Raw genomic sequence first — 63016 nt, forward strand, 5'->3', positions numbered from 1 at the left:
GGTTTATGCCTTTCTCATCAACTGCTGATATGGACCTGCTATGCGGGTTGGATTAAAACATTTTGAAGGAAAATTGTTTTAACCCATCCTTCCCATGCCCTTCAGTCTTGGGAAATCAAATCTTTTCCCTCTCAATCTCCATTACATCATTGGATGGATTGCTATGCGGTCTGCCGGACTCATAGGTGAACTGCGGGGTATGAATCAAAGCATGGAGCGTCACTGCGTTAAGCAGGACTGTAATTTCTTTATGGCTCTGGTGGATGGATGATGTTAATAGACGCGCACATGCGTTGAACGTCAATTGACAGCATACCATATTACCGTAAGACGACGAATGATCACATTTACATTTTCACATAAATGTCCCATCTTTTTAACACTTTTAGGCCAGTTTTAGATAAAGGAATGATCACATTTACATTTTCACATAAATGTCCCATCTTTTTAACACTTTTAGGCCAGTTTTAGATAAAGGAAAAACATGAATGTTCTCTTCGCACTTAAGTTGTAGAAATGAAATGAAAGCTATAGAATTGCCACTGGAATGGAAACTAAATTTTGGTATTGTTTGGTAAATTGGGAAAAAGAAAAGAAAACCAATGAATAGAATAAACTATGTTTGTTATGAAAGAAAAGGAAAATGGAAATGAAATGTGTTTATTGAAGTTTTTCATTTTTCTCTTTCCTAATTTCTAATTCATTTCATGTTTCTTTTTGCAAGTGTGGACTAGCAAAGTCAGTCAAATCTTTGGGGGATGATACACCAGTATCAAAGAGTTATTGATCTCATTTAAAACACGTTTGTTAATCAAAAAAATATATAAAAATGTTTGATATTCAAAAACTAAATAAATAAAAGGAAAACAACCCTTTTCTTTTTCTTTTCCTCTCATATACCTCGGAATAAAAAAAAAAAAAAAAAAAAAATCCTATTTCATGGAATAGTTTTATAACAAATACACTAATTTATGGAATTTTATAACAAATACACCAAACTTATGGAAAAGATGGACTAAATCGTATAGTTTTTTTTGCTACGCTACCTAAGACACCCGTACTAGATTTGCAAGTACTAAATAATAATAGGTGAAACCTAGGGGCAAAGTTTGGGGGGCAAAAAATATTTGAATGTAATACTGGAATTGGGGAAATAATAATAATAAATAAGAGATCCGATATTATTGGCAGAAAACAAAAACAAAAACAAAAGCAACGAAATAGCCAGCGCCAGCGCCTACGTTCTTCTGTTTCTGCTGCACCCAACGTGTGAGTTCGCAGTATACTCTCTCTCTCTCTCTCTCTTGTTGGTTGGAAAGGGTGCCCGCCCTTTCTATCATTATCATCTTTCTTTTATATTCAAGACAAACGAAGCGTCGTTATCTCCTCCGAACAGCACAACATTGTCAACATCAACAACAATAAAGGCTGCTGCTGCTGATTGAGATATATATCTCAGTCGTCTCTCAAGTCTCAAGTAAAAGTGAGTAAACTTTTTGAACTCTTTTTTCTATTTGCATGATCAGCCCCATAGGCATATTATATTATTGCTGCTTATCTCGTCCGTGCAATTTCTGATCTTGCTGTAGTTTCACGCTCTCTCTCATTTAGGGTGTGTATGTATGCATCAATGTATGAATGTAGGGATTTTCTCAAACTGATTTTAAAAGCAGTATGTTCAATTTAAAAGCAGGGAAGTTATGTCTGTTTTTTTCAAAGGATCTTCCCCACCCGTTTGTCCCACAAACCGTCATTGCTCTCAGTGGGCCCAAACCTACATCAAGTATTGTCTCTGCACTAGGAGGGATGGCATCTCATTAGCTCTGGGGTTGCTCAGTGTTCTTAGTTGGGGTGTTGCTGAGGTCCCACAGATCCTCACAAACTACAGGCAGAAGTCAGCAGAGGGCCTCTCTATTGCCTTCTTGATCACTTGGATTCTTGGGTATGTATTACTTATTATTGTTTACTCACTTTATATTCTCCTTAGCAACATATCCTCTATGTCATTCTCTTCAAGATGATTTAGTTTTGACGATCATGTGAGCAATCTGATAATTTATTCCTCTACCTTTTCTCTTATGTGAGGAAGTTCATTTTATTTTTAATCCAAGTACTAGGTTCCCCTACCTCTGGCCACTTTTTTTTGGTACTATAGTGGTATGTACAAGTAATACAACAACAAAGTGAGACAAACGACGAAGTAGGGAGTAAAGTTTGGTGACGGTGCAAATACATTTCGTGCTTTTAACCACCTCAAGCGGAAGAAACTTGTTCAATGCTCGCAAGTCGCAACCGATCGTTTTAGGTCCCAAATCTTGGAGGTTGCTTTCTCCAATAAACGTAGTGCAATTGAACTCCAAACCTTCAACATATTAAATTCTTCAAACAATCATTGAAACCTAGAGAATTTGAACTCTAAGACCATTTACTATGCATTCAGACCTTCAACAAATTCTCCAGAGTTTAAATCTAAAGGTCCTAGGTGAGGATTGTGCGGCCATCTTCTAGGATATAATAAAAGAAAGGCAAAGGTTACCTAACCCAAGAGTGGAGAAAGACGGTTTTAGTTGTTACTTGTTAGGGTCGGGTGATCCAAAATGGTGTAGGTTCCAAATTCTGAATTATGGAGGAAAACCTCCCTCAAATGGGTGGAGGAAAAACCATGGGCCATGTTCGGAAAACTTCCAGTATTAGAGTCAACGTTGTACAAGTTTCTTCGAATCATTCTGGAAAGAAAACTGAAGTACAAGCTTACACCATGTGTATATGGGTTTTCCTTATGTTGTGAATGTGCTACTAAAATGAGAATCATTTGAAGTTCTTGACTTTTGTTGACTACTTCCATTGCAGGGATCTTTTCAACCTTTTTGGCTGTATGCTGGAGCCAGCTACTGTAAGTAATTTCGTTCTCTTAGATAAGTTTATCCTTTTCATTTTTTTCTAGCATTCAAGTTTTAAAGTGTTCTAGTGTGTTTCGTGTAAATATTTTATTTTTTGTTTGTTGTGAATTGGTATACAAGTTTGCTGTCACCAAATGATTCAAAATAAATCACTGTTTATATCAACTGAACTCAAACAGAGATTGAAATAAATATTCTCGACATTCTGCATTATTCATGTTTCAAAGGAAAAAAAAACCCGTCTTTCTGTTATTTCTGAAAATAGTTTCAAAAGGTAGGATGATTCCAATCAGGCTTATTAATGACAAAATGCTTGAATCTGGAAAAATTGTCACTCAGGTTAATAAATACAAATATTGATTCTAGTGTTGGATCGCAAACTGAGTGGTGGAATTTCTTGGAATCAATGATTAGAGTTCAGGGTAATGAATCAAAAGAGCTTCACCTGATAGATGGAATTGTAGAGCATGGATCAGGATGAGTTACTGAATTTCTTATTCAATGTCTGAAAGCCATTGACCAGGACGATTAATGAATAAGTACTTAAATCTGACTGATGAAGTACCAACTAGGCTGAATGATGAAAACAAAACTTTTTCAATCTAATAGCCAAAAAAAATCTATTTAGTGATTCACTGTCTTGATGATTAAAATTAAGGGCTTGGAAATATTGGCTGGATGTTACCTTTCATCAAATACGATATCTTGTTCTGCCTCATCATGTAAATGGATGCCATGCACGTTGTATTTCCTCCTACATACGTTTGATGTTTGATTGTGTGAATATGACCTCTGTCAATTGAATCTGCAATATTTCTAAAATTGAATTTTACTCAACAAGTTGCCTATCAACTTAAAACTTTATGGATTGTTATCAAATCAATTTATAGCTTTAATTTTGTTCCTCAACAACAAAGGTCCCATTCTAAGACAAAAGGCTTATGAGATAATTGGGTTATAAATAACCTTTACTAAACTCTTTCTTCTTTATTTTGCAGCTTCCAACCCAGCGCTATATGGCGATGGTAAGAGTTTCAGCTAGAATCTTTATCATACTTTTAGAGTAATAGGTATTGTTCAAGTAGTGCAATTATTGCTAGACATACGAAGGTAGTATAAATCTGGCAGACTTATAGTCCATTGATAAGAAGCGTATGGGGTTTTGAACTGTTCACAAATAGGAGAGATCTCTTTGACCCATGTAAAGGTACTTAGCTTCGGTTGATTGTTAGAATTGTCTGATTAAGGTACATTTTGGATTGTCGGAAGTGTGAACTGTACTTAACTCAAGTTATCTCTTTGCGCATTTAAATGCCCAAATTAGGAAAACTGTTCAATGGGTAGGATCATCTGAGTTGTTCGATTAATAATTATGGACTTCACACATAGTTTTTGAACTAGAGAAGTGTATCCTATGTATTACTTAGTTGCAGCAGTCCTTGTGCTACATTATTTTTACCATTTTTTTTCATGTCTTTATGAGAGATTATGAAGATAACTTGTTATTGTACTCCGTTGTGTTTGCAGTTGTACACTATAACTACTTTGATCCTTGCGTTACAGTCCATATACTATGGTCATATCTATCACCATCCAAAAGCCAACAAACGAGGTCTTCTCAATATGGTCAGCTTTTATCCAGCGTTACATTTTGTCTACTTTTCATTTATTTATTCTGCACCTACAAGCCTATTTGCAGCCATATATTGTTGTAGGAAGAGCACAATTTATCCTACATTTTTATAAATGTAAATCAAAAAATGATGAGATATATAGTCCCGCATGGGACATTTAAAGCCTTGCTTCATAGTTCATAAATTCTCCACTCTTTTCCAATTGGTTTTTAGTCTGGAAGCTCCAAAGTTTTTACTCAAGTAGTACCCAGATAGTTGAGACAAATTGTCATTTCAGTTACCAACACATAATCTGGGGACTTCAGCTTGGGCCCATGAATGTCTGGCATCCTATTTCACAACTTCGAGTTTTTTGGAATATCAGTCGTGTTGCTGAGCTTATCTTTCTAAAATCATAACTAGTCATTTCTTTTGTAGTCTTTATATGTTCACTGGGTTTACTTGTAGAACAAACGAATTTTGAGTTAAAATGAAGAATCCTTTAGTAAAATTCTATTGGAATATATTCTAGGAAACATGCGTTAGGTACAGCAGGGTTTAGACTTCCTTGATGAGTTGGAAATTTCATCTATTTTTCAGTTACTGTCCATGGCTTTGGAGGTGATGAATCAAAATTGGTTTTCTAGATTTGAATTATTATATCGTGGAAGTTGTTTTTCTTTTTTCTTTTTCTACTTCTTGTAGGGTCTGTTAAACCATCCCAGCAATGCAAAATGTTAGAAATAACATGAATTCTTGTAATAAATAGAGTAATTCTTGCATTTATGCACACAACTTGCGTCTCTAAAGAAAGCTTAGACTTTGAGAAAATTAAGTCTGAAAACCTTGACAGATATGAAATATGTTAAGTGACTATCTGATTAATGTCTCACTTTTCATAGTTTGCGAGGGAGTCGTGTTCCTTGAGTTAATGAAGTTAGTATGAGTCAGATTACTAATCTCCTGTAGCTGGAAGAATGTCTTAAATTTATCACCAAAACCATAGAGGAGAATATTTAGTGGCCTGCTGGTCAGGCCTTGTGGAGTTGGCGCCTGAGGTATTGGGATCACGAAAAGCTATGTAACACGAACACAACATATTTAAAAAATAATCCATTTCGGATACGTGGACACATATTGTATGTAATACACCACAATTTTTGATATTTCACCGTGTCAGACACTTCGTCTCCGTGTATCTGTGTCAATGGAACTTAGACGAAAAGGCATAGAAATAGTAGTAAAATGCCAATATACATAAAAAAATGACATTTTCAATTTGGAACATTCATCTTCAAGTCACATCAATGTAGTTGCTTAAACTCTTCCTTATTCATTGGCTGGAGGGTTTTCTTCCTCTCTTAATGGTCTATGCGATGACATAACCTTTTGACTGTAATACAGGTCCTGAACCTTTTCATGACAGAGCATAAAGATAATTGTATCGATAATAATGTTGATGCGGAGCAGGTTAAGTTTGGGGACAGCTGGACGAGAGGGTCTGATGTCTCTCAGGGGGCACCTCGAAGCTCACCAATACCTGTCATTGCCCCTGTTCTTCCACGATATGGTTCTCTTGGAAGAGAACTGTACTACATGTAATTGTTTCAATTCTATGTTGGTAAAATTAATCTGCTGAGAATCTGAGATCAGGAATAAGGATCACAAACCTCAATCTCAAGCATTAACAGGTGTTAAATAATTCGTTGGACTACCTAAAATGAATCTATATAGTTAAGGAACTTGAACACTTGAATAGAAAAAAAAACGTCTTGCACTTAACGTCGTTATCATCCGACTATTTGTGCTCTTCTTCTGTTTACTGGAGTGATGGAAATATAGTACCTGGTCAGACTGTCTGACATGTTAAAGCTACAATCCATTTAATTAGTGGAAATGGTGGACAGAAGTGAGGCTGAGGGTTAGCATCTTCTCACCCTCACTAGCTTGAAACAACTATTAACATATCTGCCTATGTAGGATTATATACTGATGCACAGCACGTAATTAGGATCATATACTGATGTAATGTACCCCTATGTAGTAGAAGTTGCTGGGTAGTAAGGACTCTAAGGTTAGACAATAACTTTGGCTATCACAAGATGCTATATAGTATATAGTAAGTGGCCACAGTCAAGTCAATTAGCATCAAGGGTTACACAATGGCTAACTACATTTAGTTTCCAAAGTGGTCACCCTTAAAACAAATTTCTGCTCTGCCGCTGATTAATGGAATTGATTGTTGTGTGGCAAATAGCCAAATACAGATCAACTAAGGTTGCCGGATACAGTAAAAGGGAAAATGAAAAAAAGTAGTAAAGTAATTAAACCCTTCTGTTGAGAGTTTCCACTACACTCGACAAAGTTCTTTAAAATGGAATCTTTCATTCATGCATTTACGTGCTTTTTTATTACTCTTCTTTTTTAGAATTCATATATTAATATACTGGAGACACTGAATTGGTCAGGTCAGCAAGGTCTTTATCAAAAAGTCATACACCTGCAGCAGGGTCTGTTCTGGCACAAACAAGTGACTGTGGGATAATTCTTCCAGTTGCTATTCATGATTCACATTCCATAGAAGAGCCCTTGCTTGGTGCCCTTGTCTCTACACAATCTGCACCACCATCAAACACTAAAAGCATGCTATGTGTGGTGAGTATAGAGGATACAATGAATTATTGATAAAATTGAATTGTTTTTGTGTCTCAACTTTATTTTGGTTGCAGATTTCTGCAGTCACATTATTTCTTAGTGGCTTTAATCTCCATATCTCCACTACTAACAGACATACCAGAATAAGAGAGGAATTTCCACAAGGAGTTGTGATTAGAGTAGGAAGAAAGCTCTTGCAGGTAAGTGATTAAATAGCTTTAGTTCTTTATTACAAGGGAGGGGTTGGCGGCCAGGGGGGGTTGTTTTTAAATCTGGATGAGTCTTTAGTCTTTACTTCTCAACGATTCAAATTATGCAATTTCGCATCATGCCTAAATATATATCTATAAGACACCAGCGCAAAGAGTGGCCCATATCTGCATTCACAAGCTGCAATGGAAACTAATTTACTATAAATATTCCATAAAGTATTATGCAATGGAATGGTCCTGTTTTTGCGAAGTGCCTCTTCATATTTTGTCTGTTTTTCTTGTGTTTTTTTTTTCTCAGGACAGTGCCACGTCAGTATTGAGGCATGGGGACGATGTGAGCAGTGGGATCGGGACCTTCTTTGGTTGGGCAATGGCAATTATTTATATGGGTGGCCGGCTTCCACAAATTTGCTTAAATGTGTGTGCTTCTTATGTTTTGACCTCCTCTTACAATAAAGTTGAAGTCATTTTTCGTTCTTAACAGATTTCCTGTGTTCTGTTCTGATATCTTCCATTAGTCATTCCACAACGATCTTTATACTAGTTACACTTTTATTTCGATACTCGAAATACTTTTTTAATCCTTTTTCCTAATGTCTTCTGCTCTGTTTCAAAAAGATAATTTTTTCCAACTTTTCACTTATCGACTAGACCTCTACTTGATAACTGTGGTTAATCAAAGGAGGAAGAGTGAGGGTCCTAGTTGGTGTTTTTGTACATTCTTTTTGTTTTTGTTTTTGAGTTTCTAGTTCTCTAGTTTTTAAATCTTCACTAGTGAATTGTATTGGTTCTAATTTGTTTCGGTTTTTAATATGTTTTGCAGATTAAGAGAGGCAATGTTGAGGTAAGACTTTCTTTCTTGTGGCATGATTTCTGTTATTGTACCAAGGGACTCCATTCCCTGCTGACTGGCTGTGGTCATTTATAAATTTCGATATTATCCTGGTTTAGATCATATACATTTTAATGGGTAACCTTATAGATCTTTTTTCATGATTATTCAGGGTGTCTGGTAAATAGAACTTTTGTATGGGAAAGAAATCTTGCGTTTGAGTTGCTTTTGGTTGCACGATTATGTTTTTAAAACATTTCTTTGTGGGTATAGAAATTCCTAATTGAGGCAATGAAATATTAATTTGCACTCTGGTTGTAAAGAAAATTTTACGTGAAAATTTTCAGCACAGGAATATCAGGACTCCCACCACATAAAGACCTATTGAACACATAATTAATTTTCTTTTCCCATTCTTTACTTTTTCACAAGTCAAGATGTTATTTAAAAATAATAACAAGGACATTGACAGGGTACCTGAATTGCCTAGAGTAGTTGGGAGAACGGTTATGTCCTTTTGATAGCTATATGTAGACCGTGTAACGAATTAACATTCTCTCTTTCATTATGCAGGGGCTTAGTCCCTTAATGTTCATCTTTGCGTTAGTTGGAAACATGACCTATGTTGCAAGGTGAGTGCTAGCATTACATGTTTTTCTCTACATTTCATTTCTGCTCTATGTTGGTGGGTTCTGGTTTATGGATTATCAGTGTACCAACTAAACTTGATTGCTTCTTGTAGCATACTCGTGAGCAGCATAGAATGGTCTAAAATCAGAGCCAATCTTCCTTGGGTGGTGGATGCAGGAGGATGTGTTCTTCTAGACACTTGTGTATCCTTGTTTATCATATATAATCATATTAGGAGATTGAACTTTTAGAGAAAATATACTTGATTTAATTAGGAAACATTTGATATCATAGATATTGTTTCTAAATATGTAAATATAAAATTAAAAAATATTTGAGTTTGTCTACCCCGAGGATATCTTCATAGGGACGAGATCCGAGACCGTTGGATGTGTGATCCAACGGTCTGAAAATAAAAAAACAAATTCACATTCTCTCTCTTCCTTTTTGTTTTTGATTTTCGGACTGTTGGATCACACATCCAACGGTCTCGGAACCTTCATATTCTCGTGGTAGCCCAGGCCAAAATATTTGTGGAAGCTCTGAATATTGAACCTTGACAGCTTTTCCAGATACTTATTCAATTTGTGAATTTCCGTTATTGGAAATCCCAGGTTGTAATGAATAAACATTCAGATTTAATGACTCCTAGCTGATTGGAATTTCTTACGGCATTCTCTCTCTTGCATGTACGTGTGTGTGTAGTGCACGCATGCGAACGCATTCTTTCTTCACAACTTTGCACCTATTAAATGGAATAACTTTTGATTTGGCACATTATCCTTCACAATTTGCACTTTATCCAAGTTTGCCTTTTCAAATTATATATTCAGTAAAATAATTGACCTATTCTTTTACTTATTGCTACAGTATTACCCGTATAAATCGCTCATATAAATTTGTCTCGTATAATTGTTCTAAACTTTTGATCGTGCCATGTATTTGGTCAGCACGACTAATAGGCTAATAGCTCATATTTTAGTTAACTAAGATGTTCGTAACAAAAGATTCAAAGACTGAAGGACGACTATACCCATGTGTTTGTGGAAAATTGCATTCCCTTTATTATACACTTTAACTCGATTAGATACTAACAAAGATATACTCGTACCTTCATAAAATAAGCAGGTCATTCATAGAGATGGACGATCAAGTGCAGAGATGGATAAGGGTGGAATTTGAGCCGAGGGCTCGGAGCTCGGCTTGGGCTTGGCTCGTTTAAGCTCGGCTCGAGCTCGCTTGTTTACTATATGAGCCGAGCTCGAGCTCAAATAAAAGCTCGTGTAACAAATGAGCTTGATGAAGTTCGCTCGTTTAGTTCAAATAGCATATTTATAGTGTAAAATAACCGAGGGCTCGGAGCTCGGCTCGAGCTCACTCGTTTAACTATATGAGCCAAACTCGAGCTCAATTTAAAGCTCGTGTAATTAGCGAGCCGAGCTTGAGCATGGTAAAGCTTGACTTGTTTAGCTCGAATTCCACCTTTAGAGATGGATGATCAAGTGCTAAACTTTTGAAGGTTTGATAATTAATACTGCAGGTCCTTTCTCTTTGCCTTTAGAGATGGCATCATTGATTCTTTTGCTGGCGATACTATACTATTGAGGAAGATTTGCAGCATATTGTTGTGTCTTGGCAATCCAAGTTTCATACATGCTGCAGCGATTGTAGTTGAGAAGGGAAGATATGCACGGCTGCTAGCCTACTATGGCCATTCAAGTTGCTGGCGTGCTTGGATTTGATTTTGAGTTTGAGTATTTTTTCTTATGAGCATATGAAACAGCATTAGATTAAACTAGAATGACAATTCAAAACAACTTGTGCTATCTTTTTCTCTACCCGTTGTTATATGAACTTCAAAAAAATTTCACCATGAAAAACAATGAAGTAGAAACTGATTTTTGGTGGATATGTTCTTCCCACAATATAGATCGTCTTAGAAAAATCAGCGCATTTGAAGATGTCTAGACGTATTACAATTTGTTTATAATGATATAAAATTATCAACGGTTTAGATTTTTCAAATTTCAAAATAACTTTTGATAATGTTAAATATTTTTGTTTGGGCTGATTTTTCCTTGGGAGATTCTCAATTATGAGAAAACTTTTTCCTATTAAACTTGTATAGATTATTATATAGTTCTTGTATAGAAAACTAAATAAAGCAAAAAAATTAACCAATATAGAAAAGCCGAAGAAGTCAAAAGAATGATAAAGATAAGATTAAAATTCAATGTTTCACATTTGATAATTTGTCATAGGGTGATGAAGAAGTTTAATTAGTTATGGAAGTGTTTTCTTTATTTGTTGGAGAAGACGAAAACGTGAGGGAAATGAAGTGGTTTAACGTGATGTTCTAATAAAAACGTTTATTTAACGGATTAAAATAAATGAAAAACAATAGTGGGGTTTTTTTCCGCAATAAAATAATAATAGACTGTATGTGGGCTAGAATATATTGGGGCCTTGCAATTTCAAGCTTTAGTCTTTTTTTCTAGTAGGTTTTCATAGTTGTAATCTTTTACTCCAGACATATACACATGAAATCAATTGCTCTTCTAGCAACTGAATTTTCGGTGCTTCGATTTTGGATTGTTGTTCGCGGGTCTTCAAATTTATATATTGGTGGTTCGTATTCCAAATGTTCCACCTCTATTATCAGAAGATTTAGAGAAACAGTTGTTGTGTACTTGCTATCTTCGAGTATATTGGTAGGCCTTCAATTTTAAATTTGTTGGGGAAGTATTGTAGCATCTCTTTGAGAAGCTTTCGCCATGGTTAACTTTATCACTTAGAATGGCATTTGCTTTCTAGCACATATGACTTGCTACACAAATTGAATGTCTTGCACTGGAGAAGAGCATCATATATTATCGCAATTCATTGAACTACAACTGTCATGGAAGGCACTCATGGCATGCTTTTTCTTGAATTAGCAACAATTTTATAAAAGTGAAATAAAAGAATTACAATAGAGTAAATAGTGAAGTACATGCTCTTCGGTCAAATCTTAGATGGTTTCCTCTTGGGAACTTCCATTTCGATATCCATTTACAATCTGATGTGTTACCTAGCTAATTGCATGTCTAGCTTTTTGGTGGTTTCCGAAAAGTCTGCTTCCCTCCTTTAGGCAATAGTGCAGCTCCTTGCATTCCTCCTATCTTTGTTTGAAGTGTTATTGTAATTGAGCAGTCCAATGAGCACATCTTTTACTTTGTGCTTCTTCACTGCTTTCCAAGACTTGTAACATTCAGTCATCTAACTGGTGTTCACAAATTTGTACTAAGAAGTGAGCAAATTAAAACACGGATCTGAAAAGAGGGTAACAGTTTAAACCCTTACATAAGAGCTTACAGATTGAAAGCCATATCTACTTCAAACAAACACAGACGCACACAACAAAAATTTCAAAAATAATAATAGTAATTGTTAACATAGATTAAGTTTTATAATTACACCAACTCTAAAACTTGCATGTACTACTGATGAGACTCAATGTTAAGTACTTGCAAAATGAATAAGAAGTGGACCGAATATTACCTTCACGTTTGTTTGATTGTAAAACAGTTAATAAGCACATCGCTAGCGCCTAGCGGTGACAATGGAAGAGGAGTTATCACTACATTGCAAGCATGTGTCTTTAAAACTACAGATTAAAAAACCAAATAGAGTTAAAACAACTAACGGAAAAGGCATCATTATAACATTGTATCCATATCATCCTTGCAAAAACATAGTATAGTAAGGACAGAAAAGTGCAAAAGCCAGTTTTAGAATTGGTTTTAAAAATGATTGCCAAACGACCCTTATAATAGTAAAGTTTTACTTTTCTTGTTAAGAGCATTCCCAATGTAGATGTGATTTTAAACTTCGGACAGGATATTTTATTTAGTCTGAATGTAAAAAACGAAAAAAAAACGCTTCAGGTGGAGGGGAAATGAAATATCCCGTCTGAAAAAATAAAAAAATAAAAAAATAAAGAAAAATAAAAATAATAATAAAAATAAAATTGAAAAAACACGGCGTCCGGACAAAAAAAAACTCGAGACAGAATAAAATGTTACGTCCAAAGATAACAAATTGACAACTATCTCAATAGAAAGTAGGCCATTGTTTTTGGCTCAATAAGAATGACAAGTTGTATTTCCCCTCAAAGTGATTTGCATTGGAAATGCTCTAATAATGTTCATATACTGTGAGAAGTTTATTGACCATTTGTTGTTATATGTTGCTATGACAAAGAAGATGTGATTTTGAGCTTTTGTACATGTAGTTTTGAGTTTCAACAGCTCTTAAGGGATTTTCACCGTCAACTTCGTTGTTATTTCATCCCCTATTTTAGGTGAGACCTACAAACGTTAAATTCGTCAAACAGGGCAACGCCAGTTAAAAAGAAAATTCCAAAAGAGTTATCCTAAAAGGCTAAAACACTATTAAAACCCTAATACTAATTGCGTATTTGCGTGGCCTTGAATGGGTATCGACATAGATAACCCATTTCATAACAATGTGAACTTATTCTTCTTGTGTTACAATGGAATACAAGAAGTCAAACAACAACAAAAATTAAGAAAACCACCAAGAAGTTGATATCACCAAAAACAAAAAGCACCTCCGATCAATTCCTTCTACGGTAATAGCTTTTGGCAACCCATGCTTCACATCCTTTGAATAGCTAGCGCTACTGAAACATGGTCCAGACTACAATGTGATTCTTGTATCTTGTAAAAATTGATTAAAACACGGGACATGTATTCTATAAAATCTTTGAAGTTATAAATCCACAAAAAGTAACAGGAAGAGTTGATTACAACGCATTCGGCAGTCATCGTAAGATAATGCAGAACAAAACCATCTTAGCGCCTTCTCAGTCTTTAGAAGTTAAATCCATTCTCTGGACTGGCGGTGCTATGACTTCTGCAAGTTTGAAATTAAGCTGACGTGAATCAATTGACCTTTCACGGATCTCTCTATATTCTTGACATATTGCACACATGTGGCAGAAAAGGTGAGTTGTCAAGTCACCACAAGGTACTTCCTGAGTAGGATATAAATCCCAGAAAAAAGGAGGAAAAGAGTCAATGGAAGAAATTTGAATCGAACTGCTCATACATTGTCATGTTTAAATGGTTCACATGTTTCAGTGTATTAGTGTCCTGCCTGGTTTATCATCCACCCTCATACTGTTCAGTTTGCACTGTGCATAATTAATGAGACCAATCGATAAGATCAAGGTTCCAGATTTTATGCAGGATGGAAGGCATATATGGAGATCTCTAATTAGGGAAGTAAATGAGTGTAAGCCATAGCATAGTAAGGAAAAAAATAATTTTTTAGAGTGAAAAGGGGGAGAGAAACTATCACTCAAACTTATAAATGCAATTTTTCTTTAATATCCACCAACGAGATAAAATAGGAGAGGATACTTCAAACTGGATCAGTCGGCTGTGACATATACAAAATACTAAAGAAGCTTATGATCGTTCCAAACTTCCAACCAAATTTACCGATGAATATGAGAATGACAGGGCGGACATGTGTAGAGCTCACTGGTAGTAGTTGCGACCCACACTTACGGCCTTACATTTCATTGGGGTGGTCCTGCTGCCTAAAACATGTACTCACACAAAAGACTAATATTTGAGTACCTGACATAATTTCCCTTGTACCTGAAAATCTTAGATTGGTGGACGTAAATCAATGGTAGATGAAACACAGAACTGAATATGGTTACACGGTATATAAATTAGTAATGTGTATTGTCTCAAGGAAAACAAGCAATAGACACAATAATGTCGAGAGTACATTTCCTTCGAGGAAGACATTGGCTAAAATTGGAACAGTACGTAGAATAGATTGGCATGGCTACGCACAAGGATGAGAAGCACCGGGAGACTTTCCAAAATTTTCTTTCTCAAAGAAGTTGAGAATGGTTTAGGACTTTAGGTACACAAGAAGTACTCTCATTTACTAAAGTCCTTCAGTAGCTGATAGATCATTATTGCGCTTACCATACAAAACTCTAAGCTAGAATGATTATCCATGCTCAATCCATCATTAGCTGATAGTTGATCATTACTGCACTTACCATAACAAAACCTATATGTCATTAAACTAATATAATTAATCATTGTTACAGTAACAAACAAAACAGACTATTTTTGGAAAAATTAGCCAGTTTCTCATTTTCCTTTTTAATTGTTAAATAATCGCAAGAACCACAAGAGTGTCATTACTGATCATTTTTTTTAAGAAAACATCATTAAACAGCGATTTTCCACTGTTTATTCTTTTATTTCAAAAGTGTTGCATTGAATTGTACTTTTCTCAGGCAAAGCCACTCCAACGTTTGACAATGAGATCACATAGGTGCCTTCCCCCAACTCTGAAAACTCTTTCTACCCAACTCTTATGACAGACCTCTCTTATTAGTTTCATCATATAGGCTTGGTAAATAGAGTACTTAGTTTCTTTCCTCTTTTTTTGGTAATATATTTGTAACAGTGTGTGCACTGTGCAGAATCCTGCTTGCCTCTTTGATTTATATCAGCAGAGGTATTTTGATGCAGAGCATTAGTTCCTCTGTCAAGTGTTATAGGACTTTCTACACATTTCATAGGCGGGAGCCTATAGGTTCGGTGGTCAAGTCCATGGGTCGTGAGCCCACTAGTTAGTTGTTGCTTTCTTATTACTAGTATAAATAAGAGGCTTGTAGTTAGGGTTCTTCAGGGTTGATGTTTATGATTTGTGAGATTCAATAAAAGAGTTGTTTTTTAGGTTTCTTTGTTTTGTTTAATTCAAGAGTAGATTTAATAAACTGAAGCTTCCGCCAGTTTAATCTACATCATATTTTATTACACCAACAACTTTATTTTCTTCTATACTATGTCTTCTCTCATCTACTGCCGACAATTCCATTATTTATCGAATTTTCCCAAATTAATCTCCTGCCAAGTTGTTAAGGGATATACATGTTGTAAATTCGCTGAAGCACGTGACTTAATATTACTAGATTCTCAAATAGAAAAGGCACCAACATTGTTCTAGTGAGCTACAGTATATTCACCATCTTGATCTGTTATGGCCCGTTGGACACGAGGAACCTAAAATCTTAGTATAGCACCCTTTTTAGCCTCAATTAGACGAACCTAATTCTACCTAGGTAGAGCAAGTCAAAGAAACAGTATCTTTTTCAAGCTTCCTTCAGGTTATTCAACATGGCTGTTATTTAATTACCTTCAAATCCCAATGCTTTACCTTCTACACTGGTAGTTCAACAATTTGAAGGGAGATGATTTCCTCCAGAAGGGATAACTTCCCGTTAAGTATCAACAGAGTAACCGACACTAAACTAATCGTCATGGCTTGCAGATATATATCCACAGATTTATTGTGGTGCCTTTTTCTTCTTATTACTTGCGAAACGAGTAAGTATCACGATTCAACAAGTTGATCCTTGTCTATGTTTAACAAGTCCCATATGGTGGTCAATATTCTAACGTCCTTTAGCTAGATTAATAATATTTGAGCAAAGAGGCAAGTGGTTGACTAAGGAAACAGTTTGGTGTTAGATTGGCGTGCAACACATAGAAAGTATCATCAAGGAAAATATAATTTAATGAATGAAGGGGTGAACAGTTGAAAAAAAAGAGGGAATAAGCATGATGTCGTACCGGAAGATCATATTTCGACCGTAATGTCCTGCGATAGCCACATGCATAACATGCAACAAAGCATCCAGGCAAGCAACAAAGAGTTCCATCAGTTAGCATACAACAAATTGCATTAACAATCCCCCAAAGGATAAAATGGGTGATGCATGATCCAGCCAATGTTCCAGAACCCAAAAATTCAGCATTCTTTCCGAACAAGAAGCAAGGGCAAGTAAGGCCTAAGCAACCTGTTAAACAAGAAGAAATACTTGATCAACAACAGAGGAGATGCTAATTAATTAGTTAAAAATCAGATACATTATTGTACAAAAGGCTCAAGCCAGATATCAAACAAAACAAGAGTGATGAGAAGATAAGCCAGTATAAATACCCAATAATGGTGATGAGATATTAAAGAGGCCACACCTACCATGTATAAATTTGTAGAATATAGACAACTAAATATAAACAGAAGGAAGAATGCAAAATATAATTTTGTATTATATTAAAAATAAATAAATAAATAAATAATGGGAAAAAAAAAAAAAAAAGTAGCTAGGGAGGGAGCATACAGCTATGCATATCATCACAACAAGCGCAGATCCCTGAAGTCCACTCATCATCATGTGACAGCGGTGGTGGTGGTGAGCTAGACGAGGTATCATTGGCATTGCGAATAATCTCCGACTGTTCCAATGGAATATAATAAGGCGGAGGTACATAACTGCTGTTGTTCTTGTCTAGTTCCATTTTTCTTTTGAGAGAGAGAGAATATTACGGAAAGCTCTCTGAATGGGTCTAACAAGTTTGTTTATAAAGACCAAAACCCAACTCTGAATGGGACCCGTTGAACTCGGAATTCTCTTTGTTTTGTTTCAATGGGGAACAAGGAACAACAATTGTGATTTGTGAGTGAGGTGAGAGGGAATCATCATCATAAATCAATCAAACATCAACCATCGGTAAGTAATAATAATATACCATGGATTATTACAAGGTGTTAGGGGTAAAGAAGAACGCAAGCTTTCCGGAAATTGGCTCTCAAATGCCACCCGGATAAGCAGGTAAGCTTGCCAGAGACAACGCCCTTGTCAGATTCAAGCAGCTCTCCGAGGCTTACCAGGTTCTCGTCGATGACCAAAAGCGTGCCCACTACAACCGTCAGGCATCCAGTTCCAGTGGTCGTTATGGTTATTATAACCACAACAACAATAGTACCTGGAGTAGGAATGAGAGTGAGAGTAGGAGGCCGCCGCCTGGATACGGTGGAGGTGGATCTTCCAGATTTTTTGACGTAGCTCTTCGTTTTGTAACCACTCGTTATTTCCTTCTCAACGTCGCCTTTGCCAGGTAAACCTAGAAATATCTATGTATGTATTACCTGCGCTTGTATTGAATTGTATCTGTAGGAGAAGAAACTATAATTTTCCTTGTACTCGTGAAAAATGCTTTGCAGTAGTGTGTTATTGACTTATTGGGCGGGGCAACCCTCATTGAAACAAGTGGACAAACACTCTGGAAGATGAATAATTCTGGGGTACGTTATGTTGGGGATTACACCAATACCAATCGGTTCCCCACTACACAGATAATTTGTATGAACACACTTCAACTCCGGACAAAATCTAAATATCAACTACAACCTATACTAACATGCCCAAACTCACTAAACAACTATCAACAACATATAATAATGTAAAGCGCTTAAAACAACAAACCACAACACAAAGATTTACCGTGGTTCGCCAATGATGCCTACTTCCACAAGAGCCGCCTTAATAAAATGGGAAGGAAGATTACAATCTCCTTTCTCACCTTACTAGATCACTTTTATCTCTTTACGTGGTGTATGTATATCTCTCAGAAGGTTCTCTTTGTTTTAGTCCGATTCCAATCCTTCCTCGACTTGTTTTGTTCTCATTAGGTTAGGTTTTCCAAAACCTTGATTTTGGTTTTTTCTCCAAAACCAAATTCGCATCGAAGAGCAAAGCCCACGAAAATAGATTCGACCAGCTGCTTACTCTCGAGCGAGTCGCTACCAAGCACTGACACGGATCTGGCGCCACTTTGAGCTGGTCGCCTCTATGTTATCGAGCTCGAGGGATGCTGGCGCTAACGGATGTCGAAGTTTGCCCCGCTTCGGCCGGTTTTCCCTCCTCATGTGAGGGATAACTCAATAATCTCCCCCTAACAAATTGTGGGGGCTACCTCCATGCAATTGCCAAATCAACAGAGGAGGTGGCCATTCCGCAATAGCAAGAAACAAACATCAAACTTACCTTTCGGTAAGACTTTGGTCATCATATCCCACCCGCTCTTGTTCGGATGGATCTTCGATATACACAAATGCTTGTCTTCGAAAGTACTTCTAATCCAATGATAACGCATCGCGTGTATGTGTTTGGATCTAGAATGAAAACTCGGATTCTTGCTCAAGTGGATGGCGCCTCGACCGCCACATAGAACTACAAACCGCTTCGCTTTTTAAGCCCTAGTTCGTCGGGGTTAACCTCTTCATCCATAGCAACTCTTTGCAACACTCAGCTGGTCGCAATATACTCCGCTTCAGAAGTGGAGGGGCAACACACTTTTGCAACTTAGATTGCCAAGAAACCGCCCCCCGCAAAAGTAACCGTGATAACCGGAGGTGGACTTCATCGAAGTCAACATCACCGCCATGTTCCGTGATCGCTGTAGCCTTCAAGTAAGGGGCTTACTTCCACCAAAGCACAAACATGATTTGGAAGTGCCTTTGAGATATCTCAATATCCACTTAACACCTTCCCAATGCTCTTTTTACCCGGATTTGATGTAAATCGCTTACCACCCCAACGGCGAAAGCAATGTCCGGCCTAGTACACACCATGGCATACATCAAACCGCCTTTATCATGGATGCATAAGGAATCTTTTCCATCCGACCGCTTCATGCTCACCCTTAGGACACATCTCTTTGGTCATGCGAACCGCCACCAAGCGATTAACCGATCGCTTGATCCATGTCAATCTCTTCAACACCTTTCTCAATGTAGCTTTCGAGAAAGCCACAACTTTCCACTCTTTCACACGAAAGTGATCCGCATCCCAAGTATCCGCTTTGCTTGACCCAAATCCTTCATCTCAAAGGACTTACTCAAGTCTTTCTTCAAATTTTGATATCTTGTTGATGTTTGGGCCAACTATCAACATATCATCCACATACGCCAATAATAGACAATGAAATCTCCATCCGAAATCTCAACAAACGCGACAATGATCGGAAGCGACTTCTTGTATCCTTGCTTCACCATAAAGGAATCAAACTTTATGTACCAATCGCCTCGCGGTTGCTTGTCAACCCCCAAGCTCTTTTATCGCCTTGCATACTAGGTGCTCCTTTGCCTTTGACCTCAAACCCTCTCCTCGGTCGGTCCATGTAGACATCTTCTTCAAGGTCTCCATGAAGAAAAGCCGCCTTAACATCTAGTCCGCCAACCTCTAGGTTCATACTTCATGCGGCCATACCCAATACCACCCGGATAGAAGTCATCTTCACTACAGAGAGAAAAAATCTCATCAAAGTCAATTCCTTTCCTTTTCCGGATCCCTTCACAACAAGGCGAAGCTTTGTGCCTTGGGTGAGGATTGTTCTCCTCATGCTTGACTTTGTATATCCACTTATTCTTGAGAACTTTTCTCCCCGCTGGGTTTCTCAACTAACTCATAAGTGTGATTCTTATGCAAAGAATCCATCTCGCCATGCATGGCCTTCAACCATTTTTCTTTGTCCTGCACCTTCAAGTGCCTCTTGATAGTACATAGGTTTCTCCACCATCCGATAGTAGCACGTGCACGCATGTGGTGGATACCGTTGAAGCTAGTCTCTCTCTCGCCGACCTCCTTGCCCCATCTCGGCCGGTGCCTCGTGAGGATGCACTTCGCTGCTCGTGGTGGTTTCATGCATCTCATCCGCATCTTCTATACCAATAGGTTCTATCCCATCATGAAGCAATAGATTCTCATCACGAGCTTCAAACTCATGGTTCTCGTGATTCTCAATGCCTTCGCGACGCTCCACGTAGGAACTTCGGTTCAATCAACAAGATCATCGGTGAAAGCCCGTGAAGCTTCTCACCCTCCTCAAAGTCCGCTATGGTTTGGTCTTCTAAGAACACAACATCTCGACTTCGGATTACCTTCTTGTTAATCGGATCATGAGTTTGTAACCAAACTTTTCATCTCCATAACCCGTAAAAATGCACCGCTTGGCTTTGTCATCAAGCTTGATCTCTCATCCTTCGAATATGCACAAAATGCCCCGCACCCAAATACCCTCAAGTATCCATAATCAACATCTCTCGCCGACCATACTCTCTCTCTCGATAATCACTATTCGAGGCTTTGTCGGGTGACAAAGTTGATCACATGCACGGGTCAGACGCATTGCTTCTACCCAAGAGTTTCTAGGTAGCTTAGAGTGAGATAACATGCATCTTATCCTCTCTACAATGGTACGGTTCATTCTCTCTCGCTATTCCATTCTCATTGCGTGTCTTGGGAACGGTCCCGCTTCATGACGAATCCCATGACTCGCAATACTCTTCAAATGGCCCAATGTACTCACCCCCATTATCCGAAATAATACACTTCAACAACTTCCCAGCCTCTTTCCACCATGTCGTGGAATTTCAAACACGCCAAGTACTTCATCCTTGGTCTTCGTGACTATAGGCCCATATCTTTCTTTGACGATCATCAATGAATGTCAAGAAGTACGGCTCCCCCCGGATGGGACTTCACTCTCATAGACCACATAAGTCCAGTGTGCACTAGCTCAAGGACGATGTCCTTTCTCGCGGAGAGACGAATCTTTGGAAAGACACCCCGTGTTGCTTTTTCTACCAAACAATGAGTACATGTATTTAAATGTGTACCTTTAATGTCCGGCATGGCCTTTTGCTTAGCAAGAACTTCCATCCCTTTTATGCCCATGCGATTACGCCTCTTTGTGCCACGCCAGATGAAGTTTCTTCTTCTCACCAGATTCGCTGCTTTACACAAACTAGCCCTCGTTTTTGTAAAGAGAGCAAGTTTTCTTTCCTTCGGCGCTACAATGGAACCTCTCGCCGGTTCCATACCCCGCTACCAAACGAAGTTCACAAAGCCATCGCCATCTAATTTCCCAAATTAAAATTAGCTTAACCGTATGTCGGGGACATGTCTTACATCCTTGAGTGTCAAGGTGTAGCCGACATTGGTTTCTATATGAACATCTCCAATGCCTATAATCTTCGAGACTCCATCGCTACCCATCCTTACTTCACCATATTCACCACAACCGTAGGTAGTGAAGAATCCCCGCGGCGGTGTGACGGATAGGATGCTCCCAGATCTATCACCCACTCAGATCCCGACATGAGGTACTAAGACAAAGACACACCACAACGACACAATTCCCACTAGGTCGCCGACTAGTGCAGTAGTATCTCTCCGCCTGTTTCCGCCTCCTCCGCACCACCATGTCTTCATGTACACGCTTATTCTTCTCATCCCTCTTCGTTCTCGCGACTCATATCCGTGGCCTTTGGTGGCACAATAGTAACATTGTCTCTCCGCCTTTAGAGTTCTAGCTTCACCCCTAGATTTACTTCGCCATCACCTCTAGAACGAGATGGTTTTTCGCTTCGACCTCTCCCCGCTTTCTCGCGGAAAAGGACCTCGAAGTTAGAAGAGTCGCTTCTTGCACTCCTTCTAGTCTCCTCATTCAACAAAGACGTGGTAGCCATCTCCATGGTAACAATTCCATCCTTGGTCGCTCCATGTAGAAAACCGCTAATGTCTCCCAACTTTCGGGTAGAGCCTAATAGAAACAAAGCCTCAACTTCGCCTCCCAAATTGATCTTCATCAAATGCATCCGATTGATGATATTCTCAGACTTCATTAAGATGCTCGCATATCAAGAACCTTCTCGGTACTTCGTGGTTCGCAAACTTCTTAACGACTAGCACTTTGTTTCCACCCGACTTCCTCTCATAAAGGTCTTCGAAGTTTCTTCCATGATCGGGCGTCGTAGTCTCTCGGGCCACATGGTGAAAGACACCGCCGCCTATCCATTGCCGAATGTACCCAATAGCTTTTCTCGGCTGCTTTTTCCACTCAAATTTCATCGCCTTTTCTTTTTTTACTCCCTCATTCTCAATGGAAGTGCCAAGTCCTTGCAAGATAGCAAGTCTTCCATCTTGGCTTTCCGTGATGGTGTAGTTCTTCCTATTCGGACTCATCATACGAAAGTGTTCACTTTAATGGTCCATCTCTACAAGTTATTTAACCTCAAATCTTCTCTCGTGAATTTCACAAACACCTTCCCGACCAAGATTCGATAACACCCTAGCTATTCTAACCAAGGCTCGATACCACTTGTTGGGGATTACACCAATACCAATCGGTTCCCCACTACACGATATAACTTGTATGAACACACTTCAACTCCGGACAAAATCTAAATATCAACTACAACCTATACTAACATGCCCAACTCACTAAACAACTATCAACAACATATAATAATGTAAAAGCGCTTAAACAACAAACCACAACACAAAGATTTACCGTGGTTCGCCAATGATGCCTACTTCCACAAGAGCCAGCTTCTTAATAAAATGGGAAGGAAGATTACAATCTCTCCTTTCAAATCTCTCACCTTACTAGATCACTTTATCTCTTTACTGGGTTGTATCTCGTAAAGGTTCTCTTTTGTTTTAGTCCGGATTCCAATCCTTCCGACTTGTTTGGTTCTCAATAGGTTAGGTTTTCCAAAACCTTGATTTTGGTTTTTTATCTCCAAAACCAAATTCGCGGCATCAGAAGCAAAGCCCACGAAAATTAGACTGAAAAGCATACACTCGAAGCTCCAGTCGCTACTGAGACCTGACATCGAACTGGCCACTTGAATTGGTAAGCCGCCTCTGTTATCGAGCTCGAAGCGAAGCGGCTTCTTTCCGGCTGCGCTGATTCTTCGGATGTCGAAGTTTGCCCGTTTCGTCTCAATTTCTCTCCTCATGTGAGGGATAACTCCAACACGTTACACACTTGCATATAGCCTCAACCACTCTTTTTGCTCTTTCCCTTATCAGACTATTCTTCCAATTAGTGATATTGTGATTGTCTATTTTACAGTAATTTTGATTATACAACCAACTTATTGGACGAACCAAATCATACAGACAGATAGATAGATTGATAGATTGAATTTTCCAAACAATCAATAGTAGATCATTTGTACATATTCCACCTGTAGATGACCTCAAATGGGCTAATGTTACAAACCAAATAGCTTGTTAAGGCCGAGATTGGATGAATTCTTGCTTGCGTCACAACAATTTGTAGTCTTTAATAAATTCCTTGTTATAACAAGGGCGTATTACAACCATGAAACCGTAGGATTCTCTCCCACTTTTTGTATGTTTTCTCTGTCACAGGAAGCGTAGATACAGCTCCTGTAAGATGATCATTGTTAGCGTACTCTTCTATCAGTATACATCTCAGATGTATTCGATTCTTATCTAGCTTCACTACGGTGATACACAAACGTGGTATGCCATGCACGAAGATCTTGTACTGGGAAACTCTCGATTGCCGAGAAATCTCACTTTTATATCACGTTGTAAGGTCTTAATTCTACCAATTGCAAAGGAGAAGAAGTGGGGAAGAAGATGGAGAAAGATTGATAAAATTTGGACGTCTCATTATTTGTACTTATAACACTAATTTACAACCATATGTAAACATGTTTAAGCTAACATGGACTCTCTCAATTTATCTCCCAACACATTCACCAGATGTATTATTTCCTAGTGGAGAAAGATCAGCCAATCTGGTCTGTACTTAGAGAAAAGTGATATAGATTTCCCCTAAATATTGATCCAATATTTTAGAAAGATTATAGAACGAAAACTATACAACGTGAAAGCTAACGGAACACTTTCATAATTTCTGATTTTCTTGAGCTTTGTTTGCAGAAGTCATTTGAAGAAACTATCGAGTCTGTTGAGAAGATAAAAGGAAAGAAAGGTACAAGGTGAAGAGGCTCAATCGTCATTTTCTCTTGCACCTGTACTTGGTAAAGGCTGGTGTAATGGTATAATAACTAATGCTCCAGGATTATATATTCATCTGTAGTAGAGAAGACTGATTTGCTTGTGAAGCATTTTATAAATCCCATAGCGGTACAGAAGGCTGGCTATTTAGAGCATTCTTTTTCATGTCCAAAGAGAATGATTTAGTACCTCGAAGAATATAAGGTTAAGAACAGGTTTGAAGATCTCGCAGGTTGATTTGTTTGGGGAAGCAGTGGGATCCATTTGATGGTATATGTAAAGCCAAAATAGTTATCCTTTTCCACTCTAAAGGTGACGTCTCCTACCCAATCTACACGAGGAGAAATATGTGTAGATATCTGCCACACAACAACAATTATCAGTTTGTAGAAATCTGCTATGGCATCAAATCTGTCAAAGGAATGCACACTTTCAATGAGTCGTCAATGTTCAATGTTCTGAAACACTCCCTATTCTGAACCTATATTCTACATTCCAGAGCACTCTCTTCGGCTCTTATATTGGTTAATAAGAAAACTATGGAAATTGTTTTGGTATTACTAGAAGACTAATTTCACAACAAATACATTTAATCAATCAAAAGTTTGAGGACAGTGAAAGAAAAGGCCATGAGAACGTTCTAGCAGGTAACCTGCAAGTTCGGCATAAGATTGAAAGGTAAAGATAGAACTTAAGCTAAGGTGATTCAAGGGTTTATTTTTCAATTTCCTAGATACCTAATCCTCCACCAATATCACCTTAGGAGAAAGCTGCAAAGACCCTCAAAGTTTTGTAGTTTTCAAATGGCAGCAAGGTTTTTATTTCTTTATTGTATTTGCATTTTCTTTGATCACCTACAAATCGTGCGAACACCTACAAGACAAGCAAAACCCTCAGATCACCCTATTTCTAGTTCTATTTTGACCAACAAACTTTTCAAATAGTGGGCTCTCCAATTGTCACTACAAATACAAATCTGATGTACACAACAATAAAATGTGTTAGATTAAGATACCATGCAACGGTAGTCAAATTCAATCTGTCAGTAGCATCACCAACGGCCCAGATAGAAGGAACAGAAGTGCAGGAGTATTCATCAACATGAAATGAAACAATTACATAGTATGCAATTTGATCCTACATAACAAGAAAGAAAACTCAGAAGCCAATTAATACTAATTACCTCTATAGCTCCATTTTTTTTCATTTTCACCCCAGCATGGCAGCATCCTCTAGTCTTAGGTTCTGGGATACAGAAAAATCCAAGGGAATAAAATAGTTAAAAGCAGGTTTTCTAAAGGCAAGTAGAGCAAAAAACAAAAGGTGTCCACAACAAGATCAAAATAACCTTAGTATTTGGTCTACGCCCAGTCGCAAACATGATATGAGAGAAACCGTCAAGAGTTTATTCGTTAGTCTTCAGAGACAGTGACCCATCTTGTGCTTTTAGAATTGCTTCGGGAGATTCCTCGGTGTATCTGTTCTTAAGGAAACATATCTAGCCATCTAGGTGGCACTGCATACCGATCACTGGTATCCACCTCCTTCACAACTAGCTAGGAGCCAAAATCACCCCTTGCCTAGGCTAGCGCCAATCTCGGAAGCTAGCCATTGTGCATTAAATTGCATACAGCATGAAGTGATTTTATATGGGCCTCGGTGAAGAACTTAGGTGAGTAAGGCCAGGTCAACTCAAATATCACACTTCAAGCAAACAGAAACAAGGATTCAACAATAGAAAAGCACATGTCTAAATTTTCAAAAACATCAAGAAGAATTGGTTATTCTAAACAATGGGAAAAATCCAAGGATAACACCTACATTAATGTTTACTCAAAATGTAAATCAGTATACAACTGAGGAGTTAAAGCCAACAACAGCTAAATCAGTATACAACTGAGGAGTTAAAGCCAACAACAGCCTACAGTCACACATCCCCCTGTGCCTATTTCTACATGTCTTCTTTCTTCTTTCTACAGTTTCATTGACAAACTAAATCCAATTGGTGTAATGCATCTTTTTGGCATTTACAATGGTTATACTGCCAAAGTTTAGTACCTTGAATAGTACTCACCTCAGACGAATGTGTAGGCGTAGAATTGGCAAAGTGGATACTAAACTGAATTATATGAAGACAAAACTGTTATCGAGACTAGGATGAGTGTTCTCACTCAATAAAACGTCAAGGATCTTCATTCACCATAATTATACACATACCATTTATAACAACTGATTAGGCAATATATACGAATATGGAGCAACTTATAAACGTTTAGTCATTCCCTCAAGCTCATTACTGTGAGAATCAAATTGATACAAAAGTAGAGGAAGGCCAGTCTGAAGTTTCCATTGTTAATCAGACTGCTATTTTGCCACTTTTCTCAACTGATGAAACAACCTCTTATACAGTTCCACCTTTCACATCAGAAGACTATGATGACCAGTGGTTTTTAACATGCCATTTGCAAAGGAATGTTTAACTAACATCTGCATCCTCAACAGATTTCTTATATTCTGGCTTCAGCTCATATGTTCCTTGATTTGTTCCTCTCTTGTTGTAGACACAGAGCTCTTGCAGTATCTCTTTCAAGAATTGCTAACAAAATAAATAGAAGCTTCAATGAGTAAAAGATTAAGGTATATGCATATTACTTAAACAGATTATCCCCCAATCATTGCTACAAGAGTCGATAAGGTGATTGGACGAGAAGAAGAAATACCTACAGTAAAATTGCAAAAAGTGTTCTTTAATGATACAGACAAGACTCAGATGCATTGAACAACTCAATAAGTCATATCATTTGTTGTGTATGAAACACACTTTGCAACAAATCACGCTGGCCCATGGCTTGGATTACTCAGATTTTAGCTGCGTACAACAGGCGGGTTAGGGGGGGGGGGTTGGTATTAACTAGGTAACACCAGTGTGCCTTATTACATCCCCAGTCTTTCTTGGCTCAAGTCACCCAGATAATTCGGAAACAACATATATGACAGTTCAACAATTCACTAGTTACACTAATTAGGAATTTCGGTAACAAAAGTAAAGGTAAGACCAGGAGACCAGTTGTACACAAGTCTTTGACATAAGCAAACAATTCATGTTCTTCTATGTAACGTGCATACCTCAGGTTGATCAGTTTCATGAACAAGCTTCTTCAACGACCAGTTTGGTTGCCTTTCAAATAGCTTAAACATAATATCTTCCAGTTCCCCACGGTCCCTTCTTGTTCTTTTCATGTCTGATGCCTTCACTGGTGCTGTCTTCTTCTTATCCTGACAAGTTTACAGAAGACCCACAAATTTACGAGAATTACATCATTCATTCATCTAATTTTGCAAGAACTGCTAGAAAATTTAAAGAAAAGCAATTCGCAAGTCGCAACATACTTGGACAACAATACAACATAGCCCGTACTTTATGAGGAAGTAACAGCGGACTCTTTAAGTAATATAAGAAACTAAAAGAAAAACTACAAAACCAACAGCAAAATATAAGCCAAGGGAGCAGTGGGGGATTTTTTTTTTGTTTTTTTAGGCAACTTGTTAAATACCTTAGAAATGGATGAGATCAAACCAACTGTTCCAGGCCTAATCCTCATATGTTCTCCTCGGTCATTGTCAATCATCTTCCAAAATACACAGAACATGACCAAATTGAAACAGATATAAATGTTAGATTTCACTTCACACCATATAGACTGGAAAAAAAAGAGGAGGAAATGAAATTGTATTTCAGCAACCTGAATTTGCCTATTTTTAATCTTAGACTTGTCTGTCCTCTCACGACAAAGTTTGCCATAGGCCTCAATATTTTCATTATGTGGCTTCATGTCAAACTTGTGTTCAACTTTCCCTTCCACAGCAATCTTTCCTATCAATAAAAAAAAAAAGGTTAGCTTCCAAAATTGTTTCCTGCAAACGAACTCACAGCACCAAATGCTTATAGATTTGCCTCACCCGGATTCCCCTCCGCAAAAACACCCATTGGAACGAAATCTTTGAACATGTTTAAAGAGTATTTCTTGGGCATGTTTCCAGAATCAGTGTCCGCCATTTCCATCGTGAACTGATTACCATTAAACATACATAACAAAACCGTAAACCAGATATTAACCTCAGTTATATAAGAGTATAGGCTAATAATGCGCGGAGTGACACGGGTGACGTACCTAAATTAGGGTTTGCTTTCTAGGGGAATAAAAAAAAAATAGTAAGGTAAATAATATTTCTAATTATAAATGATAGTGAAAGGGAAGTGAGATATAAAACCTGGACAGAAGAAGGGTCATCGGAAGAGCGAAGAGGGTCGATAGAGAGGACAACTTTGGCAACGGGGTGTGGGTCCGAAGCGTGGGATTGCCAAGATTTGGAGACCACGAGTGGGGTCTTCATTAGCCAAACTGACCTATCTGACTTTGCCGTGTCTAGATTGCTGCCACTGCTACTGCTTCCATTGCGATCTTCCTCCATTCAGCTCTTATTTTTCCCTCTCTCTCTCTGATTTGAGTACGGGACTCGTTTTCGTTTCGCGGTTTTAAGCAGGCGAGTGACTGAGTGGATTCCCAAATGTCGCAGTTTTACATATTCGTGGACTATTTTAACGTTTGGCCCAAAAGTGAGTGAGGCCCAAAGGTATACATCAGTCGATTTTTTTCTGATATTTCGGAATCAGTATATAACAGTTTTTACTATTCCCCATTTTCTTTAATTTTATACTAGTACATAGTCCGTGCCCACGGCACTGTTTCAAATTAGGCCCAAAAAAACCCCAACTAACCGAATGATAAAAGCCCGGCCCATAAAATAGCTATTGTTGACCAAATCAACAATAATCCAGTACTCTTTTAAATTAACATGGTGAATTGCACACATCCTATAAGACTTTGGATTTGCCCATGTCACTAGCCTTTTTATTAGACAGATATAAATAGTAAACTGCTAAGGCAGTGGGACGTGACTCGTGAGCGAAACAAGAAGACAGAGAAAACAAAGGTTGTGATTTAGTGTTTTTTATGCGGAGAAAATGACAGTTGTAGAAGCAAAGTAAATAACAAGATTGAAATTAGATAAAACTTCGTTCTTATTTTGTTTCTACACTTAGAGAAAATAAAAGTTGAAATTTTTGTTTGTGTGTGTATGTGTGCGTCTGTGTTTGTTTGAAGTAGATATGGCTTTCAATCTGTAAGCTCTGATGTAAGGATTTAAACTGTTGCCCTCTTTTCGGATCCGTGTTTTAATTTGCTCACTTCTTAGTACAAATTTGTGAACACCAGTTAGATGACTGAATGTTACAAGTCTTGGAAAGCAGTGAAGAAGTTAAGCACAAAGTACAAGATGTGCTCATTGGACTGCTCAATTACAATAACACTTCAAACAAAGATGGGAGGAATGCAAGGAGCTGCACTATTGCCTAAAGGAGGGAAGCAAACTTTTCAGAGACTACTAAAAAGCTAGACATGCAATTAGCTAGGTAACACATCATATTGTAGAAAATGGATATCAAAATGAAAGTTCCCAAGAGGAAACTATCTAAGATTTGACCGAAGATCATTTACTTCACTAATTACTCTATTGTAATTTTTTCATTTCACTTTTATAAAATTGTTGCTAATTCAAGAAAAAACATGTCATGAGTGTGTTATACGCTAATTGAATAAGTCTTGGTTTAGTTGATAACAAGTAGGAAAGAACTAGTCTTCTCCTAGATAGTAAGAGAAAGTAGCAAGTTTAGGTTGAGTAAGTAATTGTAACTCTTTCCTATTTTCTTGGTAGAGTCCGTTGTAATCAAACACCTATATAAAGTGTAGTGAATATGGAATAAACATGACTTACCACTTATCTTAATTGTTCAACTTGAGTTGTACTAAGATCAAAAGTTCTATAAGTCTTCTATCATTTTCTACCATCCTATCTCTTAATTCATCATAGATTACAAACAAAAGAGGAACACTCTTCAATACGATGAACTAATAAGTACTTTATGACATCCCCGCCCAAAGTCTCTGCAGATCGTCTTTGATCATGGAGGAGTGATTAAATTTAGACACAGACAGCAATTTAGATTAGTATCAAGATTGCCCGGACAAAATATAATTCGTTTATGAGAAATCAGCAACTGCAAGACTGTACAGATATCAATCCCTGAACTTTCATGTGAAGAATTCAGATATGAAATCTTTTTCGGTTCCATTTGTAACACCATTCCAGAAAGAAGATCATCCTCCCCAATGGTATTCAAAAATGATGGTAGGAAACAATACATTATCATGCGATTTGTATTTTTCAGAAGAGCATGTACATGTCTCAAGTTGCCTGGTTCCTCTTGCTATAGATAAAAGCCCTTTTCCAGATGGAGTTGCTTCTTCAATCCGACCATCTTTATTAGCCAACTGTAATAAGGATAGCAAGAATTCAAGAGTTCCAAATACAGCACCAGGCTTAGTCAAAGCACCCATATATACACGATCCACAATCATCCAGCATAACTGATCCAAGTTCAGAGACCAACGAGTCTTATCCAGCTTTTTTTCATCTTCCTCGTCATCACGCAAAAGTTGCCTTTCAAGAAAGTTCATCAGTCTACTAGGCATAAACCCTGAAAAATTAAAGCACAATCCACATCCACATACAAAGGAATAGTTTCTAAAATTCTTTCTATAATCAGAGCTGCTTTAAACTGCTCCGTTACAATATCAGCAAGCACTTCTGCCATGAAATCTAGAACAGCAGTAGCTCCTCCAGAACAAGGACCCCCATCATAACCAGAATCATCAATTTCTAGTAGCAGCTTAGGATTTAAAGCGAAAAATGTGTTTGCAGCAGCTAATCCTTGTAGATTAGATTTTGAATCATGAGATGCATCAAATTCACTGATAGACACCGAGGATGTCATTGAGGGGGTAGCAAATGATTGAGATTTTACTTCACTATTGCTTGCACTACCAAGCCAAGATGTCAAAGCAATCACCGGGGACGCAGAGGGCGTTAAAGGAACTTTACGAATATATTTCTCAGATATCATAGGAGAACTGGGAACAGTCAAAGATGCATAACTGAAAGACTCTTTAGCATGAACACCATCCAGCACTCCATTAGTATCAGAGAAGTTTAGTTCATTGCTGCTGCGGGTCACCTTAGACATCTGATCAAGGTCTACACCTTCAGACTTCAGACCAGCTACACCATCTAGCGTCTTATTTAATGACTTCCTGGAAGAGGACAATTTCTCCTCACCTTTATCATGCACTGAATAATTAGGGGGCCCAAACATATCCTCAGAACTTGTACTTACCTGCCCTTGAGGAAAGCTTCCAACACTTATAGATGTCTTGGCAGACTGCTCTTGTTCATGAGGCAAGCTGGAGAAGGTATGCTGTGAACTATGTGTGTCATCAGAATCATTTAAGTTCTTCTCTTCAGTTCTTATAGAGAGATTTTTGGCCATTCTCACAGCACAAGCAGCCCTGAAAAGTAAAAGTCCGCATAGAAGTGAGAAAGGATAACTTTGTAACCTTTTAAGCAAGATGCCAATATAAAACACGACTATCTCAGCCCATTGATTGTGAGCTTATATGTATTCACACACATATATAGAGGAGTGATAGAGCCACTGCCCATGTACAATCCCGTATATAAAGTGTGTCTACAATGTGAATTAAGGGCTGATTTTTGTGGAGATAATCTCCTCATAATGAAGATCATACACACGAAAAATCAGCTCAATTGAATGTGTAGCTATATCATAAGAGTTGAAAATGTGTGGACCGTTCGATTAATCCTAAAAACTTTAACACAGCTTTTGACGATGTTTACATATTCAATAGCTGGTTTTTGCGAGGATATTATGACACACTAAAATGACACTTTTAATTTGCAAACTGAGAGAAGTTACGGGCTGATGTTTTGTGGGTACATTCTCCACATCATGGAGATCATCATAACACAAAATTAACCACTTTGGATGTGCCCAACCTGTTCAAGCTTAGGATTTATCTAATGGTTCACAAATACTCACTTTGCAACATTCTTTTGATAAGGGTAATCATTTTATATGGACTGAATTTTGTGAGGATCTTCATAATGAAAACATCCTCACAAAAAATCAGCCCCTAACTTTTTCCCATCTGCACCCAACAACATGTCATTTAAAGTGTCACAATATACCTTCCCGTATATATATACAAATTAAATAAAAGGCATACTAAAGGAATCTTTTAGCATACCTTACACGAGAAATATAAGTCCACACAGCTTTCAAGAAACTCTGCTCTTCTACATATAGCAGAAAACGGAGGGCACATTTTTGCCAGATCAACCATGAACCTCAAGACTGACATCGCAGCAGCAGGAGATGCTGCCTCCCCACCCATAAGAAGCGCCGCATATGTCTTATGCATAAGGGCTTCACCCTGAAGCTCTCCCATCATATCTGTTGTTTCTTCTACAAGCTCAACCACAAGGCTAGCAGTGACTTGTGATAGATTGCCAGTTTGGTGGGCCAGCATCAGCTGCAATCTGAGCCTATCAAATGTTGACTTAGCCATAACAATTACAGATTCCGACAGCTCAACAAACCTTAAATCCCCTGAATTACCATTGCTTGGCATAAGGGAATGAAAATCTAGCATGCGAACTTCAGGTAATCTTGGGTACACAGGTTTTCCAAATATTAGACAGAACAGGGTGTAATATATTTCCGGAGAATCGTAGAAACTTGAGAGTACACGCGCCAAACCTTGATAACCTCCACCAGTATGAACTTTAAGTGAAAATGTCGGAGAAGAAGCAAGACACACACCAAGAAGAGTCATGATCCATCTCATACTGGTTGGATGAACAGCTTCATCAAGGAAATATGTTATCAGCCTAGACGAAACAAGTTTATGCCACTGTTCAAGAAATTCTTCAGAACCTATGGTCATTTGTAAATCAATAAGCATTTCCAATAACATATTCCGTACAATTACATGCTTCCCCATAGACTCTCGAATGATTTGATGCCTTGGTGTCACTTTAGGTGGATCAAATGTCATAATCACAACCTGACCACCTGTTCCAGCTCAGACCCCCAAAAACCATCCTCTAGGATAACCCCAAGCAGAACAACCAATTTCTCTAAAACAGGAACTTCAACACCACCCCTTTGTAGAGTCACTAACAAATGTTGGACAAGGTTGATTCTTCGTAAGACAGTAAGATTATGATTCCGATACCAATGCATAGAAACCAAACGTTCGAGAAATCCAAGTAATGCAATTTGGATGGAAACAGGAGATGTCACCCACAAGGTCCAGTCCAACAGGACATGCTCAACCATGTCCGAATTGGAAAGAACAATGCAGTTCGAGGTTTCAGTTGACATATCATTATTCTTGAGTTCTGAAATATGACCAAGTGAATCCTTCTGCACAGAAAAATCATCCATATCTCCATGAGATCCAGGCTGAAGAAAGTTCATCAGGAAATTTTGAAGAAGTAAGATGCTCGTAGCTGCTTTAATAATTGACGCCAACAGGGGAAAGAATGCTATGAATTTGTTGCGTCTTATGCGGTTCAGAAACTGCCGCCTCGCATGCAGCAATCTGGAAAAATATCTCAAGACACTGCATGTCAAACAAAGGCATTCTACGATGCAAGAAAAGGGCCAGCAAATGGTATCCCCTATACGCTTGCATGTCTCGTATATTCTGAGGATTTTGATGAAGAGCACAAGCAAGTACAGCTAAGGCCATGTGCAGCATATTCCTGGTTTCAGAAGCTTCAACAAGAGCTAAAACAACAGTCATGCCACCGATTGTACGTAAGCTATCCCCAACAACACATTGTCTGCAGATATAATATCACCATGAAGACGACCAAAGCGAGGTATGCCTACAACATAGGAACTTCTTATTAAAACGCTGAATGGTCACAATCTGCTATATAAATTTAAAAACTAACAAAAGAAGTGATATGAATTGAATAAATAAAAGGCATAAAAAGAAAAGGTTATCAGTTACACACCACCAATAGGGGAATCAGCAACAAGATTAAACATTGACAAAGTTCCTGATGCCCTATAAACTTCTGATGATGTTCCATCAAAAGCAAATATAAGTTTTTTCCCATTATGCTGCAACGATAGATTTCGAAGCCTGTCCAGATCCCAGACAATCCCGCTTCCATCTGCCTTGAGGTTACTCTGTTTGCTAGCACTGTCGATCCTTTGCATATTTGATGCCAGAGGCAACTCAGCTTCCAAAGAATCTAAGATGGCCATACTACCCCCACCACAAGCCTGATTAGGAACAAACCACAAAAGATCTGTGTCTTGGAAGAGCCCTCTATATCCTCTACTAAGAATGTACATGAAGCAAATACTACCTGATGTGAGCACCTCCTCAAAAGGTAGCAGCAGCGGAGTTTCCAAGATAACTCATGAACTTTAGCACACGAAATCGGTGTCCCTACAGTCACCTGCAATGATTTTCCAACCGGAGATGGAGAATATCCTAGCTTTCCTGTGTGTCTCAGCTTTCCATTGAGATACAGATATGCCACACTAGCTTGGAACAGCCCGGCTAGAGCATTGGGCTTACTATGAACAACCGCAAGGTGATGCCACTTTCCTTCCTCCAATTCTAACCCAGAAAAAGATAGGGAACAAGAGTTGCTGGTTGCAAGAGTAAGAATACCGTCATCCTGAAGAAAAAGCTCCGCATAGAGTGTATATTTGCTTTCGACTTTCCTTGATTCCTACTTTCCTACAGACCACTTTGTAAGTAGCTAGATATTTGCTTTCGACTCAATTCCTTCATCTGAACTACAATAACATCTAAGTTTATTTAAAAAATGTTTCTTGATAGGGTGTGGATAGATCTCTGCCATAAAACACAGAGCTCGTACGCCTTCTTCCGCTGATCTCTTTACCTGCACAATGCTCTACAAAGGGAACGTCTTATCGCTCATTACCCATTCTAAAACTTCTACTTCTGAACCAAATGGCGGAACTACATGAAACCTAAGAGATCGCCGAAGAAAGTCTAACAAAGAGTGATCTTTGAACGCTACTACACATGGGAAGGCCACCAGGGCTAGAGGAGTAGAGGAAATCCATGCCTGAAACAGAAGCCACACCATACTACTATACTAGCAGCAGGCTATAGCATATATGAGCAACAAAAAGTAAAAGCAGATTTCACATCTTTGCAAATGAAAATGAATTTTAAGTGATTTCAAATTTCAATACTAATGTCCAAATGCAACTCTAAGTTCGTTTTATTCGTGTTCTTCAACACTAATGTCTTTCCCAAATTTGAAAAATCCCTAAATAACCATAACTCACTGCCCAAACTCATCTGACAAAAAGTTCAACCCCACACAAATGTAGCGCCTGTTGAAAGAGGGAGAGAGAGAGAGGGGGGCGGGGGGTTAGTCTCCGCGATTAAACAGCAAGCAACAGGGATTTGTTCAGGTATGAGACCAACTTTCTTGCAGCTATAATATTAATTTTTTAGCAACAAAGTAGCAAAAGATGTGCAAAATTACTTAAACACCTTGGACCACAAAAATAAAAGAACTTCAAAAGACATACCGACTTGCCCATAGTTGCAGCAATTCCTTAGATTTGATCCAAATACCTCACAAAATCGCAAAAGGTGGAAGATTTCATAGCCAATCACTAGAGAGAGTGAAAGTTCCAGGACCCCACGAACTAAGCAAGCTCAAGCACACCCAAGAGACTCTAAACTCAAGGAGGAAAGCTGACCAGACACTCCAGGAGAAAGGACACCCCAGTAAAACTAGCAGAGAGAGTAGAGCAGGGTTTCAATAAACGACTAAGATTTATCACCCCTAGGTGGAGACAACATGAATTAATCTGGCAACAGATTTAAACACGACAAACTCAATCAGTCATCAGCATATGAATAGGGAGAAACTTTGTTACATACAACCTGACTTTTGCACTCCTACTAGGGTATGAATAAGAACAAATAAAAGCATATACCATTCCTGAAGTAACAAAAATGAACCTAATGATTACTTGAAAGCATTTGCTCAAACAGAAAGTTTAATAGCGTTGAATTCATCGACGTCCTACTTCAACTATTAAGTGATCATGACAGCAGAAGCTCTAAGAGCAAGTCTCAAGATTTATAACGAAAATCAAGCATATGCTTCAGTGCAAACACTTAAATTTTAATGCGAAGTTACCATCACTAAAACATAAATTACATACAATAATGTGATACAAAAACTGCACTCCTCAGTCAAAAAGTTTGGCTCCGTAGAGTAACCAACTTAATATATTTGTTGTTGTTGTTAAGAAATGACCACGAGTGCCCAAAACAGCAAACGCCAAGAACAAACAGATCCAGGGTATCATAGATCAGTGAATAATTGTTTGAATGGCCTAATAGAGAGGATACGAGAATTATTAGGTTTGTGGGTAGAAACAATTACACAAGTCCCCATCATCAGTACCAATCTGCAATATGAAACCTCCACACAAACCAAGCAACTGCTTGCTCCCCCTATTTAGTCAAACCTAATTCAAGTCTTCCCATTTTACGTAAGCAACTGCAGACACATAAGTTAATTGACATTCTACATAAGAATCTGACACTGATTGCCACACCTAGTTTTATGGTAAGTACAGATTTAGGTGTGAGTATCCTGAACAAGTTCATGTTCAGAATCAATGATAAAAAAAAAAAAAAACATCAAAGAGAAAATAGGTAAGTAGCTTCCCTAATAAGTTTCTAACACAAGGGACCTCCCACAATATTAACGATTCAATCTTGAAGTCTACTCCATCCATCCCCAGCATGGTATTATGACACAAACTCAAGACATCAAAAGCTATAAGAAGAGAACTATCAAGAAAGTCACACCTCAGTACTCTATAAAACCATTAATCAACCAGGTTTGAATTTTTCGGAACTTCTAAGTTCCAATCCCATTTTAAGCCAAGAAACAGTTTGTAATTTGTGCATCCCATACAACTTAAACAAGGAACACATCCTGTACTACAAATAAGTTCCAACACAAATACCAATCATATCAAATTAAAATTCCTATCTTTCATAGCAATATAATGCAATACTCAATCCCAGAATCACCTTACACACCATACTACAGTTAAGCATAAAATTCAATACAAAGACCTACATATATTACCAATAACTACTATCAAAACAAAATCTTTAAGTTAAGCACATTTCATTCCCTTACTCAAATTTGACCTCCCAAGTAGCAAACCAAAGAACCAAACAAACGCAACTGCTCCAGCTCCGCCCCGCTTCACATCATCAATAAGCTCCTCTGCTGTTATTCAGAATAGACCCCAAAGTACCCAAAACAGCAAAAGCCAAAAGAGGACTAACATCCAAAGTATCGAATATCGGTGGAATAATATTCCTAAACAAATTCAAATAAGGATCACACAAGTCCCTAATAGCAGACAAAGGCTGACGATCCCAAGGTATATTAGGAAACCAACTTAACAATACTCTAACCATCAAAACCCCACTATAAATATCAAGCCATTTCGACATTCCAGCAGCTACAACAGTCAATGGTGTATTCAAAGACCCACTTGGCCTATCCCTTAAGGCTGCAAAAAACAAAGGACCTATTGCACATACAAGGTTCCCTTGTAGTTTTTGCAATGCTAGTACTTCTTCTGAAGTTGGACTCCTACAAATTTTCAAAGAAAGATTTTTTATTGCTTGTGAAAACAATTTCGACAGTGTTATACCCAATGCAAAGATGGTAGCAAGTGTTCTAGTTGAATTTGAGAGATTTGGAGAAAAGGGGTTGTTTGTTTTGGAAGAAGAAGGTGTGGGGTGAAGAGAATGAGGTGTTTTTGTTGAAGATGAAACATGGAGTTTGAAGAGGGGGTTAAGCGGATTGAAAGAATGGGTATTTTTAGGGAAAGGGAGGTTAGTTCGAGAGATTGAAAGGTTGGGGTTAAGGAACGAAGGTTTAGTGAGGTTTGAGTTATGGAGAATGAAGGTTGATGTAGTGATTAGAGAAGATGCCATTGTTATACGGAGGAGGAGGAAGAAGAGGAGTTTTTTATGCGTCCTCGTTTTTTTCTTATCAAGTTTTTACTGATTGATTTTTTTTCTTTTTCTTTTTCTTTTTATAAAGAGAGTTGTATTGTAATTGGGCCAAAGGCCCGTTTTCGGATTAATAGTGGATGCTAAACCCAAAATAAAACTAGTATATTGCTAAGCAGACACGAGCTACCGTCGTACAGCAGGAACTTTGGTTGGATGAACTCTAAGGGAGGCTGCTTGTCCCTGATTTCAGTTGTGAATGGTGACGCCTTGTACGCTTGGAGGATTTTCTGAGCGATCTGGAGCGCCCTAGCCTTTTCGTTCGACTTCTCCAATGTTTGTACGAAGCCTTCAAACCTTTTATTTGTGGTGGTGGTGAGGGCTATGACGGCGTTGTTCTCCACTGCGTCTAGAGTGCTGTTGTTGGCGTTAGAGGTAGCTTGTTCAGGCATCGTCTGGTTCTCTTGTTGCAAGGTGAGGAAGGCTTCTTAGAGCGTCTTCATCTGATCTGCCAATATTTGAAGTGAGGGGTCCATAGTGGTTTTTATGACCAACTTCGTGGGCTTGAAAAAAGAGTGAGTGTTATTTTATTAATGAAACAAACCGGCAGACGGCGTCGATGTAGAGGTTTTGGTGTGCTGAAGGTGAACGACCTGATGTTAAGTTTGTTAGGGAATAGTTGCACTCTTCTCGGGATAAGAGTTGCTTACGTATCAAGTTTCTTTGGGTAAACTTGAATCAAGCCTTACGTGGTTCATCTGGTTAACTCTACAAGCCTCCTCGTGTTATCACACAATAGGAAAGAGAAAGCACATAAAATAAGACATGTGCTTTTGTCTGAACAGTCTTACGTGGTATGTGCGTGAAAACTTAATTTTTTCAAGATAAGTTTTTAACTTCAGATTTCCTTGATGAAGATCGTGACTTTGTAATGAGGTAGAACATATGGATGAATGTTTCACAAGGTAGTTAGACCAACATGTATATTTTGAATTAATGGCGCAAACTTCAATAGTGGAAGTTGTTTGGAGCATTTAGAGTGGTGCACGCGACTGTATTTGAGCAGAATAAGTTCAGTTAGCTTTGTTTTTGTGAGTTTTTGATTTGTCTTTTTTTTTATAGGGTTTTATTTTTATTTTTATTTTTTTGTTTTTGTAGTGGATAATCTACTAAAAAAAGAATATACTAATGTTGTTTTTTTTTTTTTTTTTTTTTTTTTTTTTTTTTTTTTTGTTTTTTTTTTTTATATACTCTTCGAATAAAAGATGAAATGTTGTTGTTGTTGTTGTTATTTTTTTATTTTTTTTATTTATAGTATATACTCTTCAAATAAAAAAAAAAATGTTTTTTTTGTTGTATATTCTCTCCTAACAAAAACAAAATGTTGGTTTTTGTTGTTGTTTTTTAGTGGAAATTTTATTTATAATGATTACAAATTTTACAAATAATTAGGACAAGCGTCGCAACAAGTCGCGACGCAAGTCCTTTCTGAACCGCAAAATCCTATCCTCCCCGAATACAAACTCGTTAGAACCAACTGTCATTAGGTTGTAGTCCATAACTATCTGCAATCACTTAAGGAGCTTAACAGATTGTTATTCCAAGAAACCAACAGTGTCGAAACTGAACGGAATGAAACAATGCTGGTTAAATCTACAAGCCTCCTCGTGTTATCACACAATAGGAAAGAGAAAACACATAAAATAAGACAAGTGCTTTTGTCTGAACACTCTTACGTAGTATGTGCGTGAAAACTTAATTTTTTCAAGATGAGATTTTTAACTTCAGATTTCCTAGATGAAGATCGTGACTTTGTAATGAGGTAGAACATATGCAAGAATGTTTCACAAGGTAGTTAGACCAACATGTATATTTTAAATTGATGGCGCAAACTTCAATAGTGGAAGTTGTTTGGAGCTTTTAGAGTAGTTCACGCGACTGTATTTGAGCAGAATAAGTTCAGTTAGCTTTGTTTTTGTGAGTTTTTTATTTGTCTTATTTTTATAGGGTTTTATTTTTATAATTTTTTTTTGTTTTTGTAGTGGATAATCTACGAAAAAAAGAAAATTTTGATGTTGTTTTTTTTTTTAAGTTTTTTGTAGTATATACTCTTCGAATAAAAGAAAATGTTGTTGTTGTTATTTTTTTATTTTTTTTATTTATAATATATACTCTTTAAATAAAAGAAAATGTTGGTTTTGTTGTTGTTTTTTTGTGTAAATTTTATTTATAATGATTACAAATTTTACAAATAATTAGAAAAAACGTGCAACAAGTTGTGACGCAAGTCCTTTCTTAACTGCAAATCCTATCCTCCTTAATACAAACTCGTTAGAACCAACTGTCATTAGGTTGTAGTCCATAACTATCTGCAATCACTTAAGGAGCTTAACAGATTGTTGTGCCAAGAAACCAACAGTGTTGAAACTGAACGGAATTAAACAATGCTGGTTAACTCTACAAGCTTCTTCGTGTTATCACACAATAGGAAAGAGAAAACACATAAAATAAGACATGTGCTTTTGTCTGAACACTCTTACGTGGTATGTGCGTGAAAACTTAATTTTTTCAAGATGGGATTTTTAACTTCAGATTTCCTTGATGAAGATCGTGACTTTGTAATGAGGTAGAACATATGCAAGAATGTTTCACAAGGTAGTTAGACCAACATGTATATTTTAAATTGATGGCGCAAACTTCAATAGTAGAAGTTGTTTGGAGCTTTTAGAGTAGTTCACGCGACTGTATTTGAGCAGAATAAGTTCAGTTAGCTTTGCTTTTGTGAGTTTTTTATTTGTCTTATTTTTATAGGGTTTTATTTTTATTATTTTTTTTTTTTTGTAGTGGATAATCTACGAAAAAAAGAAAATAATGATGTTTTTTTTTTTAGTTTTTTTTTGTAATATATACTCTTCGAATAAAAGAAAATGTTGTTGTTGTTGTTGTTGTTGTTGTTGTTGTTGTTGTTGTTGTTTGTTGTTGTTTTTTTTGTAATTTTTTTATTTATAGTATATACTCTTCAAATAAAAGAAAATGTTTTTTTTTGTTGTATATTCTCTTCGAATAAAACAAAATATTGGTTTTGTTGTTGTTTTTAGTGGAAATTTTATTTATAATGATTACAAATTTTACAAATAATTAGGACAAGCGTGCAACAAGCTGTGACGTAAGTCCTTTCAGAACTGAAAATCCTATCCTCCTGAATACAAACTCGTTAGAACCAACTGTCATTAGGTTGTAGTCCATAACTATCTGCAATCACTTAAGGAGCTTAACAGATTGTTGTTCCAATAAACCAACAGTGTCGAAACAGAACGGAATGAAACAATGCTAATTAACTCTACAATCCTCCTCGTGTTATCACACAATAGGAAAGACATGTGCTTTTGTCTAAACACTCTTACGTGGTATGTGCGTGAAAACTTAATTTTTTCAAGATGGGATTTTTAACTTCAGATTTCCATGATGAAGATCTTGACTTTGTAATGAGGTAGAACATATGGATGAATGTTTCACAAGGTAGTTAGACCAACATGTATTTTTTGAATTGATGGCGCAAACTTCAAAAGTGGAAGTTGTTTGGAGCATTTAGAGTAGTGCACGCGACTGTATTTGAGCAGAATAAGTTCAGTTAGTTTTGCTTTTGTGAGTTTTTGTAGTGGATAATCTAAGAAAAAAATGTAAATGACGATTTTTTTTTTTAGTATATACTCTTCGAATAAAAGAAAATATTATTGTTGTTGTTGTTGTTGTTGTTGTTGTTTTTTTTTTTTTTTTATTTATAGTATATACTCTTCAAATAAAAGAAAATGTTTTTTTTTTGTAGTATATTCTCTTCAAATAAAAGAAAATGTTGGTTTTGTTGTTGTTTTTAAGTTGAAATTTTATTTATAATGATAACAAGTTTTACAAATAATTAGGACAAGCGTGCAACAAGCTGTGGCGCAAGTTCTTTCTGAACTGCAAATCCTATCCTCCGTAATACAAACTCATTAGAACCAACTGTCATTAGGTTGTAGTCCATAACTATCTACAATCACTTAAGGAGCTTAACAGATTGTTGTGCCAAGAAACCAGCAGTGTCGAAACAGAACAAAATGAAACAATGCTGGTTAACTCTAAAAGCCTCCTCGTGTTATCACACAATAGGAAAGAGAAATCACATAAATTTAGACATGTGCTTTTGTCTGAACACTCTTACGTGGTATGTCCGTGAAAACTTAAGATTTTCAGTATGGGTTTTTTAACTTCAGATTTCCTAGATGAAGATCGTGACTTTGTAATGAGGTAGAACATATGCAAAAATGTTTCACAAGGTAGTTAGACCAACACGTATATTTTAAATTGATGGCGTAAACTTCAATAGTGGAAGTTGTTTGGAGATTTTAGAGTAGTGCACGCGACTGTATTTGAGCAGAATAAGTTCAGTTAGCTTTGCTTTTGTGAGTTTTTGATTTGTCTTATTTTTATAGGGTTTTATTTGTCTTTTTTTATTTTATTTTTGTATTTGTGGATAATCTAGGAAAAAAAGAAAATTGTGATGATGTTGTTGTTGTGAGTTTTTTTTTTTTTTTAGTATATACTTTTTTTTTAAAAAAAATGTTGTTGTTGTTGTTGTTGTTGTTGTTATTTTTTTATTTTTTTTATTTATAGTATATACTCTTCAAATAAAAGAAAATATTTTTTTTTGTTATATATTCTTTTTGAATAAAACAAAATGTTGGTTTTGTTGTTGTTTTTTAGTGGAAATTTTATTTATAATGATTACAAATTTTACAAATAATTAGGACAAGCGCAACAACAAGCAAGCATCGACGCAAGTCCTTTCAACTACCAAAATCCTATCCTCCTGAATACAAACTCGTTTGAACCAACTGTCATTAGGTTGTAGTCCATAACTATCTGCAATCACTTAAGGAGTTTAACAGATTGTTGTTCCAAGAAACCAACAGTGTCGAAACTGAACGGAATGAAACAATGCTTGTTAAATCTACAAGCCTCCTCCTGTTATCACACAATAGGAAAGAGAAAGCACATAAAATAAGACATGTGCTTTTGTCTGAACACTCTTACGTGGTATGTGCGAGAAAACTTAATTTTTTCAAGATGAGATTTTTAACTTCAGATTTCCTTGATGAAGATCGTGACTTTGTAATGAGGTAGAACATATGGATGAATGTTTCACAAGGTAGTTAGACCAACATGTATATTTTGAATTGATGGCGCAAACTTCAATAGTGGAAGTTGTTTGGAGCATTTAGAGTAGTGCACGCGACTGTATTTGAGCAGAATAAGTTCAGTTAGCTTTGCTTTTGTGAGTTTTTGATTTGTCTTATTTTTATAGGGTTTTATTTTTATTTTAATTTTATGGTTTTTGTAGTGGATAATCTACGAAAAAAAAGAAAATGATGATGTTGTGTGTTTTTTTTTTAGTATATACTCTTCGAATAAAAGAAAATATTGTTGTTTTTGTTGTTGTTATTTTTTTTTTTTTTTTTATTTATAGTATATACTCTTCAAATAAAAGAAAATGTTTTTTTGTAGTATATTCTCTTCGAATAAAAGAATATGTTGGGCTTGTTGTTGTTTTAAAGTTGAAATTTTATTTATAATGATAACAAGTTTTACAAATAATTAGGACAAACGTGCAACAAGGTGTGACGCAAGTCCTTTCTGAACAGCAAATCCTATCCTCCGTAATACAAACTCGTTAGAACCAACTGTCATTAGGTTGTAGTCCATAACTATCTGCAATCACTTAAGGAGCTTAACAGATTGTTGTGCCAAGAAACCAACAGTGTCGAAACTGAACGAAATGAAACAATGCTGGTTAACACTAAAAGCCTCCTCGTGTTATCACACAATAGGAAAGAGAAAGCACATAAATTGAGACATGTGCTTTTGTCTGAACACTCTTACGTGGTATGTGCGTGAAAACTTAATTTTTTCAAGATAGGATTTTTAACTTCAGATTTCCTTGATGAAGATCGTGACTTTGTAATGAGGTAGAACATACGCAAGAATGTTTCACATGGTAGTTAGACCAACACGTATATTTTAAATTGATGGCGCAAACTTCAATAGTGGAAGTTATTTGGCGCTTTTAGAGTAGTGCTCGCGACTATATTTGAGCAGAATAAGTTCAGTTAGCTCTACTTTTATGAGTTTTTGATTTGTCTTATTTTTATAGGGTTTTATTTTTTTTTATTTTTTTTTTTGTTTTGTAGTGGATAATCTACGAAAAAAAGAAAATTATGATGTTGTTTTTTTTTTTTTTTTTTTTTTTTTTTTTTTAATATATACTCTTCGAATAAAAGAAAATATTGTTGTTGTTGTTGTTATTTTTTTTATTTTTTTTTTATTTATAGTATATACTCTTCAAATAAAAGAAAATGTTTTTTTTGTTGTATATTCTCTTCGAATAAAACAAAATGTTGGTTTTGTTGTTGTTTTTAGTGGAAATTTTATTTATAATGATTACAAATTTTACAAATAATTAGGACAAGCGTGCAACAAGCTGTGACGCAAGTCCTTTCTGAACTGCAAATCCTATCCTCCTGAATAAAACTCGTTAGAACCAACTGTCATTAGGTTGTAGTCCATAACTATTTGCAATCACTTAAGGAGCTTAACAAATTGTTGTTCCAATAAACCAACAGTGTCGAAACTGAATGGAATGAAACAATGCTGGTTAACTCTACAAGCCTCCTCGTGTTATCACACAATAGGAAAGAGAAAGCACATAAAATAAGACATGTGCTTTTGTCTGAACACTCTTACGTGGTATGTGCGTGAAAACTTAATTTTTTCAAGATGGGATTTTTAACTTCAGATTTCCTTGATGAAGATCGTGACTTTGTAATGAGGTAGAACATATGGATGAATGTTTCACAAGGTAGTTAGACCAACATGTATATTTTGAATTGATGGCGCAAACTTCAATAGTGGAAGTTGTTTGGAGCATTTAGAGTAGTGCACGCGACTGTATTTGAGCAGAATAAGTTCAGTTAGCTTTGCTTTTGTGAGTTTTGATTTGTCTTATTTTTATAGGGTTTTATTTTTATTATTATTTTTTTATTTTTGTAGTGGATAATCTACGAAAAAAAGAAAATTATGATGTTGTTTTTTTTTTTTTTTTTTTTTTTTTTTTTTGTAATATATACTCTTCGAATAAAAGAAAATGTTGTTGTTGTTGTTGTTATTTTTTTATTTTTTTTATTTATAGTATATACTCTTCAAATAAAAGAAAATGTTTTTTTTTGGAGTATATTCTCTTCAAATAAAAGAAAACGCTGGTTTTGTTGTTGTTTTTAAGTTGAAATTTTATTTATAATGATAACAAGTTTTACAAATAATTAGGACAAGCGTGCAACAAGCTGTGACGCAAGTCCTTTCTGAACAGCAAATCCAATCCTCCGTAATACAAACTCGTTAGAACCAACTGTCATTAGGTTGCAGTACATAACTATCTGCAATCACTTAAGGAGCTTAACAGATTGTTGTGCCAAGAAACCAACAGTGTCGAAACTAAACGAAATGAAACAATGCTGGTTAACTCTAAAAGCTTCCACGTGTTATCACACAATAGGAAAGAGAAAGCACATAAATTGAGACATGTGCTTTTGTCTGAACACTCTTACGTGGTATGTCCGTGAAAACATAAGTTTTTCAATATGAGTTTTTTAACTTCAGATTTCCTAGATGAAGATCGTGACTTTGTAATGAGGTAGAACATATGCAAGAATGTTTCACAAGGTAGTGAGACCAACACGTATATTTTAAATTGATGGCGCAAACTTCAATAGTGGAAGTTGTTTGGAGCTTTTAGAGTAGTGCACGCCGATCAGATTTTGAGCGCGTAATAAGTTCAGTTAGCTTTGCTTTTGTGAGTTTTTTTGATTTGTCTTATTTTTATAGGGTTTTATTTTTATTATTATTTTTTTGTTTTTGTAGTGGATAATCTACGAAAAAAAGAAAATTATGATGTTGTTTTTTTTTTTTTTTTTTGTAGTATATACTCTTCGAATAAAAGAAAATGTTGTTGTTGTTAATTTTTTTTTTTTTTTTATTTATAGTATATACTCTTCAAATAAAAGAAAATGTTTTTTTTGTTGTATATTCTCTTCGAATAAAACAAAATGTTGGTTTTGTTGTTGTTTTTAGTGGAAATTTTATTTATAATGATTACAAATTTTACAAATAATTAGGACAAGCGTGCAACAAGCTGTGACGCAAGTCCTTTCTGAATTGCAAATCCTATCCTCCTCGATACACAAACTCGTTAGAACCAACCGCATTAGGTTGTAGTCCATAACTATCTGCAATCACTTAAGGAGCTTAACAGATTGTTGTGCCAAGAAACCAACAGTGTCGAAACTGAACGAAATGAAACAATGCTGGTTAACTCTAAAAGCCTCCTCGTGTTATCACACAATAGGAAAGAGAAAGCACATAAATTTAGATATGTGCTTTTGTCTGAACACTCTTACGTGGTATGTGCGTGAAAACTTAATTTTTTCAAGATGGGATTTTTAACTTCAGATTTCCTTGATGAAGATCGTGACTTTGTAATGAGGAAGAACATATGCAAGAATGTTTCACAAGGTAGTTAGACCAACACGTATATTTTAAATTGATGGCGCAAACTTCAGTAGTGGAAGTTATTTAGAGCTTTTAGAGTAGTGCACGCGACTATATTTGAGCAGAATAAGTTCAGTTAGCTTTGCTTTTGTGAGTTTTTGATTTGTCTTATTTTTATAGGGTTTTATTTTTTTTTTTTTTTGTTTTTGTAGTGGATAATCTACGAAAAAAAGAAAATTATGATGTTGTTTTTTTTTTTTTTTTTTTTTTTTTTTTGTAATATATACTTCTTGAATAAAAGAAAATGTTGTTGTTGTTGTTGTTTTTTTTTTTTTTTTTATTTATTGTATATATACTCTTCAAATAAAAGAAAATGTTTTTTTTGTTGTATATTCTCTTCAATAAAAACAAAATGTTGGTTTTGTTGTTGTTTTAAGTTTTTTTTATTTATAATGATTACAAATTTTACAAATAATTAGGACAAGCGCAAACAAGTCGGACGCAAGTCCTTTCTGAACTACAAATCCTATCCTCCTGAATACAAACTCGTTAGAACCAACTGCCATTAGGTTGTAGTCCATAACTATCTGCAATCACTTAAGGAGCTTAACAGATTGTTGTTCCAAGAAACCAACAAAGGTTTCGAACCGAATGGAATGAAACAATGCTTTGTTAACTCTAAAAGCCTCCTCGTGTTATCACACAATAGGAAAGAAAAAGAACATAAAATAAGACAGGTGCTTTTGTCTGAACACTCTTACGTGGTATGTCCGTGAAAACTTAATTTTTTCAAGATGGGTTTTTTAACTTCAGATTTCCTTGATGAAGATCGTGACTTTGTAAATGAGGTAGAACATATGGATGAATGTTTCACAAGGTAGTTAGACCAACATGTATATTTTGAATTGATGGCACAAACTTCAATAAAGTGAAGTTGTTTGGAGCTTTTAGAGTAGTGCACGCCGACTCATTATTTGAAGCGAAATAAGTTCAGCTTAGCTTTGCTTTTGTGAGTTTTTGATTTGTCTTATTTTTATAGGGTTTTATTTTTATTTTTATTTTTTTTTGTTTTGTTAGTGGATAATCTACAAAAAAAAGAAAATGATGATGATGTTTTTTTTTTTTTTTTTAGTATATACTCTTCGAATAAAAGAAAATATTGTTGTTTTTGTTGTTGTTTTTTTTTTTTTTTTTTTTTATTTATAGTATATACTCTTCAAATAAAAAGAAAATGTTTTTTTTTAGTATATTCTCTTCAATAAAAAAAAAATATGTTGGTTTTGTTGTTGTTTTAAAGTTTAAATTTTATTTATAATGATAACAAATTTTTACAAATAATTAGGACAAACGCGCAACAAGGTGTGGACGCAAAGTCCTTTCTGAACTGCAAAAATCCTATCCTCCTCCGTAATACAAACTCGTTTAGAACCAACCGTCATTAGGTTGTAGTCCATAACTATCTGCAATCACTTAAGGAGCTTAACAGATTGTTGTGCCAAGAAACCAACAGTGTCGAAACTGAACGAAATGAAACAATGCTGGTTAACTCTAAAGCCTCCTCGTGTTATCACACAATAGGAAAGAAAGCACATAAAATTGAGACATGTGCTTTTGTCCAACACTCTTTACGGGTATGTGCGTGAAAACTTAATTTTTTCAAGATGGGATTTTTAACTTCAGATTTCCTTGATGAAGATCGTGACTTTGTAATGAGGTAGAACATATGGAAGAATGTTTCACAAGGTAGTTAGACCAACATGTATATTTTAAATTGATGGCTAAAAACTTCAATAGTGGAAGTTGTTTGGAGCTTTAGAGTAGTGCACGCCGACTATATTTGAGCGTAATAAGTTCAGTTTAGCTTTGCTTTTGTGAGTTTTGATTTGTCTTTTTTTTATAGGTTTTATTTTTATTTTTTTTTTTTTGTTTTTGTAGTGGATAATCTACTTAAAAAAAAAAATGATGATGTTTTTTTTTTTTTTTTTTTTTTTTTTTTTTTGTAATATATACTCTTCAATAAAAAAAAAAATGTTGTTGTTGTTGTTGTTGTTTTTATTTTTTTATTTTTTTTATTTATAGTATATACTCTTCAAATAAAAGAAAATGTTTTTTTTGTAGTATATTCTCTTCAAATAAAAGAAAATGTTGGTTTTGTTGTTGTTTTTAAGTTGAAATTTTATTTATAATGATAACAAGTTTTACAAATAATTAGGACAAGCGTGCAACAAGCTGTGACGCAAGTCCTTTCTGAATAAAGAAATCCTCCTCCTCCGTAATACAAACTCGTTAGAACCAACTGTCATTAGGTTGTAGTCCATAACTATCTGCAATCACTTAAGGAGCTTAACAGATTGTTGTGCCAAGAAACCAACAGTGTCGAAACTGAACGAAATGAAACAATGCTGGTTAACTCTAAAAGCCTCCTCGTGTTATCACACAATAGGAAAGAGAAAGCACATAAATTGAGACATGTGCTTTTGTCTGAACACTCTTACGTGGTATGTCCATGAAAACTTAATTTTTTCAAGATGGGTTTTTTAACTTCAGATTTCCTAGATGAAGATCGTGACTTTGTAATGAGGTAGAACATATGCAAGAATGTTTCACAAGGTAGTTAGACCAACACGTATATTTTAAATTGATGGCGCAAACTTCAATAGTGGAAGTTGTTTGGAGCTTTTAGAGTAGTGCACGCGACTGTATTTGAGCAGAATAAGTTCAGTTAGCTTTGCTTTTGTGAGTTTTGATTTGTCTTATTTTTATAGGGTTTTATTTTTATTATTATTTTTTTTTTTGTAGTGGATAATCTACGTAAAAAAAGAAAATTATGATGTTTTTTTTTTTTTTTTTTTTTAGTATATACTCTTCGAATAAAAGAAAATATTGTTGTTGTTGTTGTTATTTTTTATTTTTTTATTTATAGTATATACTCTTCAAATAAAAGAAAATGTTTTTTTTGTTGTATATTCTCTTCGAATAAAACAAAATGTTGGTTTTGTTGTTGTTTTTAATTAGGACAAGCGTGCAACTCGAAGGACGCAAGTCCTTTCTGAACTGCAAATCCTATCCTCCTGAATACAAACTCGTTAGAACCAACTGTCATTAGGTGTTAGTCCATAACTATCTGCAATCACTTAAGGAGCTTAACAGATTGTTGTTCCAATAAACCAACAATGTCGAAACTGAACGGAATGAAACAATGCTGGTTAACTCTACAAGCCTCCTCGTGTTATCACACAATAGGAAAGAGAAAGCACATAAAATAAGACATGTGCTTTTTGTCCTAAACACTCTTACGTGGTATGTGCGTGAAAACTTAATTTTTTCAAGATGGGATTTTTAACTTCAGATTTCCTTGATGAAGATCGTGACTTTGTAATGAGGTAGAACATATGGATGAATGTTTCACAAGGTAGTTAGACCAACATGTATATTTTGAATTGATGGCAAAACTTCAATAGTGGAAGTTGTTTGGAGCTTTTAGAGTAGTGCACGTGAATCAGATTTGAAATTTGTAATAAGTTCAGCTTAGCTTTGCTTTTGTGAGTTTTGATTTGTCTTATTTTTTAGGGTTTTATTTTTATTATTTTTTTTTTTTTTATTAATTATTTGATTTTTTTTTTTTTTTTTTTTGTAGAATATACTCTTCTAAAAGAAAATGAAAATGATGTTGTTGTTTTTTTTTTTTTATTTTTTTTTTTTTTTGTATATATACTCTTCAAATAAAAGAAAATTTTTTTTGTTGTTATTGTTGTTTGGTTTTGTTGTTGTTTTTAGTTTTAAATTTTTTTATAATGATTACAAATTTTACAAATAATTAAGACAAGCGTAAAAGTCGCGACGCAAGTCCTTTCTCAACCGAAATCCTATCCTCCCAATACAAACTCGTTAGAACCAACTGGCCATTAGGTTGTAGTCCATAACTATCTGCAATCACTTAAGGAAAAAGATTGTTGTTCCAAAAACCAACAAAGGTCGTTTGGAAAATGAAACAATGCCGTTAAACTACAAGCCTCCTCGTTATCACACAATAGAAAGAGAAAGCACATAAAATAAGACATGTGTGCTTTTGTCCGAACACTCTTACGCGTATGTATGTCCGTGAAAACTTAATTTTTCAATATGGGATTTTTAACTTCAGATTTCCTAGATGAATATCGTGACTTTGTAATGAGGTAGAACATATGGATGAATGTTTCACAAGGTAGTTAGACCAACATGTATATTTTTGAATTGATGGCGCAAACTTCAATAGTGGAAGTTGTTTGGAGCATTTTGAGTAGTGCACGCGACTGTATTTGAGCAGAATAAGTTCAGTTAGCTTTGCTTTTGTGAGTTTTTTATTTGTCTTATTTTTATAAGGTTTAATTTTTATTTTTTTTTTTTTGTTTTTGTAGTGGATAATCTAATAAAAAAAAAAAAAAAAAATGATGAAAGTTTTTATTATTTATACTCTTTTTTTATAAAAATTTATTGTTGTTGTTGTTGTTGTTTTTTTTTTTTTTTTTTTTTTAGTATATACTCTTCAAATAAAAAAGAAAATGTTTTTTTTTTTGTATATATTCTCTTCAAATAAAAGAAAATGTTGGTTTTGTTGTTGTTTTTTAAGTTGAAATTTTATTTATAATGATTACAAATTTTACAAATAATTAGGACAAGCGTGCAACAAACAAGTCGCGGACGCAAGTCCTTTCTGAACTGCAAATCCTATCCTCCTTAATACAAACTCATTAGAACCAACTGTCATTAGGTTGTAGTCCATAACTATCTGCAATCACTTAAGGAGCTTAACAGATTGTTGTGCCAAGAAACCAACAGTGTCAAAACTGAACGGAATGAAACAATGCTGGTTAACTCTACAAGCCTCCTCGTGTTATCACACAATAGGAAAGAGAAAGCACATAAAATAAGACATGTGCTTTTGTCTGGACACTCTTACGTGGTATGTGCATGAAAACTTAATTTTTTCAACATGGGATTTTTAACTTCAGATTTCCTAGATGAAGATCGTGCCTTTGTAATAAGGTAGAACATATGGAAGAATGTTTCACAAGGTAGTTAGACCAACATGTATATTTTAAATTGATGGCGCATACTTCAATAGTGGAAGTTGTTTAGAGCTTTTAAAGTAGTGCACGCGACTGTATTTGAGCAGAATAAGTTCAGTTAGCATTGCTTTTGTGAGTTTTTATTTGTCTTATTTTTATAGGGTTTTATTTTTTTTTTTTTTTTTTTTTTAGTAGTGATAATCTACCTAAAAAAAAAAAATGATGTTGTTGTTTTTTTTTTTTTTTTTTAGTTTTTTTTTTTAGTATATACTCTTCAATAAAAGAAAATATTGTTGTTTTGTTGTTGTTGTTGTTTTTTTTTTTTTTTTTTTATTTATAGTATATACTCTTCAAATAAAAAGAAAATGTTTTTTTTTGTTATATATTCTCTTGAATAAAAACAAAATGTTGGTTTTGTTGTTGTTTTTAAGTTAAAATTTTATTTATAATGATTACAAATTTTACAAATAATTAGGACAAGCGTGCAACAAGCTGTGACGCAAGTCCTTTCTGAACTGCAAATCCTATCCTCCTTAATACAAACTCGTTAGAACCAACTATCATTAGGTTGTAGTCCATAACTATCTGCAATCACTTAAGGAGCTTAACAGATTGTTGTGCCAAGAAACCAACAGTGTCGAAACTGAACGGAATGAAACAATGCTTGTTAACTCTAAAAGCCTCCTCATGTTATCACACAATAGGAAAGAGAAAGCACATAAAATAAGACATGTGCTTTTGTCTGAACACTCTTACGTGGTATGTGCGTGAAAACTTAATTTTTTCAAGATGGGATTTTTAACTTCAGATTTCCTAGATGAAGATCGTGACTTTGTAATGAGGTAGAACATATGGAAGAATGTTTCACAAGGTAGTTAGACCAACATGTATATTTTGAATTGATGGCGCAAACTTTAATAGTGGAAGTTGTTTGGAGCTTTTAGAGTAGTGCACGCGACTGTATTTGAGCAGAATAAGTTCAGTTAGCTTTGCTTTTGTGAGTTTTTATTTGTCTTATTTTTATAGGGTTTTTTTTTTTTTTTTTTTTTTTTGAGTAGATAATCTACGAAAAAAAGAAAATGATGATGTTGTTCTTTTTTTTTCTTTTTTTTTTTTTTTATATACTCTTCGAATGAAAGAAAATATTGTTTGTTGTTGTTTTTTGTTTTTTTTTTTTTTTATTTTATATATATACTCTTCAAATAAAAGAAAATGTTTTTTTGTAGTATATTCTCTTGAATAAAAAGAAAAATGTTGGTTTTGTTGTTGTTTTTAAGTTGAAATTTTATTTATAATGATAACAAGTTTTTCAAATAATTAGGACAAGCGTGCAACAAGCTGTGACGCAAGTCCTTTCTGAACTTCAAATCCTATCCTCCGTAATACAAACTCGTTAGAACCAACTGTCATTAGGTTGTAGTCCATAACTATCTGCAATCACTTAAGGAGCTTAACAGATTGTTGTGCCAAGAAACCAACAGTGTCCAAACTGAATGGAATGAAACAATGCTGGTTAACTCTAAAAGCCTCCTCGTGTTATCACACAATAGGAAAGAGAAAGCACATAAATTGAGACATGTGCTTTTGTCTGAACACTCTTACGTGGTATGTCCGTGAAAACTTAAGTTTTTCAATATGGGTTTTTTAACTTCAGATTTCCTAGATGAAGATCGTGACTTTGTAATGAGGTAGAACATATGGAAGAATGTTTCACAAAGTAGTTAGACCACCATGTATATTTTGAATTGATGGCGCAAACTTCAATAGTGGAAGTTGTTTGGAGCTTTTAGTAGTGCACGCCGAATCATATTTGAGCGTAATAAGTTCGGTTTAGCTTTGCTTTTGTGAGTTTTTATTTCACTTATTTTTATAAGGTTTTAATTTTTTTTTTTTTTTTTGTTTTTGTAGTGGATAATCTACGAAAAAAAGAAAATGATGATGTTTTTTTTTTTTTTTTTTTTGTAGTATATACTCTTCGAATAAAAGAAAATATTGTTGTTGTTGTTGTTGTTATTTTTTTTTTTTTTTTATTTATAGTATATACTCTTCAAATAAAAGAAAAATGTTTTTTTTTTGTATATTCTCTTCGAATAAAAGAAAATGTTGGTTTTGTTGTTGTTTTTTAGTGGAAATTTTATTTATAATGATTACAAATTTTACAAATAATTAGGACAAGCGTGCAACAAGCTGTGACACAAGTCCTTTCTAAACTACAAATCCTATCCTCCTGAATACAAACTCGTAGAACCAACTATCATTAGGTTGTAGTCCATAACTATCTGCAATCACTTAAGGAGCTTAACAGATTGTTGTGCCAAGAAACCAACAGTGTCGAAACTGAACGGAATGAAACAATGCTGGTTAACTCTACAAGCCTCCTCGTGTTATCACACAATAGGAAAGAGAAAGCACATAAAATAAGACATGTGCTTTTGTCTGAACACTCTTAAGTGGTATGTGCGTGAAAACTTAATTTTTTCAAGATGGGATTTTTAACTTCAGATTTCCTAGATGAAGATCGTGGCTTTGTAATGAGGTAGAACATATGGAAGAATGTTTCACAAGGTAGTTAAACCAACATGTATATTTTGAATTGATGGAGCAAACTTTAATAGTGGAAGTTGTTTGGAGCTTTTAAAGTAGTGCACGCGACTGTATTTGAGCAGAATAAGTTCAGTTAGCTTTGCTTTTGTGAGTTTTTATTTTTCTTATTTTTATAGGGTTTTAATTTTTTTTTTTTTTTTTTTTTTAGTGGATAATCTACGAAAAAAAGAAAATGATGATGTTTTTTTTTTTTTTTTTTTTTTTGTAGTATATACTCTTCGAATAAAAGAAAATATTGTTGTTGTTGTTGTTGTTATTTTTTTTATTTTTTTATTTATAGTATATACTCTTCAAATAAAAGAAAATGTTTTTTTTTAGTATATTCTCTTCGAATAAAATAAAATGTTGGTTTTGTTGTTGTTTTTTTAGTTGAAATTTTATTTATAATGATAACAAGTTTTACAAATAATTAGGACAAGCGTGCAACAAGCTGTGACGCAAGTCTTTTCTGAACTGCAAATCCTATCCTCCTTAATACAAACTCGTTAGAACCAACTGTCATTAGGTTGTAGTCCATAACTATCTGCAATCGGTTAAAGAGCTTAACATTGTTGTGTGCCAAACCAACCAATGTTCAAACTGAATGGAATGAAACAATGTTGGTTAACTCTACAAGCCTCCTCGTGTTATCACACAATTGGAAAGAGAAAGCACATAAAATAAGACATGTGCTTTTGTCTGAACACTCTTACGTGGTATGTGTGTGAAAACTTAATTTTTTCAAGATGGGTTTTTTAACTTCAGATTTCCTAGATGAAGATCGTGCCTTTGTAATGAGGTAGAACATATGGAAGAATGTTTCACAAGGTAGTTAGACCAACATGTATATTTTGAATTGATGGCGCAAACTTCAATAGTGGAAGTTGTTTGGAGCATTTAGGGTAGTGCACGCGACTGTATTTGTGCAGAATAAGTTCACTTAGCTTTGCTTTTGTGAGTTTTTATTTGTCTTATTTTTATAGGGTTTAAATTTTTTTTTTTTTTTTTTTTTTTGTAGTGGATAATCTACGAAAAAAAAAAAAAATGATATTTTTTTTTTTATTTTTTTTAGTTTTTTTGTAGTATATGCTCTTCGAATAAAAGAAAATATTGTTGTTGTTGTTGTTGTTGTTGTTCTTATTTTTTTATTTTTTTTATTTATAGTATATACTCTTCAAATAAAAGAAAATGTTATTTTTTGTAGTATATTCTCTTCGAATAAAATAAAATGTTGGTTTTGTGGTTGTTTTTAAGTTAAAATTTTATTTATAATGATAACAAGTTTTACAAAAAATTAGGACAAGCGTGCAACAAACTGTGATGCAAGTCCTTTATGAACTGCAAATCCTATCCTCCTTAATACAAACTCGTTAGAACCAACTGTCATTTGGTTGTAGTCCATAACTATCTGCAATCACTTAAGGAGCTTAACAGATTGTTATGCCAATAAACCAATAGTGTCCAAACTGAACGGAATGAAACAATGCCGGTTAACTCTACAAGCCTCCTCGTGTTATCACACAATAGGAAAGAGAAAGCACATAAAATAAGACATGTCCTTTTATCGAACACTCTTGCGTGGTATGTGCGTGAAAACTTAATTTTTTCAATATGGGTTTTTTAACTTCAGATTTCCTAGATGAAGATCAGGACTTTGTAATGAGGTAGAACATATGGAAGAATGTTTCACAAGGTAGTTAGACCACCATGTATATTTTGAATTGATGGTGCAAACTTCAATAGTGGAAGTTGTTTGGAGCTTTTAGAGTAGTGCACGCGACTGTATTTGAGCAAAATAAGTTCAGTTAGCTTTGCTTTTGTGAGTTTTTATTTGTCTTATTTTTTAGGGTTTTATTTTTGTTATTTTTTTTTTTTTTTTTGTAGTAGATAATCTACGAAAAAAAGAAAATTATGATGTTTTTTTTCTTTTTGTAGTATATACTCTTCGAATAAAAGAAAATGTTGTTGTTGTTGTTGTTGTTATTTTTTTATTTTTTTTATTTATAGTATATACTCTTCAAATAAAAGAAAATGTTTTTTTTTGTTGTATATTCTCTTTGAATAAAAGAAAATGTTTTTTTTGTTGTTGTTTTTTAGTGGAAATTTTATTTATAATGATTACAAATTTTACAAATAATTAGGACAAGCGTGCAACAAGCTGTGACACAAGTCCTTTCTGAACTTCAAATCCTATCCTCCTGAATACAAACTCGTTAGAACCAACTGTCATTAGGTTGTAGTCCATAACTATCTGCAATCAGTTAAGGAGCTTAACAGATTGTTGTGCCAAGAAACCAACAGTTTCGAAACTGAACGGAATGAAACAATGCTAGTTAACTCTACAAGTCTCCTCGTGTTATCACACAATAGGAAAGAGAAAGCACATAAAATAAGACATGTGCTTTTGTCTGAACACTCTTACGTGGTATGTGCGTGAAAACTTAATTTTTTTCAAGATGGGTTTTTTAACTTCAGATTTCCTAGATGAAGATGTGCCTTTGTAATGAGGTAGAGCATATGGAAGAATGTTTCACAAGGTAGTTAGACCAACATGTATATTTTGAATTGATAGTCGCAAACTTCAATAGTGGAAGTTGTTTGGAGCTTTTAGAGTAGTGCACGCGACTGTATTTGAGCAGAATAAGTTCAGTTGGCTTTGCTTTTGTGAGTTTTTATTTGTCTTATTTTTATAGGGTTTAATTTTTATTTTTATTTTTTTTGTTTTTGTAGGGGATAATCTACGAAAAAAAGCAAATGATGAAGTTTTTTTTTTTTTTTTTTTTGTACTATATAGTCCTCGAATAAAAGAAAATATTGTTGTTGTTGTTGTTCTTTTTTTTTTTTTTTTTATTTATAGTATATACTCTTCAAATAAAAGAAAATGTTTTTTTTTTTTTGTAGTATATTCTCTTCGAATAAAAGAAAATGTTGGTTTTGTTATTGTTTTTAAGTTGAAATTTTATTTATAATGATAACAAGTTTTACAAATAATTAGGACAAGCATGCAACAAGCTGTGACACAAGTCCTTTCTAAACTGCAAATCCTATCCTCCTTAATACAAACTCGTTAGAAACAACTGTCATTAGGTTGTAGTCCATAACTATCTGCAATCACTTAAGGAGCTTAACCGATTGTTGTGCCAAGAAACCAACAGTGTCGAAACTGAACGGAATGAAACAATGCTGGTTAACTCTAAAAGTCTCCTAGTTTTATCACACAATAGGAAAGAGAAATCACATAAATTGAGACATGTGTTTTTGTCTGAACACTCTTACGTGGTACGTCCGTGAAAACTTAAGTTTTTCAATATGGGTTTTTTAACTTCAGATTTCTTAGATGAAGATCGTGACTTTGTAATGAGGTAGAACATATGCAAGAATATTTCACAAGGTAGTTAGACCAACACGTATATTTTAAATTGATGGCACAAACTTCAATAGTGCAAGTTGTTTGGAGCTTTTAGAGTAGTGCACGCGACTGTATTTGAGCAAAATAAGTTCAGTTAGCTTTGCTTTTGTGAGTGTTTGATTTGTCTTATTTTTATAGGATTTTATTTTTATTATTTTTTTTTTGTTTTTGTAGTGGATAATCTACGAAAAAAAGAAAATTACGATCTTGTTTTTTTTTTTTTTTTTTGTAGTATATACTCTTCGAATAAAAGAAAATGTTGTAGTTGTTGTTGTTATTTTTTTATTTTTTTTATTTATAGTATATACTCTTCAAATAAAAGAAAATGTTGTTTTTTGTTGTATATTCTTTTCGAATAAAAGAAAATGTTGGTTTTGTTGTTGTTTTTTAGTTGAAATTTTATTTATAATGATTACAAATTTTACAAATAATTAGGACAAGCGTGCAACAAGCTGTGACGCAAGTCCTTTCTAAACTGCAAATCCTATCCTCCTAAATACAAACACGTTAGAACCAGCTATCTTTGGGTTGTAGTCCATAACTATCTGCAATCACTTAAGGAGCTTAACAGATTGTTGTGCCAAGAAACTAACAGTGTCAAAACTGAACAGAATGAAACAATGCTGGTTAACTCTACATGCTTCCTCGTGTTATCACACAATAGGAAAGAGTAAGCACATAAAATGAGACTTGTGCTTTTGTCTGAACACTCTTACGTGGTATGTGCGTGAAAAGTTAATTTTTTCAAGTTGGGTTTTTTAATTTTAGATTTCCTAGACGAAGATTGTGGCTTTGTAAAGAGGTTGAACATATGGAAGAATGTTTCACAAGGTAGTTAGACCAACCTGTATATTTTGAATTGATGGCGCAAACTTCAATAGTGGAAGTTGTTAGGAGCTTTTAGAGTAGTGCACGCGACTGTATTTGAGCAGAATAAGTTTAGTTAGCTTTGCTTTTGTGAGTTTTTGATTTGTTTTATTTTTATAGGGTTTTATTTTTATTTTTTTTTGTTTTTGTAGTGGATAATCCACGAAAAAAAGAAAATGATGATGTTGTTGTTGTTATTTATTTATTTTTATTTTTTTTAGGTTTTTTGTAGATTCGAATAAAGGAAAATGTTGTTGTTGTTGTTGTTGTTATTTTTTTAATTTTTTATTTATAGTATATACTCTTAAAATAAAAGAAAATTTTTTTATTTTTGTAGTATATTCTCTTCGAATAAAAGAAAATGTTGGTTTGTTTGTTGTTTTTAAGTTGAAATTTTATTTATAATGATAACAAGTTTTACAAATAATTAGGACAAGCGTGCAACAAGCTGTGACGCAAGTCCTTTCTTAACTGCAAATCCTATCATCCTGAATACATACTCGTTAGAAACAGGTGTCATTTGGTTGTAGTCCATAACTTTCTGCAATAACTTAAGGAGCTTAACAGATTGTTGTGCCAACAAACCAAAAGTGTCAAACCGAACGGAATGAAATAATGCTGGTTAGCTCTAGAAGCCTCATCGTGTTTCCCAATCTTCCTTGCTATTGCTCTATTAGCTGGTTCTCCCACCTCAAAGACTCCATTCCCAAGCCCTACCAACGGAGAGGCTCAAGTTACATCAACACACGGATGCCTCCCCTCAAACCAATTGTAGACCAATACATCTGCAGGCCGTAGTGTTGGTCTTCTTTCATTCGGATCAATGAAAAAATTCACGGGAGCCTCCTTCTTCACTTGTACTTCAGCCCTCTGAAATGCATCACATAAAATATCCCTAACATGATCAAGTCGGTATTTGAAACCTGGAAAATGTATAAATTATGCTGTCAATGATACTCCATGCATGAATGTTCTTAAAAAGATGTAAAAACTATTGCGTACATATTATATTAAGTTTCTAAGAACAAATACTAATTCATATACTAGTGTGAGAATTCTAAACAATTTTCATCATAGAAAAGGAAACAAGACTTTGTCACTAAGTACACTTATTCATAAAGAAGCTTTATACAACCTAAAAACTATGTAAATTTTGTTGAGGTTTCTTACCACCCTCAAACAGAAGGATGCTTTCTCCTCAAAATATCAAGAGATGAAGAAAGAAAATACCTGTGAAGCTTGAGAAAAAAATTAGCTAACTCTACGGCAAAAAGTGTGTCAAGCACTATATGTAACATGTCAAAAGAAAGTTGAAAATATCACACCAATCAATGAAAACAAGCAAATATCACACAATAAGAAAGAGATAGCACATAAAATGAGACATGTGCTTTTGTCTGAACACTCTTACGTGGTATGTACGTGAAAAGTTAATTTTTTCAAGATAGGTTTTTTAACTTCAGATTTCCTAGATAAAGATCTTGGCTTTGTAATGAGGTAGAACATATGGAAGAATATTTCACAAGGTAATTAGACCAACACGTATATTCTGAATTGATGGAGCAAACTTCAATAGTGGAAGCTGTTTGGAGCTTTTAGAGTAGTGCACGCGACTGTATTTAAGCAGAATAAGTTCAGTTAGCTTTGCTTTTGTGAGTTTTTGATTTGTTTTATTTTTATAGGGGTTTTTTTTTTTTGGTTTTTGTAGTGGATAATCAACGAAAAAAAAAAAATGATGGTGTGTTTTTTTTTTTTTTTTTTTTTTTTTTTTTTTTTTTTTTGTAGTATATACTCTTTAAATAGAAGAAAATGTTGTTGTTGTTGTTGTTGTTGTTATTTTATTTTTTTATTTATAATATATACTATTCAAATAAAAGAAAATGTTTTTTCTTTGGTACTATATTCTCTTCGAGTAAAAGAAAATGTTGGTTTTGTTGTTGTTTTGAAGTGAAAATTTTATTTATAATGATAACAAGTTTTACAAATAATTAGAACAAGCGTGCAACAAGCTGTGACGCAAATCCTTTCTAACTGCAAATCCAATCCTCCTTAATACAAACTCGTTAAAACCAGTTGTCATTAGGTTGTAGTCCATAACTTTCTGCAATCACTTAAGGAGCTTAACAGATTGTTGTGCCAAGAAACCAAAAGTGTCGAAGCGAACGGAATGAAAAAATGCTGGTTAGCTCTACAAGCCTCCTCGTGTTTCCCAATATTCCCTGCAGCTACTCTATTAGCTGGTTCTCCCACCTCAAAGACTCCATTCCCAAACCTTACCAACGGAGAGGCTCAAGTTTTATCAACAAACGCATGCCTCCCCTCAAACCAACTGTAGGCCAATACATTATCCGGCCGAAGTGTTGATCTTCCCTCATTCGGATCAATGATATAATTCACGGGAGCCTCCTTCTTCACTTATACTCCAGCCCTCCAAAATGTATCACATAAAATATCCCTAACATGATCAAGTCGGTATTTGAAACCTGGAAAATGTATAAATTATGCTGTCAATGATACTCCGTGCATGAATGTTCTTGAAAAGATGTAAAAACTATTGCGTACATATTATATTAAGTTTCTAAGAACAAATCCTAATTCAAATACTAGTGTGAGAATTCTAGACAATTTTCATCATAGAAAAGGAAACAAGACTTTGTCACTAAGTACACTTATTCCTAAAGAAGCTCTATACAACCTAAAAACTACGTAAATTTTGCTTCAGGTTCTTACCACCCCCAAACAGAAGGATGCTTTCCCCTCAAAATGTCAAGAGATGAAGAAAGAAAATACTAGTGAAACTTGAGAAAAAATTTAGTTAACACTGCGGCAAAAAGTGTGTCGAGCACAATATGTAACATGTCAAAAGAAAGTTGAAAATATCACACCAATCAATGAAAACATGCAAATATCACACAATAGGAAAGAGATAGCACATAAAATGAGACATGTGCTTTTGTCTGAACACTCTTACGTGGTATGTACGTGAAAAGTTAATTTTTTCTAGATGGGTTTTTTAACTTCAGATTTACTAGATGAAGATCGTGGCTTTCTAATGAGGTAGAACATATGGAAGAATGTTTCACAAGGTAGTTAGACCAACACGTATATTCTGAATTGATGGCGCAAACTTCAATAGTGGAAGCTGTTTGGAGGTTTTAGAGTAGTGCACGCAACTGTATTTGAGCATAATAAGTTCAGTTAGCTTTGCTTTTGTGAGTTTTTTATTTGTTTTATTTTTATAGGGTTTTTTTTTTTTTTTTGGTTTTTGTAGTGGATAATCTACGAAAAAATGAAAATGATGATTTTTTTTTTTTAAGTGGAAATTTTATTGATACTGATGAGGAATTTTACAAATAATTAGGACAAACGTGCAACAAGCTGCGCCGCAAGTCCTTTCTGAATAGCAAATATTATTCTTCTAAAAACAAACTCGTTAGAACCAGCTGTCATAACGTTACAGTCCATAACTCTCTGAAGTCTCTTGAGAAGCTCAACAGCCTGTTGTTCCAAGAAACTGAAAGTGTCGAAACTAAACGGAATGAAACATTGCTGGTTAGCCGTGCAAGCTTCCTCATGCTTCTCCATCTTCCCTATCGCTGCTCTTTTAGCTGCTTCTCCCACCTCAAAGACTCCATTCCCAAGCCCTACCAACGGAAAGGCGCCAGTTATATCAACACATGCATGTCTCCCCTCAGACCAACTGTATATCAATATATCCGCGGGCCGAAGTGTTGATCTGCCCTCATTCGGATCACTGAGAAAGTTAACAGGAGCCTCTTTCTTCACTTGTACCCCAGCCCTCCAAAATGCATCACACAAAATATCTCTAACATGATCATGTCTGTATTTAAAATCAGGAAAATGTCTACAATGTGCTGCATGGTCCCCAAAGGCATCTAATCTACTTTTTTTGCA

The 63016-nt window shown here is 35.2% G+C and overlaps 4 protein-coding genes, 1 non-coding gene and 2 pseudogenes across 13 annotated transcripts; 3 read left to right on the forward strand and 4 right to left on the reverse strand.

Moving 5' to 3' along the window:
• Window positions 1–1017: 1017 nt before the first annotated feature.
• On the forward strand, window positions 1018–10751 carry LOC147478910 (vacuolar histidine transporter YPQ3-like). 6 transcript variants are annotated; one of them, XM_086584241.1, is made up of 14 exons: window positions 1240–1470; window positions 1694–1942; window positions 2851–2893; window positions 3899–3925; window positions 4428–4526; window positions 5918–6111; window positions 6982–7168; window positions 7243–7368; window positions 7679–7798; window positions 8204–8224; window positions 8786–8844; window positions 8955–9045; window positions 9415–9531; window positions 10383–10751. In XM_086584241.1, the coding sequence occupies exons 2-13, from the start codon at window positions 1701–1703 to the stop codon at window positions 9496–9498; spliced, it is 1293 nt and encodes a 430-aa protein (XP_086440367.1). In that variant the 5' UTR covers window positions 1240–1470; window positions 1694–1700; the 3' UTR covers window positions 9499–9531; window positions 10383–10751. The 6 variants fall into 6 exon arrangements, with proteins under 6 accessions (XP_086440364.1, XP_086440362.1, XP_086440367.1 ...); XM_086584240.1 differs by having other exon boundaries at window positions 1347–1483; XM_086584238.1 differs by lacking the exon at window positions 10383–10751 and having other exon boundaries at window positions 1018–1470; window positions 9415–9617.
• A 2555-nt stretch (window positions 10752–13306) lies between these two features.
• Window positions 13307–17246, reverse strand: LOC147478911 (PLAC8 family protein). 3 transcript variants are annotated; one of them, XM_086584950.1, is made up of 3 exons: window positions 17067–17246; window positions 16516–16742; window positions 13307–13880 (listed from the first exon to the last, which is right to left on the reverse strand). In XM_086584950.1, the coding sequence occupies exons 1-3, from the start codon at window positions 17242–17244 to the stop codon at window positions 13710–13712; spliced, it is 576 nt and encodes a 191-aa protein (XP_086441076.1). In that variant the 5' UTR covers window positions 17245–17246; the 3' UTR covers window positions 13307–13709. The 3 variants fall into 3 exon arrangements, with proteins under 3 accessions (XP_086441076.1, XP_086441077.1, XP_086441078.1); XM_086584951.1 differs by lacking the exon at window positions 13307–13880 and adding an exon at window positions 14201–14450; XM_086584952.1 differs by lacking the exon at window positions 13307–13880 and adding an exon at window positions 14585–14920.
• LOC147478912 (U6 spliceosomal RNA) lies at window positions 14649–14751 on the forward strand. The gene has a single exon (XR_015209916.1). It is a non-coding gene; the product is annotated as a U6 spliceosomal RNA (small nuclear RNA).
• A 230-nt stretch (window positions 17247–17476) lies between the features above and the next one.
• Window positions 17477–24793, forward strand: LOC147478913 (Chaperone DnaJ-domain superfamily protein). Its single transcript, XM_086586307.1, is given in 5 exon segments — window positions 17477–17514; window positions 17516–17571; window positions 17574–17845; window positions 17954–18031; window positions 24492–24793. Coding segments are annotated over 5 exon segments (507 nt in total). The 3' UTR covers window positions 24555–24793.
• A 1995-nt stretch (window positions 24794–26788) lies between these two features.
• LOC147478914 (transcription initiation factor IIF subunit beta-like) lies at window positions 26789–29140 on the reverse strand. The gene is made up of 6 exons (XM_086584948.1): window positions 28842–29140; window positions 28530–28638; window positions 28313–28443; window positions 28124–28198; window positions 27696–27845; window positions 26789–27165 (listed from the first exon to the last, which is right to left on the reverse strand). The coding sequence occupies exons 1-6, from the start codon at window positions 29040–29042 to the stop codon at window positions 27046–27048; spliced, it is 786 nt and encodes a 261-aa protein (XP_086441074.1). The 5' UTR covers window positions 29043–29140; the 3' UTR covers window positions 26789–27045.
• A 1209-nt stretch (window positions 29141–30349) lies between these two features.
• On the reverse strand, window positions 30350–35690 carry LOC147478915 (protein SPIRRIG-like; annotated as a pseudogene). Its single transcript, XR_015209893.1, has 4 exons — window positions 35523–35690; window positions 34575–35306; window positions 32797–34442; window positions 30350–32039 (listed from the first exon to the last, which is right to left on the reverse strand). The product of XR_015209893.1 is annotated as a protein SPIRRIG-like (transcript).
• A 1923-nt stretch (window positions 35691–37613) lies between these two features.
• LOC147478916 (ylmG homolog protein 1-2, chloroplastic pseudogene) lies at window positions 37614–38678 on the reverse strand (annotated as a pseudogene).
• Between the last annotated feature and the right edge of the window lie 24338 nt (window positions 38679–63016).

Source organism: Coptis chinensis, chromosome 9 (genome assembly GCF_015680905.1).
Source record: "Coptis chinensis isolate HL-2020 chromosome 9, ASM1568090v1, whole genome shotgun sequence".
NCBI lineage: Eukaryota > Viridiplantae > Streptophyta > Magnoliopsida > Ranunculales > Ranunculaceae > Coptis > Coptis chinensis.

Excerpts from the sequence above, each read along its gene's own strand:
- LOC147478911 (XM_086584950.1), bottom strand. The coding sequence starts at position 17,244 with ATGGAACTAGACAAGAACAACAGCAGTTATGTACCTCCGCCTTATTAT. Across the intron at positions 16,743-17,066 it reads TTGTGATGATATGCATAGCT|GTTGCTTAGGCCTTACTTGC; the intron begins GTATGCTCCCTC and ends CTTGTTTAACAG. Across the intron at positions 13,881-16,515 it reads GGTCGAAATATGATCTTCCG|GAAGTACCTTGTGGTGACTT; the intron begins GTACGACATCAT and ends TATCCTACTCAG.
- LOC147478914 (XM_086584948.1), bottom strand. The coding sequence starts at position 29,042 with ATGGAGGAAGATCGCAATGGAAGCAGTAGCAGTGGCAGCAATCTAGAC. Across the intron at positions 28,639-28,841 it reads ATGACCCTTCTTCTGTCCAG|TTCACGATGGAAATGGCGGA; the intron begins GTTTTATATCTC and ends AATGGTAATCAG. Across the intron at positions 28,199-28,312 it reads TTAAAAATAGGCAAATTCAG|ATGATTGACAATGACCGAGG; the intron begins GTTGCTGAAATA and ends GTATTTTGGAAG.
- LOC147478910 (XM_086584238.1), top strand. The coding sequence starts at position 1,701 with ATGTCTGTTTTTTTCAAAGGATCTTCCCCACCCGTTTGTCCCACAAAC. Across the intron at positions 2,894-3,898 it reads GTATGCTGGAGCCAGCTACT|CTTCCAACCCAGCGCTATAT; the intron begins GTAAGTAATTTC and ends TTTATTTTGCAG. Across the intron at positions 8,845-8,954 it reads AACATGACCTATGTTGCAAG|CATACTCGTGAGCAGCATAG; the intron begins GTGAGTGCTAGC and ends TGCTTCTTGTAG.